The following is a 60,948-nucleotide window of genomic DNA, read 5'->3' as shown; positions in this document are numbered from 1 at the left end:
AAAGCAACATACAAGAGTTGGGTATGTTACCTGTTGGGTGGTGAGATACAGACCCTGGGTAAAATTAGGGGTTCTGAGATAGGGCAGATGAGCCTGAAGGTGAGCCTAGAGGTGGACCTGGACCTTGACAATGAATTACCTAAGCAGTATTTGTGGAGCCTCCTGTTTCCATTTCTCATTGGTGGCCGTTCTGTGGTATTTTCCTTTACAGTCAAAACCCCCTGTAGTCGGATAACAGAAGAAAGGATAAAATTTACAGGCAGCGAAGAGCTCTTCCAATATCACTGAGAGGTAGGTTGGGATAAATAAGTGGTCTCTGAGGTCCCTGAAGACTAAAATCCGAATGTCCTGAGTCCCAAGTGGCCCCACACTCCTCCAGTTAAAACAGTCCAGCGGGGCAGTTAAGTCCCGCGCAAAGCGCAGAGTGGTTCAGAGCACCTGCTCCTCAGAACGTCCTCCTGGCCTCAGCATCCAGATCAGCCAGCTCGGGCTGGGTTATCGCCTGCTCAGGCCGCCTGCGGTCACTCCGCCCACTGCCCCCCGCGGACTCCTCCCCTTTCTATCCTTTTCGCTCACCGCCATTTCCGCCTACGCCTCTCTCGCATTTGGCCCTCCTCGGCTTCCGTCCCAGATGATCCCTCCCCGAGGCTGCCGCCGCCTCTTCTTCCCGGAGCTGGAGCCACCTCCTCGGCCAGTGGCGTAGCCGGACTCTGCGTCGGGACCAGCTAGATAGGGGTGGAGGTCCGGAGCCCGGTCTCGACCCGAGCGGGGGGCCATGGAGAAAGCGGCCCGAGGCACTCTCCACACCGACTAACGCGGGCCCGTTGCGGCTGCAGGCGCCATGGACCGAGCCCCCGCAGACCAGGTACGCGGGCTTGGGCCGGGCCGGCCGGGCCGGGAGCTGGGGGGGGGGGGGGGGTCCGCCGTTTCCTCTCGGCCTGGCCCCGGTCCCCGAGCGTGGGCCCAGACGGCCGGAGCCCTCGGGTTCCTGCTGGCGCAGACCTTCTTCCCCGGGGAGCCTGGCGGCGCCCACTCTACTGCATTGTTCCAGATGCTGTCTCGAGCTTGGGGGTTTTGCGGCCCCGTTACCCCCGGGCCGGGGACTCGCTTTTGCCCCTGCTCCCTGGCTTGGTGAAAGGGGCCGGAGGACGCCCAAGTTGTCCGTGCTCTCCCGAGAGACGGCTTATAACTTCCAGCCAATACCACCCCCCACCTCCCCCTTCCCCTCAGTTCTGGAATGTGTTTTCAAGGTGGAAAGGCTTTTGAAGGTTTCTCGCTTAGAAAAACTGTCGAATGTGTGATAACTACAGATGAGGCGGGGGGGGGGGGGTTATGGGCTTTTTAAGATCTACGTTCCCTTGAGCGAAGCATTGCTTTTGCAGTGGTTTTAGGGAGGTGTTCCCTTTTAGATATGAAATACTACGGTTTCTCTTTGCCCTTGTAGCCAGTTATTTCGCAAAAATGAGTGTTTTTTAAAAATCGATGTTATATTTTAAAGGTATACGAGTCGAAGTACGAATTCATATCCGAGCCCATTTTCTTATTCAAAAGTAGTCCCATTAGTGTTTTCGGTGGAATCAAATTATTGATTATCTAAGCTAGTAAGTGCTGGGAGGCTGGGATGATGACAGTATTAACAAACAATATAAAATAATAGTTTTCTTCGTCCCCAAAACTTTCGGTATTTTCCATTCTGAAACCTGTATGAAAGAATTTAATTTGATGAAATCGAAATTTACTCGCTATCCATTCCCCTCTTCATTTGAAGGCCTTGCCCAGTGATGAACTAGGCAAATAGATGAAGGAAAAAGACTAGGGATTTGCCTAATTACTTTACAAATGCATAATTAACACCTGAATAATGACAAAAGATTTCCCAAATTCCTGTATCTGTATATGTGTAGCCAGTGAGAGCCATTTCTGATTTTAAATTGGGCTCTTTTAGCTGGCAAAGAACAGCTTCCTGGGTGTGTGTGTATTTTCTTTTTACAAAATATTTATTTGAAAAAAACTTTGTGTGACTATGACTCTGAAAACACAAATGAGTTTTATGAAACTATATGTGATTTACCAAAGCAAAATTGATTGGGGCTCCGTTGGCAGATATATACAGGCTTTCCTGTGACCCAGGGTATTTTATATACACTTTATATCCAGTTTAATGAAAAACGGTTTTTCAAGTTAATCTATGAAAAACGCCTGAGATTTCAAAACCTGACAAGTGAATAGGAAACTTTCTTGAATGATTTTCTTGTATGTATGTCACTAATGAAAAGATTAAACATTTTGGTCGTTCTCCGTGATGACAGAACTGTAACTAGTAATGCTACCATATGTATACTTATGGTTCCTTTCATCCTAGAGGAAATGTAATTAACTGTTTAGATGGTAACTTTTAACATAGTTATTTGTGTGTGATTATCTTAACAGCAAGTGCTATGAGCAAATTATTTAAACTAGAGCCTCTTCATCTTTCATCCTGTATCTTTCCAAAGTCCACAACCTATTAAAATCTTGTAGAAATTTAAGGTTCAGGAAAAAATCATAAATGTAAGTTTTCATTGAAGAATTTTTCTTTCTTTTTTTCCCCTCTAGTACCTCCTGCCTCTTCCCTTAGCCTAACCCTAAATGAGAGAATAATTTCAGTCAATCCCCCCTTTACCCCCACACATACTCACAGGAAGCTGAGATCCCAAAGCTACTTTGCTTAGTTCATGCTGTAGGCAGTTAATTCAGGGGTCCCTGGATGACCTGGAAGGAGTCTTCTTCATTTTATATTACTCTTTTCTGGGGCAAGACTCCATTATTTTCATCCTATTCATCATTGAAAAAAGGCACAGAACCATTAGCCTAATGATAGATTAGGGGCTAGAACTGAGATTTGTCCACTTTGTGGAATTCTTGATTGCTTTTACTATACCATTGAGTAATGTAATGGCTTTCCCAAGTTATTTGGAATGTACTTTTATATTTTTACTAAGTGAATTTAATGGATAAAAGTCATTAAAAACAGATGCCACATCTGCTGAATTTCCATTTTTTCTCACAAAACGTGTTTTTTTTTTTTTTTTTCGTTTTAAACTAGTGTTGGTTATTTTCAGAATTTCTGGGACTGTCTACAGCATTAAAACTTGTTATAAAATTCTAGTGGTTAACAATTCATAGAAGTTTGATTTTATAAAAATAGTGCTATTGATAATACAGACTTCCTGCATTTTGTCTTAATCTAAGTGAAATCCTTGGAGTATTGCACAAGTGTAACTTAAAAAAAAATCTAAGCATGTTGTGCCTGAAGGCACTCATGTTGCTATTCTTGAATTACCAATTTTTTTTTTGAATTACCTCTTTTTAAAAAATATATATATATAAAATCTTTGTATAAAAGTATAAATTGTGTGTATGTTGATCAAGATTATAAAAAATAAGTTACTGGGAATACATGCTAGCTAATAGTCTTAATTGTAGTAATGACTATTTGAATGTTATAACCAGAAGAGAGTCACAGGAGTACTCTCTTTTAGCAAGACTTTATTAAATCAAAACAAGTAGCTTAATTTTAATTGCCAGAGTTAGTTCTGAGAACTTCTTGGTATAGTGCTTTTTTTCCCCCCTTAAGGAAAAAAAAGCTGGTATAAAGGGATGTGAAAAATAAATCATGGAGTTCATTTTGCTTACAAAGTCTTAGTATTTCTATTTTTAGTAAATTTAGGACAGTGTTTTGAGATTAAAAAAAATAAACAATGATAATAGAAGTGAGGTCTGCAGTCTTGAGGCTTACACTCTTTTGTATTATCAAATAATTTAAACAGTGGTTTAATTTTTAGCACATTAACGTTAGATAAGTTCTTTTAAAATAATTTATAAAATTATTGGTCACTAACACCTTTAATTCTTAGAAAACCAAACGTGTAATAAATGTGTATGTCTTCATGCAAAGTGCTGTTTACCAATAAAGATATAAAGTTATCCTACTTATAATTTTCTCCTTTAAATAATTTATAAACTTCAAATGATATAGCACTGCAAACTAAATATATTCTAAATAAGTTACTCTAAAATGTTTATTACTCAGTAATACTTAGCTTTTGTGGATCTAAGTAAATGATTATCTTAACAGATTTTAAAAATAATACTTTTGTAATAAAAAAGTAAATAATGCTCATTTAGTGAAAATACCATTCGGAAATTTTAAAAGGCATTTCCCCTAAGCTTTTAAATAGAAGAGGAAATATAAAGTAGAATTTTAGATTTTCAAAAAAGTATTAAAATACTACATATGAAAATGTATGGGATGTGGCTGAAGCTATATGCTGAGGCAAATGCATAGTCATAAATGTTTTCATTGTTCAACATTTTAAAAGGAAATTAAAAATTAAGCATCCAAGGCAAGAAGTTTGGGGGAAAACCCCTCAAAGAAAGAGAAAATAAATGTAAAAGCAGAAATTAATTACGTATTCCAAAAACTAGTATTAAATTTAGAAAGTTGGGTTTTAGTAAAGTACTGTCAGACTTTAACAGGATTAAATGTGGTCTGTTCTCAGAAAAGGGGGAAAATGCATGGATAGGAAAGCAAGTGGGCAGAGTCTAAGTTAAATACTTTGATTTTTTTCCTTCAATATTTTCTAAAGTCTTGCAAAACTTATAACTACTGTGATTTGTTTTGGCAAGTGGTTTACTTTCAGTATGTCATTCCAACCAAAAGACAATAAAGCCAGCAGGTGTCTCTTAAGCATTTTTTCCTTCAGAAGACATTTATTTTAATTTTGGCCATGGTATGTAAAACATCTTAGTGTTTGATATATCATACTTGCCTTAATATAGGAAGAATGTGGAGGGTTTCAATGGTCATATTTTTTCTGTAGGTGTGTAATACATACTGACATTTTACAGTGGGAGTAGCCTTACTGTGTTCTACTTCACTTTTGATTTTAAGTGGGTGTCTTTTTTCTATTGCTTAATCTGGGAAAATTATTTGCACTCTTCTGAATATTCTATCTCAGAGGAGTTTAGCATGTGTTATCCGTTGATGTGTGCTTCGTAGTAATGTTTGCCCATTTTCCCTAAACCAGGCTGGTGTGGTTGCTCTCTTCAGAACATGAATTCAGTGTATATTTGTTGAATTATATAGGTTCTCAGTGATCTGAATGTATTTGTTTAATGAATATTTAAATAAGGTTTTTATAGTTTTTGTTCTGATAAATTCTTGGGTTTTCTAGATTATTCACATCAAATAAGTTTTATTGATGTTCGTTTTAATATATGCAAAATTTTAAGTGAGTGAAACAGCTTAAGTTGTTTTTGTTTTTTTTCAAAAGAGGTTTCTGGGATTATGATTTTTCATTAATTTGGAAAATTCTGAAATAATTTCTGAAAGATAAAGATAATTTTATTGTGTAGTTTTTTTGTTTGTTTTGTTTTTAAGCAAATAGTTCAGTAATAGATTTTGTTCTGTGTTTAGACCTCTTGCATATTTATATTTTCTTTAAGGAGACAAAAATTTGCTATAAAATTTCTGATTTCTAAAAATCAGATCATGGCAAAAGTAGAGAGACTAAACAGAAATTCAGATTGAGGAATAGCACTGTATGAAGTAACTTGTCTAATTTTTCATAATGTTTTGTTGTCCACTATGTAAGACATTTTTTCTTTTGATTTCTATACTAATTTAATTGACGTATTGCCAGAATCTGTTGCTTGCTTAACATATTGTCTGTGTGGGTTTTATTATGTGGAATTTAAAAAATAGTTTGGAATCTTAACATTACTTTTCAGGCCTGAGAACAACTGAGGCTGCATTTTGATGTATGATACTGAAGGCCCCAAAGTCACAATAAACAACTTTTAAAACCATACAGAGTTGTAACTATAGGCAAAAGTTTGCCAGTCTGTTCCTACTAGTGACATCTTCTGTTTGTGCAGCTGTTGACTACAGCAGCTTCTCTTTTTTGCTAAAAACAAAGGATCATTTCAGTCTTTGTGAGTTTTATTGTTGAATGCCAATATCTAGGATTGCACTTAGAATAGAAAGCAGTACAGACTTCAGTTTTTTTAAGGACATATACGTTTATTAGTTATAAATTATGCATGACACCTTTTGAATAGTGGGTTGCCTAAATTCATAAAACATATTAAGTACAAATGAGACTAGGTATAAAAAACTTGTTGCAACCCACCTTGTGCGCCACCTGGCTTTCAGGATCTTTGTTCCCTGACCAGGGATCGAACCCAGAGAAGCAGAGTCCCAGCCATTGGACTTCCAGGGAATTCCCTGAAACTTTTGACTTGAATAAGAATTTGAATTTGTTGTTACCAAGGTAATTTGTGAGTTGTTAACAGAGTAACTTATGAGTTGGTATCATTTGGGGGGATGGGAAAAGTTACCTTTAAATTACCTTATTTCTTTATATTAGTATTGTTCCTTTTTTTTCATATTGAGCTGAGAATTTAATATAACCGTATAGCTTGCATTAAAAAAATTCTCTTGGGTGTGATACTGCTGTCATTGAGAATGCATAGGTTATTGTTAATAAATTTTTTTTTTTAAGAGAAAAGAAAAAAAACAACCTAGTGTCTTCTAGTCCAGATTTATAAAACTATTCAGGGTTCTCATATGTTCAAAGGTTTATATTTTATACCTTAGATAAAGAACTTTTGAGTTCTATTGACTATCACAGTGAAAATCACTGACTTATACTATTAACATTTGTTTTTGTCTCCTGTGTTGAAATTCAAGAAACCAACTCTAGTTCACAGATATTTGTGCATTCAATTACATTGTCTACTTTGAATTTGGTTGGTAGTACAAAAGTAGACTTCAAAGTTAAATCAGGTGAGGAGGAGGATATTGAATTGATACTGCTGTATAGTTCAGATTTCTTCCCCCAGACAAGGGTTGCTGAATATCTACAGTGGACTCTTTGGAGAAGAGTTTTTCTGAAAAAGGCTCTATGTTTAGCATATTGAGTCTTTTCTTTAGATTTTCTTGGATTTGCTACTGATTACTTTTGTGAGAAACACACATGAAATTTATTCTGAGAAATATGCCTTGAGGGGAGCTTCTAATGAATGCCACCCTAGTGGGGAAAAAGTTCTGGTTAAGACTGTTGTTTTCAGGTAGTTGATTTGAGTTATTGAAAAATTGGATTGCATTCCATTTACTGGTTTCGTTAAGAAGTGTCTCATGTTTTTGTGGTTTTTAACATTCTGCTTTTACAGAATGTGCCTATAGATTATTTCTTTTTATAATTAAAATTTAAAAATTTGTTAAATGTAACAAATACAGAAAGAAAACTGCATAAAACCAATGTACAGCTAAACGAATTACTGGATGAACACCTTGTATCACCCAAGTTAGGATATAGAATTTTGCCAGGTACCCCAGAAGCGCTCCACATGCCTCTTCCCAATCACAGCTCCCTCTTTCCTAAGAGTAATTCCTATCCTGATTTTCATGGCTCTTATTTACTTTTCTTTATAGTTTTGTCACTAACTTGTGCATCCTTAGTACAGTCGTTTATTAGGACTGTTAAACCTCTGTAGATTTATAAGAAAAGATACAAAATAAACTAAAATGGAGTACATTTTCTGGATTACTTTACTCTGCTTGTCTACTGGGATGCTGAAGTACTCATTTTTTTCCCATTTTAACTGTGAAGCAAAAGTTTTTCTCCCTTTTAAAAATTAATTAATTAATTAATTATGTTTTTGGTTGCGTTGGGTCTTTGTTGCTGCTCACCAGCTTTCTCTAGTTGCGAGGGGCTGCTCTTCGTTGCGGCGCTCACGGTTCTCATTGCAGTGGCTTCTCTTGTTGCGGAGCACAAGCTCTAGGCGTGGGGGCTTCAGTAGTTGTGGCGAGCAGGCTTAGTTGCTCTGCAGCATGTGGCGTCCTCCTGGTCGAGGGCTTGAACCTGTGTCTCCTGCATTGGTAGGCAGATTCTTAACCACTGCGCCACCCAGGAAGTCCCTCTCCTTTTTTTTTTTTCCATTTATTGTAGACATTTTCCTTCCTTTTAATTTAACCATATTAATCTAATTTCCTGAAATGGACAAAAATAGATTATTTTTTAGACTATTCAAACAAATATAAAGTAATTATCCTTCAGAACTCTGTTCAATGATTTTTTTTCTCCTAACAAAATTAGTTTAAAACACATTGTTTTGTCTGAAGAGCTAGTTGTTTTGTTTTGTTCTTTTGGTTTTTTTGGTTTTTTTTTACTACTAGTTTTATTTTTGGACTCTGAGGTGTGACTTCCTTGTACTCTTGATTGTTTTAACAGCTTTGGTTACGTAAGAATTGACTTCATTGAAATGTAGTAACCTTTGATAAATTTTCTTCTGTTTGATAGCTTTGTCTAAATAATGTAATCATATTCAATTATTTTAATTTGACCTTGCTAGTCCTTTGAATGTCTTGTGAATACTGAGAAGAGACCTAACTACTGTTTGTTAAAGACTGTGTCTTTTATTGTTAAATTATGAATTTGCATTATTTAGGTTTTGCTCGTTTATTAGTAATGTGTTTCACTTTCTCTTTGAAGAATGTCAAGCTGTCAGCTGAGGTAGAACCATTTATTCCCCAGAAGAAGAATCCTGATACATTTATGATCCCTATGGCACTCCCAAATGATAATGGAAATGTTTCTGGTGTGGAACCAACTCCAATTCCCAGCTACCTGATTACTTGTTATCCATTTGTGCAGGAAAACCAGTCTAATAGGTAATTTATTATTATTTTCTTTTGGTGGGGGAAGAGGGGGTAGGGAAATACAGAAACTGGCAAAGCATACTTCTTAATTTTTTCTTTTGTAACTTTAAACATTAACCATTTCTCTGTTTTCTAAGAGGAGTAAATAAAACCAAATGATGTAGAAATTAAAATTGTTAACATGGATTATTATTATTTTCTCATTCTTACTAAGAGAAAATGGAGTTCTTTGTATGTATCTCCTATAATAAGTCATTGAAATTTGTTTGAAATAAATTGACTCATAGGGAGGAGTGAATTATTCAGAAAGAGGTGAACAGAAACCCTTTTTTGAGAATAGGCATCTAATCATAATTGCTAGGACAGTCTGGCATAAGAAGAGTATATTAAGGGATGGCCCTGAACTTTGAAGTGTTTGTGGCTAGTTAGCATATATCTCTAGACTCTGATTGTAGTTTAAATTTAGTTTCTGTGCTGTAGTCACAGGGTGATTTAGCAAAATGCTTATAGTTCAAGATAATGTGTGACCTAGTGGCTAGGGTGTGTCTTGTGACAGTCGTGATAGCCTTTCTAACCCTGCTTAGACTGTCTGAATGATTAGCACTTCATTGGTGTAGTTCATTTTATTGCTGTATGAAAGTACTTTCAGCCTCTTTCAAGTTATATCACACACACAAAATTATACTTCTCTAGCACTCTGGGATAAATGAATGAGGCAGCTAGGCTCTAGCCTTTGCCCAACCACCTCTGAGGGCTGAGGCAATCAGTATTTCCACACATCTCTAACCATTGCGGCACACTAGTGTGCCCAGGCATTCTTTGAGAAATTTTATATACATGAGATATAAGATCACTAAACTTTCTCAGATATTAAATATTCAAGTTAATAATCTAAAACTCTTAATAGTTTTGGGCATTAGGCAAATAGTAGAAGCTAAAGGAGTCTTATCAGTTGAGTCAAGTTAACATTATATTAAAAATCTTCGACCTGTGTTGGACTATGTTTGAAGTGATTTGTAAACTAAATTAAAAAGACTGGTTCTCTATTTAACAAAGTGTCCAAGTGTACAGTATGATAAATTTCATTTTTCTTACCTTACTAAATAATCTTTGAGAATTCATGAGTAAGCCAGCCATCAGATTATTTGAAACTATTTTTAGAATTATTGCAGGGAACATTTTTCCCTGTGGCTTTGTCATGAAATAGTGAGGAAAAGCTCTGTACTCCAGCTCCCTATGACCCCTCATTTGTCAGCAGCTGTCTGCGAGGAGGACTGCTGAGACAGGAAGGACTGGTGCTTTATAGGAAGGGATTGCACCAGAAGAACTCTAATGCTGGAGATAAGATGGCAGTGAGCAAGCTTGCCTTTTTCTCCTTTTCTTTCCCTTGGACCTGGCACCTGTTTCCATTGCCAAGGAGGGGAGCCAGGGAAAGAGCTGAACTTGGCCAGGTGGTTAGGGGAGTATGGGAGAGGAGTAGGAGGCCGTGGGCCTGAGCTAAGGAATGGGAGGTGGAAGAATCCAGTTACCCATTGTAAAGATCACCTTACACAATGATCACCTTACCCTCCTTTTCACAGAACACTGTCACAGTTGTTACCATTGGATGGGAACTTTGGACTGCCTTCATTGGCAGATTCAGCAGCTAGGTGTATAACTTTTAGGCAGAAATATCTTGAGGAGGTTGAGGGGAGAGTAACAAATAAGAATGGGCTGTACTTTTAAAATTTTGGAATGCAGTAAGCTCTCAGGTTGAATTCCATTATACTGTCAATTTTATTACATGTACATAAAAATTTCTGTAGCAAGGAAATTTATAAAATGATAATTTATCTTTTTTCCCAAGAATTATTATGAGGCTACTATTTTGTACTGATTTTTATTAAAATAAGTTGAGATTTTGCTTTAGCATTACTTTCAGACATACACGTCAATAGAGTTGTTTGATTTTTTTTTTTTTTTGATTTGGTTTTACAGACAGTTTCCATTATATAACAATGATATACGATGGCAACAGCCTAATCCAAACCCTGCTGGACCGTACCTTGCTTATCCCATTATATCTGCTCAGCCACCTGTTTCTACAGAGTATACATATTACCAGCTGATGCCAGCACCGTGCGCCCAAGTTATGGGTTTCTATCATCCTTTTCCTGCACCTTACTCCAACACTTTTCAGGCTGCAAATACTGTCAGTACTATAACTGCAGAATGCACTGAGCGTCCAAATCAGCTTGGACAGGTCTTCCCGTTATCTGGTCATCGAAACAGAAACAGTAATAGAGGACCAGTGGTACCAAAAGTAAGTGACCAAATTTGATTGGCTTTTGTGTTTAATATTTCTGTCATTAGTAATAATATAAGTAATTTGCTACTTGTATTGATTAGCCTTTAATGCTAAATTTACTGTTAAAAAACAGTCAGTGGTATAGCATTTGTAAAATATTTTTTCTGTTACTTTTGTTCCTCATTCTTAAATTGTGATATGATTTACAGTCATCTTCAAGTTCCTTTAGACAGTTTACATAAGCGTAATGCACAGATATTTCCAAATATTTTAATTCAGTGATAAAAATTGCATAGTGACACCCGTTTTCGTAAGTGATCAGTTTGAATCCTTTGCTAGCAGTGTTGAGTGGCTAGTGCACATGAAGATGTTTCAGTCTTCAGAAATAAGCCGGAGATATTATGGAAAAGAACATTTGTCTCTTAAACTTCATTGTTTCTATTCTGTCAGTTTTTAGTAGGAATAGCACTTTGTTATTCAAGGGATGCTTACTATATTCTGTGAACACAAGGTCACCTAGGGCTAAAGAAAATTAAAGATAAATGTGTGAAATGACCTTTTGTCGGCACCAGCCTTTGATTAAGTAAAAAAAAGAAGACACAAAGGCCTTGAAGTCACAGGAGGATTAAGGTTAATTCTAGGTGACTGTTTCTTAACTGAAAGGTTACTTTTCTGTTGAGGCCATAATATCAAAGCAAATAAGAAGAAAAACCATGTTTCTTCTTAGCACTTTTAAGCTAATAGAACACAAAGTGATTAGATGCATCTTACGACTGTTATTGTCAAGGAGTTGATGCTTTTCTAGATTCCATTAGCCCAGCCTCTTTGGTGAAAAGTTTTTGCTGTCTTCTGGCATAATTTTTTACAGATTAAAATACAAACAAACAGGAGAAGTTGCTTTGAAAAGCTTTTTAGTCTTTGTTCATGGAAATATTCTGGGTCAAGGGACATTCTTTTGGGACCTTTGAGAATGAAAAGAAGACAATAGTATGTATATAATTTTCAGCTTTTGAAGTAACATGATTTCTCACAGTGCATTTCCAGCACTTGAATCTAAGAAGTTAAATTTGGAGTTCTGTTGTTTAAATTACTATTAAGTGATGAATACTCATATTTTTAAAAATGAAGGAAAGAAAGGGAGTCCAACTCGAAGATGGAAGATGCCTTAGAGGACTGGGGTGGGGAGGGTGGGGGGGACTCGAGGCGGGGGGAGTCAAGGAAGGGAGGGAATACGGGGATATGTGTATAAAAACAGATGATTGAACCTGGTGTACCCCCAAAAAAATAAATTAAAAAAATTAAAAAAATGAAGGAAAGGATCAGCTTTTTAATATTTTCTTTTTAAACTCTAAGGCAGAAATTTGTTTTGTAATTCATTGCTAAAATTTAACTTTTGGATAAGTTACATCCTTTTTATTACTCTTTTGAATAAAAATTTACAACCCCTTATTTGACATGATTATACTCTTATTTATTAGTTATTGATTGAGAAAATTAAAAATGCAAATGACAATTAAAATGAATTTATATTTTATTAATTGTAGTATTGGCTATTTAAGAAATAGTATATAAATGTGTGTATAATACATTATTTAGCCTATTATGATTGGCTACAAATAATTTCATGAAATCCTAACACAGTAATCCTGTTTCCTCATGAGTTGGGAGTCACTAATTTGTAGCCTACATTAAGTATATTTTATAAAGGATGTATATTTTATAATGTTTAGTACATTGAATAAGATCTTAATTTTTTTTTTAACTTTAATCAGCAACAGCTTTTACAACCGCACATAAAAAGCAAAAGACCACTGGTGAAAAATGTAGCTACTCAGAAAGAGACAAATGCAGCAGGTCCTGATAATCGATCAAAAATTGTGCTACTGGTAGATGCTTCACAGCAAACTGGTAAGGCAAGTTTTCTTACATATATACATCATAGGTTTTTTTCAAAAAATTATTTTATTGAGTGAATTCCCTGTTAGTCCAGTGAGTGGTTAGGGTTCTGCGCTTCCACTGCAGGGGGCATGGGTTCAGTCCCTGGTTGGGGATCCCACATATTGCATGGTATGGCCAAAAAAAAAAATTATTTTATTGAAGTATAGTTGATTTACAATGTTGTATTAATTTCTGCTGTACAGCAAAGTGATTCACTTATCCATATGTATACATTCTTTTTTTATATTCTTTTCTATTATGGTTTATCACAGGATACTGAATATAGTTCCCTGTGCTATACAGTAGGACCGTGTTGTTTATCCATTCTATATATAATGGTTTGCATCTGCTAATCCCAAACTCCCAATCCATCCCTCTCCCACCCACCCCCGGCAACCACAAATCAGTTCTCTGTGTATACATCACTGATTTTCATCTGTGGTCATGCATTGACTTTATAATTGTGGACTCTACCACTTTTTTTTTCCCTTTTCTTTGTATTTTGGCAATGTTGCAAAGCACACAGGAAGGTTCCCCCACCAGGGATCAAACCTGGGTATCCACAGTGAAAGCACCAAATCCTAACTACTAGGCAACCAAGAAACTCCATGGACTCTACCACTTTTTAGGATTCTAGACTTTCATTCTTCCATTTATCCTGCCACTTTGTGAAATTCTCTAGGAAAGATAAAACAGTCCATGTCCTTAATGTTCTTTCAGCTTGCGTGCTGGTTTATGTACAGTTTTGAACAGGATTTGAGATTTTCTTATTACCTTATGGTAATGGAGCAGTTCAGAAGTCAGAGATGGAATTTTATAGACATTGTCGAAATTTGAGGGACTCATTTTGGTAGAAATCAGAATTGTATGTGTTTTATAACTAGATTAAAATCCTTTGTAAAACATCCTAACATCTTCTAATATCTTTATAGAACTTACCAAGTTTTCTGCACCATATTTTAGTATAGATCTGAACCAGACCTATGAGTGACACTTGTATCCTCAAACAAGTAAAAATTTTGGACTAGTTGGATATCATTTTGTCATAAGTTTTTTAGAGGACTGTATAAGCATTAAAGTACAAAGCTTTATTCTGGTAATAGATAAGAATTAATAGTCTTACAGTATTCTCGCTATTTTCCAGTTTATATTGTGAAATTTCATTTTGTATCTCTTAGCTTAGTAGCTATAGAGTAGATGGCTGTCTTCTCTCACCCATTGTCATTAAAAAAAATCCTTATTAATGATCCAAGGCTAGGAATTAGATGTGTTCAAAGGCACATTTGCTTTTTAACCTCTGCAGTTTTCACAGAAATGCTGTTTGGCTTGAAATGAATTAGATGGCACAAACACACTTGCATTTGGACTGTACCTTTTCTGCTGGACGTCTATTCAGTTATCCTTTTACAATTGCTTAGGTCTATTGGGAGCAAGAAAGGACTTGGGAATCAGTTAAAAAACAACCTTGCTGATAGTGCAGTCATTGTGTGATTGGTAGGGCATAAAGCGATGAGATTAACAGACTGACAAATGCTTGGAGTGGCTATGGGAAAGAGTCACAAGGTAATATATGGCAAAGTTTTCTATGTTTTGGTTGTTCCTAGACATAGTGACCCATTTCTACATGCTTTAAACCCTGGAACTGCTTTAAAAATTTATCCTAACATCTTTGGTTTGCTCATTAAGTGTCCACAAAGACAGTCTTCTGAAGCATAAGAATTAGAAAGTGAAAAGATGAAGGTATAATTTGAGTAGATTATACCTTCTATCAGTATTCTTATTTTTTAGTTTGTTTCAGTTATAGGTAGAATGAAAAGTATAATATAAAGGAATTTGTAACAAATTTTTGCTCTTGAACACAAGCTCATATGTTTAAAAGAGCTTAGTAACATGCTAGATATAAGATAATATACAAAAGTTAATTGCATTTCAGTGTGCTGCTGACACAAAATTTAAGAAAAGATTATTTACAATAGCAACAAAAATATAGTTTCTGTCATACAACTGACAAAAGATAAGACACTGATGCAGAAAACTATAACTTTATGACATTTTTTTAAAAGACCTAAATAGCATGCTCATTCAGGATGATTTGTTGTTGCAAATGGCATTTTTCCCTGTTAGTCTATAGATTCAGTGCAGTTCTAATCAAGATTCCAATGGGGATTTTTTGGGAACTTGGCAAAATAATTCTGAAATAAAGGTGCACTGGTCTGAGAGGAGCCAAGACATCCCTGGAAAATAACTTTTCCTCTAGATATCAAGACCTATGAAGCCATTTTACTTTTTATAGGCTTATACAAAAATATTATATATAAAATTCAGTATGCAAAAATCAAGCAGAACAGAGAGCCCAGAAACAGACTCACATGTATGTGGAAACACATATAAGGAAAATGACAGAGAGAGCATCACAGACCCCTAACATATACATTATGCAGATCTATTCCAGGTGGATTAAGGGCTTAAATGGGAAAACCACATGTAGAAAAAAATATAGGCAGATATCTTTATGATTGCAGGGAGAGAACTATTTTTAAAATTAAGAATTTCTGTTTATCAAGAGTGAGTGAAAGAACAAGCCACAAATTTTGGAAAAGATTTTTACCATGCATATAACTGACAAAGGATTAATATGAGGACATATAAAGAGTTCATATGAGTCAATAAGAAAATGATCCCACCTTGTGCTCAGGGCCCCTGGAATGCAGTGCTGCCAAGGAGCTGAAACAATTTGGCAGAACTATAGGAATCTTTTGACCCAGTTGTCCTACTCAGGTGAATGTATCCAAATGGTATCTCCCCCTAGAAGGAAAAGGAACTGTTTGGTTAAAGGTGTATTACACTGCAACAGCACAGAAAAAAACATTGAAAACAATGAAAACTTCTCAATGTTCAGTAACAGGCGACAGTCAAATGAAGTGTCCAGGACATCCACTTAATGGAATAATATGGGGCCTTCATATGTTATAATTAATGAACATATACATAATGTTAAACAGAGTGCAGCTCAAAAATTATGTTGATTCTGTATAAAAATTATATATGGAAAAATTGTGTATGTGAAAAAAAGCTTGTGGGAAAAAATCATGTGGAAAAAGGAATATTTGTGATAGGTTAGGAGGAGATTGTAAGAGATTTTTTAATGTCTTATAATTTGTGAAATACAAAAATGAGAAACACAACTTCGTAGAAAAATTAGGCAGAAGTCAAACAATCCAAAAGTAAAATTAACAGTATTTCACAGAAGGGAAAACATGAATGGCTAACAGCATGAAAAAAGATTCTCAACCTCATTATTAAGCAGGAAAATGCAAATTAAAACCCACAATGAGCCATTGTTTTATATCCAACAATTGGCAAAAATTATAGCCTTAGAGGACAGTGTCAGGTATTTGGTGAATATGTGCATCAGTGGGAATATTTATGTCCAGCCATTAGAGTGTAAACTGTTTTAACCACCTTCGAAAATGATTTGTCATTACCAAGTAAAGTTGAATGTTATGTGTATCCCCAAAGACCTAGCAGTATTTACCTTAGAGAAACTTTCACATGCACACATACACATTCATATGTCTATATAAGAATGTTTACAGCAGTACTGTTGTTAATAGCAAAACCCCAAAACAACCCCAGTGTCCCATCAGTGGTACAAAGGATAAATGCATTGTGGTATATTTATACACAGCCATTCTAGATTATAGTGACCTTAATGAATTACAGCCACATGCATCAGAATCTCAAAACCAGTCAATGTTTGGGGGAGGGGGTAGGAGCAGGGGGAAGCAAGTCACAGAAGAATGTGGATAGTATGATTTCATAATATAGTTTAGTATAAAACTAAAACTGCAAAAGTACATGGTTTATGTTTTAGGAATACAAAAATCCACGGTAAATCTATTTTAAAAAGTGAAGGGGTTCATCAAAGCAAGAACCTTTTTGACCCACCTCCTAGAATCTTGGAAATAAAATCAAGAATAAACAAATGGGACCTCATGAAACTTAAAAGCTTTTGCACAGCGAAAGAAACCATAAACAAGACAGGAAGGCAACCCTCAGAATGGGAGAAAGTACTTGCCAACGAAGCAACAGACAAAGGATTAATCTCCAAAATATACAAGCAGGTCATGCAGCTTAATACCAAAAAAGCAAATAACCCAATCCACAAATGGGCGGAAGACCTAAATAGACATTTCTCCAAAGAGGACATACAGATGGCCAACAAACACATGAAAAGATGCTCAACATCACTAATCATCAGAGAAATGCAAGTCAAAGCCACAATGAGGTATCACCTCATGCCGGTCAGAATGGCCATCATCAAAAAATCTAGAAACAACAAATGTTGGAGAGGGTGTGGAGAAAAGGGAACCCTCTTGCACTGTTGGTGGGACTGTAAGTTGATACAGCCACTATGGAAAACAGTTTGGAGGTTCCTTAAAAAACTACAAATAGAACTACCATATGATCCAGTAATCCCTCTCCTGGGCATATACCCAGAGAAAACCATAATCCCCAAAGAAACATGTACCATAATGTTTATTGCAGCACTCTTTACAATAGCCAGGACATGGAAGCAACCTAAATGCCCATCAACAAATGAATGGATAAAGAAGATGTGGCATATATATACAATGGAATATTACTCAGCCATAAAAAGGGATGAGATGGAGCTATATGTAATGAGGTGGATAGCCCTAGAGTCTGTCATACAGAGTGAAGTAAGTCAGAAAGAGAAAAACAAATATTGTATGCTAACTCATATATATGGAATCTAAAAAAAAAAAAAATGGTGCTGATGAACCCAGTGACAAGACAAGAAGAAGGATGCAGATGCAGAGAATGGACTGGAGGACACGGGGTTGAGGGGACGGGGGGCGAAGGGGAAGCTGGGATGAAGTGAGAGAGTAGCACAGACATATATATACTACCAACTGTAAAATAGATAGCCAGTGGGAAGTTGCTATATAACAAAGGGAGATCAGCTCGATGATGGGTGATGCCTTAGAGGGCTGGGACGGGGAGGGTGGGGGGGAGTCGCGGGAGGGAGGGAATAGGGGATATGTATATAAATACAGCTGATTAACTTTGGTATACCTCAAAAACTGGTACAAGAGTGTAAAGCAATTACATTCCAATAAAGAACCAAAAGAAAATACAATTAAAAAATAAAATAAAATCTAAAAAAAAAAGTGAAGGGGGACTTCCTAGGTGACTCAATGGATAAGAATCTGCCTGCCAATGCAGGGGACACAAGTTCAATCCCTGCTCCAGGAAGATTCCACATGCCGTGGAGCAAGTAAGCCCGTGCACCACAGCTATTGAGCCTGCGCGCTAGAGCCCATGAGCCACAACTATTGAGCCTGTGTGCCGCAGCTACTGAAGTCCATGTGCTTAGAGCCTGTGCTCCACAACAAGAGAAGCCAATGCAGTGAGGAGCCTGCGCACCACAATGAAGAGTAGCCTCCGCTTGCCACAACTAGAGAAAGCCCATGTGCAGCAACGAAGACCCAACACAGCCAATAAGTAAATAAATAAATAAATGTATTTTAAAAATACTGAAGGATGATAAACACAATTCATAATAGTGGTAACCTCCGAGGGAGGAAGAGAATGCAGTGGTAGAGGAGGCATGCAGTGAATTTCAAAGGATTGGTGTTCGCTTTCTTAAATGGGTGATGGTGGTTTGTTTTAATTATTCTGTAATATTAATTATATAAATACTTTAGTTATACAGATATTCTCTTTTCATAATAAACATATATTATAAACCAACTTCTCAGGAGCATCTTAACCTTTTGATGTTTTCAAAAAGTTTTCACCTGCTTTCTCTATTTATAAAGTTAGGTATCTTTATTCTCTTACAGTTTTAATGATGATTTAACCAAAGTTGATCAACTTGTTCTCAAAAAGAACTGGCACACTTTTCTTGCTTTACAGATTTCCCGTCAGATATCGCTAACAAATCTCTGTCGGAGAGCTCTGCCGCGATGCTCTGGAAGGCCAAAGGCAGGAGGAGAAGAGCATCTCACCCTGCTGCTGAATCCTCCAGTGAGCAGGGGGCTAGTGAAGCTGACATTGACAGTGACAGTGGCTACTGCAGTCCCAAACACAGCAACAACCAGCCTGCAGCTGGGGCTTTGAGAAATCCTGATTCTAGCACCATCAGTGTATGTGGCATTACTTTGATTTCCTCATCAGTCATCTATGTCAGTATTATTTTGTGTCCTCTGCTAAAGCTGAAGTATCTATTTTCATGAACAATTCCTATAATAATAGGATAGTTAAAAATGTATTTTGTATGTTTTATTAATATAAAAATACTTATGGAGAAGTATTTTTTTCTAAGATTATAATAAGCATGCTTCACACTAAATGGAATTATGAAATGTTTTGCAAGGTATATGGTATTTAGTCTTAAGCAGAAAATAATTGTCTTTTTTGTTTCTATTTTTAGCATGTGGAATCATCTATATGTGCAGGTACTTATTTTCTGCATAGTGTTTTTGCTATACTTTCTTCTTTGTCTATGTCACAGCTTTGTTTTTAAGCATGAAGCTTGCTGATGCTGCAAAAATATTAGAAATCTTCTGAGGAAATTCAAGTCAATTTGAAAGTAGAGTTTTGTTGATGAAATTGAGAAAATTCCAGCTAGAGGTATTCTGTAAGATGACACTTGTATTACTAAGAACTGGAATACCACTTAAAGTTTATGGAAAATTTTCCAGTATTGTATTTATAGTGACTGAGTTTCAGTATGTGAAGTTAGGGGGCCTGTTAGGTTTTGGCATCTTTACAGTTAAATTATATTTTAAAATCTCATTTATTACAGGTGGTGTAAATTGGTCCAATGTAACTTGCCAGGCAACTCAGAAAAAACCTTGGATGGAAAAAAATCAGGCATTTTCTAGAGGAGGAAGGCAGGCTGAACAAAGAAATAATTCACAGGTAATTTGGATTAGGTTGGAGAAATTTGAGTAGTGTGAGATGAATTATTATAAATGGTATGTTGGTTTTGATGGGCAATGTTCTTAATTTTTGGTGATACATATTGTGTTGTTTAAAATGACATGATATCTGTAACTTTTAAATGGCTTTGCCAATAAAATTATAATTTAAATAATGAAACAGAATGGCAGGATGTTGAATGTAGGTGGGATGTATATTGTACCATTTTCTACTTTTCTGTATTTAAGAAATATATGTGTGTATTTTATAATTTTGAAAAAGAATACTCTTCAGTCCTGCTTCATCTTGAACTTCAGAACTGCAGCCTTGTCCTCATGTCTTTACTTGACTATAAAGACCACAAGCCATACTCAGTGCTTGTTGCAGTACCATAGTGATGGCTGCCTTGTGCATAATGTGGCCAGACTGGGCAGCTTCCTGATCTTGGGAAGAGCACAGCAAGTTACATACTGCCAGGAACTTCCAATAACTGTCTTCCTGCATTGGTTGTCTGTGAAAACAGGGAGGTGTTGATTGGTCAATATTTTTCCTTTTTAATTTTTGGATAGTGTTCCTGGATTCCTTAAATAAGGAATCCTTAAATAAGATTCCTTAAATAAGAGTAAGTTACTAATGGATTGAATAAACCAAATACTTGGCTGGTGTGCCTTTGCCTCCCTAAAGTGAAGTACTTTATATGTACCCCTAATGTTAATTAGGCTGTCGAGAAAACAAGTAGAATAATGCCTTCTCCCCTATGGTTGTTGCGAAAATGAGTCGTTGTTTGTGGCAGGCTTGTGAAGCAGTCTAGCTTTATTTGATTAAAAACAAAAGAGGTAAAACAAGAATGGTTTATATAGATTAAACAAAATCTATGGAATGTTTGGTTAAGTGAAATTTTATGCTGAAATTGTAACTGCTAGACCTGCCAAGTTTGCAATCTCAGTACTGGTACTTTTGCTATCAGTAGCCCACGAGAGAGGAAATAATACTGATACAGGAAAACATTTTGTCTCTGCCTCAAAACTGATGCGGAATGGTGAAAAAACACAAAACAGAAAATTATGGAAATGCATAAACATTTGCTTATTTTGTCTCTCTTCATTCCAAAAGAACTCGAGCCAGAGGTTGAACAATGCGTGTATTTTCTACTTCTGAGGCTTTGTTATACTTTTCTTAAGTGTGTAGTTTGATTTTTGATATGCAGAATCTTTATTTCTTCTTTTAAGTCAAAATATTTTCCCCCTTTGCAATTTCTGATTGTTTTTAGGCTTAAAAAGTCTTAGAAATCTAGTAAATATTCACTTGTATTTTCTGCTTCTTTTTTACAACGTAATGTTTTCAAAACTTTTTTATCTGAGATTTTTTTTATTGATGCATGGTACAACATAAGGAGGTTGATTTTCCCAGTAGTTAACCAGTTGTTTTAACATTGTAATCCATTACTTTTTCTGATTTGTGCTACCCTTTTAATCCTTTGCTAATTTCTTATGTCTTAGGTTCTGTTTCTGGGCTTTTTTGTTCCATTTATGAGATTTTTGCACCTTTATCATGCTGTTTGTTTTTTTTTTATTGATTTGAGTCCTCTTCCTCTTTTTCTTGATGAGTCTTGCTAGCGGTTTATCAATTTTATTTATCTTCTCAAAGAACCAGCTTTTAGTTTTATTGATTTTTGCTATTGTTTTCTTTGTCTCTATTTCATTTATTTCTGCTCTGATCTTTATGATTTCTCTCCGTCTACTAACTTTGGGTGTTGTTTGCTCGTCTTTCTCTAGTTTCTTTAGGTGTAAGGTTAGATTGTTTATTTGGGATGTTTCTTGTTTCTTGAGGTAGGATTGTATCGCTCTAAACTTCCCTCTTAGAACTGCCTTTGCTGCATCCCATAGGTTTTGGATCGTTGTGTTTTCATTGTCATTTGTCTCTAGGTATTTTTTGATTTCCTCTTTGATTTCTTCAGTGATCTGTTGGTTATTTAGTAGTGTATTGTTTAGCCTCCATGTGTTTGTGTTTTTTACAGTTTTTTTCCTGTAACTGATTTCTAATCTCATAGCGTTGTGGTCAGAAAAGATGCTTGATACGATTTAAATTTTCTTGAATTTACCAGGGCTTGATTTATGACCCAAAATGTGATCTGTCCTGGAGAATGTTGCATGTGCACTTGAGAAGAATGTGTAATCTGCTGTTTTTGTATGCAATGTCCTATAGATATCTATTAAATCCAGCTGATTTATTGTGTCATTTAAAGTGTTTCCTTATTAATTTTCTGTGTGGATGATCTGTCCATTGGTGTAAGTGGGGTGTTAAAGTCCCCACTATGATTGTATTCCTGTCGATTTCCTCTTTCATAGTTGTTAGCATTTGCCTTATGTATTGAGGTGCTCCTATATTGGGTGCATATATATTTATAATTGTTATCTCTTCTTCTTGGATTGATCCCTCAATCTTTATGTAGTGTTCTTTCTTGTCTCTTGTAACATTTTTTATTTTAAAGTCTATTTTAGCTGATATGAGTATCGCTACTCCAGCTTTCATTTGATTTCCATTTGCATGGAATATCTTTTTCCATCCCCTCACTTTCAGTCTGTATGTGTCCCTAGGTCTGAAGTGGGTCTCTTGTAGACAGCATATATATGAGTCTTGTTTTTGTATCCATTCAGCCAGTCTGTGTCTTTTGGTTGGTGCATTTAGCCCATTTACATTCAAGGTAATTATGGATATGTATGTTCCTATTAGCATTTTCTTAATTGTTTTGTTTTTGTTTCTGTAGGTCCTTTTCTTCTCTTATGTTTCCCCCTTAGAGAAGTTCCTTTAGCATTTGTTGTAAGGCTGGTTTGGTGGTGCTGAATTCTCTTAGCTGTTGCTTGTCTGTAAAGCTTTTGATTTCTCTGTTGAATCTGAATGATATCCTTGCTGGGTAGAGTATTCTTGGTTGTAGGTTCTTCCCTGTCATCACTTTAAATATATCGTGCCACTCCCTTCTGGCTTGTAGTTTCTGCTGAGAAATCAGCTGTTACCCTTATGGGAGTTCCCTTGTATGTTATTTGTCTTTTTTCCCTTGTTGCTTTTAATAACTTTTCTCTGTCTTTAATTTTTGTCAATTTGACTACTATATGTCTTGGCGTGTTTCTGCTTGGGTTTATCCTGCCTGGGACTCTCTGCACTTCCTGGACTTGGGTAGCTATTTCCTTTCCCATGTTAGGGAAGTTTTCAACTATAATCTCTTCCAGTATTTTCTCAGGTCCTTTTTCTCTCTCTTCTCCTTCTGGGACCCCTATAATGTGAATGTTGGTGCGTTTAACGTTGTCCTAGAGGTCTCTTAGGCTGTCTTCAATTCTTTTCATTCTTTTTTCTTTATTCTTTTCCACATCAGTGATTCTCACCATTCTGTCTTCCAGGTCACTTATTCGTCCTTCTGCCAATCAGTTAATCTGCTATTGGTTCCTTCTAGTGTATTTTTCATTTCAGTGATTGTGTTGCATATCTGTTTGTTTGCTCTTTAATTCTTCTAGGTCTTTGGTAAACTTTTCTTGCAACTTTTCGATCTTTGCATCCAATCTTTTTTCAAAGTCCTGGATCATCTTCACCATCATTATTCTGAATTCTTTTTCCGGAAGAGTTCCTTTCTCCTCTTCATTTAGTTGTTTTTCTGGTGTTTTATCTTGTCCCTTCATCTGGTACAAAGTCTTTTGCCTTTTCATTTTCTCTATCTTTCTGTGGCTGTGATTTTCAGTTCCACAAGATGAAATACTGCTGATACTGCTTGATTCTGCTGCCTGCCCTCTTGTGGAGGAAGCTGTCTAGGAGGCTCATGGGTGCTTCCTGATGGGAGGGACTGATGGTGGGTTGGGCTGGGTGGGTGGTGCTCAGTAAAACTTTAACCCGATTTGGTGGGTGGAGCTCAGTGACACTTTAATCTGCTTGTCTGCCAATGGGTGGGACTGTGTTCCCACCCTGATGGTCGTTTGGCCTGAGGCGACCCAGCCCTGGAGCTTACAGGCTCTTTGGTGGAGCTAATGGTGGACTCTGGGAGGGCTCACGCCAATGAGCACTTCCCAGAACCCCTGCTGCCAGTGCCCCTGTCTCCTCGGTGAGCCACAGCTGCCCCCCACCTCTGCAGGCAACCCTCCAACACCAGCAGGTAGGTCTGGTTCAGTCTCCTGTGGGGTCACTGCTCCTTCCCCCTGGGTCCTGGTGAGCACACTTTTTTGTGTGCCCTCCAAGAGTGGAGTCTCTGTTTCCCCCAGTCCTGTGGAGGTCCTGCAATCAAATCCCGCTGGCTTTCAGAGTCTGATTCTCTGGGGATTCCTCCTCCCATTGCTGGACCCCCAGGTTAGGAAGGCTGATATGGGGCTCAGAACCCTCCCTTTAGAGGGTGGACTTCTGCAGTATAACTGTTCTCCAGCTTGTGAGTCACCCACCCAGCATTTATGGGATTTGATTTTAACACGATTGCGCCCCTCCTACAGTATCATTGCGGCTTCTCCTTTGTCTCTGGATGTGGGGTGGTTTTTTTTGGTGAGTTCCAGTGTCTTTCTGTCGATGGTTCAGCAGTTAGTTGTAATTTTGGTGCTCTTGCAAGAGGGAGTGAGCACCCGTCCTCCTACTCCACCATCTTGATTCCCCACACCTATCATGCTGTTTTAACTACTGTACAATCCAGTGATTTTTAATGTTTTTACCAGTGTTTTAACATTTGAAACAGCAGATTTTTTCTATACTCTGATGTAGCCTTAATTGTAAATCATGGACAGAATCTAAAAACGTAGGTTTTTAAACGTGGTTTTATTTTGCAAATAGGTTGAAAAATAAAACATATGAAAAAGGTCGTACAATGAACCGTCTCATTTTCATCCTGTCTCCACTTGTCTTCTCCTCTTCCCTGTATTTGTGTATTTTCCGAGTTGTTTTTTTTTTAACAACTCCTGATGTTTTATGGGTATATCCTTGTTAATTTCTGAAGTCCTATCGATGGACACTTGAATTGTTTGTAAACTATTGCTGTTAATAGACATGTTGCAATATTACTTAGAAATCTGTGTGTATAGCAGTAAAATAAATTCTTAGATAAGGTATTTCTGAGTGAAAAGGTAAAGTCATTTCTGTTATTTGGTGAATATCACCAGATTGTACCGTTTTGCATTCTCAACAATAATGTGGAGAGTGCTTATTTCCATATAGCCTCAGTAATCATGTATTTTCAAGATTATCTTAACATATGTTTAAGGGCCGTTTGTGCTTTTCTAAGAACTTGTCATATTCTTTGCCCATTGTTTCTGTCTTGATCTATTTCTCTGTTTTTGTACACTTAACAAATTTTTTTAATTTTGGAAATTTTTATTTTTGGGGGGGCCATGTGGCTTGCGGGATCCTAGTTCCCTGACGAGAGATCAAACCCGGGCCCCCTGCAGTAGAAGTGTGGAGTCCTAACCACTGGGCCGCCAGAGAATTCCCTGTTTTTGTACATTTTTAAATCAATTTGATGAAGCTCTTATCAAATTTTTTTAATTTCTAGGAGCCTTTAGTCTGTAATATGAGTTGCAAATATTTTGCTAGATTTTATTTTTGACTTTGCTTATTATTATTATTGCAGTGTACAGATTTCTTTTAAATAGCATTGTTTATTTTTATAAAGGAGTTTGCCTGTTTTCCTCTGTTGTGTTTACACTCTTGTGTTTTTTTACATTTAAATCTTCATTCCATTTAGAGCTTGTCTTGGTGGATGTTATAAGATATGGGTCCTATTTTGTATTTTTCAAGTGGCTACCTAAATCTCCCACAACTATCTGTTGACAAGTCCATTACTTCACCTATTTGAGATAACCACCTTTATCACCTATTAAATGTCCATATATTTCAAAATCTATTTCTGGATTTTCTGTTTTGTTCCATTGGTTGTTAAATTAATCTATCAACTCGGGGAGAATGGATTGGCTTTATGGTGTGGCATCTTTCTAGAAAAAAATGTCTTCCTTTTTTTTTTCCTTTAATTTTTTGGCTGTGCCGTGTGGCATGCAGGATCTTTGTTCCCCCACCAGGGATCGTACCCAGGCCCCTTGCAGTGGAAGCTTAACCACTGGACACCAGGGAAGTCCCCTCTCTTCCTATTTTTGAGTCACCTTTTTATGTTCTTCAGAAGTATTGTGTAGTTTTCTGAAAATAAATTTGTACATATTCCTCATATGTCAGTTGCTAGTATTTTTCTTTTTGTTATGTAAATAGAGTAGAAAAACCTAAATCTTTAGATATTAATTTTATGCTAGTCTAAATTTAAGAATCTTAATATGTATTTGTAGCTGTAGTTTCTGCTTTGTTCTGTTTTGTGTGCCCACTCTCTAGCAACAAAACTTTTTTCTTAGAAGAACTTAAAAGGCGGGAGTTATTAGTTCATTCTAGGAAGTAATTGAAATACTTGCATATTTGGTCCTTATGAACTTTGTTGGGACCATTAGGTTGGGGGTTTTAATTTAATCTTGGAACTTTATGTCTCCAAGTATAAAAATCAAGTTGCATTTATTTTTTAAAAGAATTGTTTTTGTGTTGTAACATTAATGTATATATACTAACCCTGGTTTACAACAGGGCTTACATTTTGGTATAATTGTAATGCTGTTTGGAGGGCAGATTTACATTTACTTTTTTGTGATAGTGACTGTACAAAAAACAAAGAGCTGTACTCAAGAATTATTCTCTTGCTTCTATTCATCCCTGTATTGGGGTTTGATTATTAGTAGTCATTTTAGTGTTAATTTATGTGAATTAAGCTGTTTCTTTAGTACCTGGACATTGTAAATTGCGTTTGTTTTACCATCCTTGTATGAACTTCGTTTTATGAGCCAATTTAAAAAAGATTTTTTTTTACTCTTTTTTTTTAAAAGATTTATTTTATTATATGTTTGTTTATTTTTGGCTGCATTGGGTCTTCATTGCTGTGCAGGCTTTCTCTAGTTGTGGCGAGCGGGGGCTGCTCTTCATTGTGGTGCACAGGCTTCTCATTGTGGTGGCTTCTTTGTTGCGGAGGATAGGCTTTAGGCGTTCAGGCGTCAGTAGTTGTGGCACGTAGGCTCAGTAGTTGTGCCTCGCGTGCTGTATAGCACAGGCTTAGTAGTGGTGGCACAGGGGTTTAGTTGTTCTGCGGCATGTGGGATTTTCCTGGCCCAGGGCTTTAACCCGTGTCCCCTGCATTGGCAGGCAGATTCTTAACCACTGTGCCACCAGGGAAGTCCTATTATGAAACTTTTTAAAACAGACCTTAAAGTTGAAATAATTTTATAGAAACTGTTCATATAGCTACTAGCTTGATGCTGTCAAGGATTTTATGAAAATTTGCATCATCACATATGTATTCCTTTGGCCATCTCTATATCTATGTTCGTGAGTCTAGTTTAAAATGAGGTAAATATTTAAAACCAAGAAACTGTTGGATACATGGATTATCTAGTTTCTTAACAGGTACCTGTAGGCTATAGGAAGTAGCCCCGTTGTCACAGTGCATATTCTAAGGAAGAATTACATTTACTGTACGACTCTCCTCTGGCCTATAGTTCTGCCATACAGCCTACTTCCCAAGAGAGTATAAAAATTCTGTTTCTTATCAGCAAGTCTTTTTAGACCAGTTGCTTAGCATGGTAATGACTAGGTGCTTCCAGGTCTTTGTGTGCATATTTTTGCTTTAATAATCCAAAGCCTATATGCCAGCACCTCCTGGTCCGCTTCAAGTTTCCGTTTATTGTTAGAATTCTTGGGTAACTGATATAGAAGATCATACTTTTCACATCTTCTCTAAGTGTCCTGGTTAGGGGAGGCATTTCACGTAAGTTGCGTTAGGTACTTAAGAGAGAGAACTTGATTGTCTTAAGATTCTTAAAATGCTTAATGTGTTTTTTCTTGCTTTTATGACAGTTGAACATTTTGCAGATGGGTTAATAGGTTAATTTATGTGATTGAATGAAAGTTTTATTCTTTGAAGTCTGTTTTCTTATAAATAAGATTTAAACTTTTACTATTTCCTAGGAATTAAAAAACAGTAAAACTACAGATATTAAAAGACTTAAGATAGTTTTATAAAAAGATAATGCTCAGTTTCTCCCAGTGGCAACATCTTGCAAAACTATAGTGCAATATCACAACCCCAGTATTGACATCAATGTAATCAAGATTCCAAACAGATACGTTACTGCAAGGATCCCTCATGTTGCCCTTTCATAGCCAAACTCCCTTCCCTTCCCCACCAGCCTCTCCTTAACCCCTAAAATCCACTAATCTCTTCCCCCTTTTTTATGATTTTGTCATCTCAGGAATGTTGTATAAATGAACTGGCTTTTTCACTTGCGTGGTTTTCTGGAGATTCATACAGATTGTTGGGTATATCAGTAGTTTGTTCCTTTTTGTGACCGACTACTGTTTTATAGGATGAGTATACCGCAGTGAGTTTATTCTCCCAATGAAGGACATCTTGGTTGTTTCCAGTTTGGGGCATTACAAATAAAGTTGATATAAGCATTCATGCATGAGGGGAAAAAGTAACATGCACTAATTATCACATTTTTGTATTTTCATTATAATGACGTTATTTGTCAAAAGTTTTAACCTTTTACAATAAGTTATGTACTTTATGAAAAAATTCATTGAGTTGTACACTTTTGGGTACATTTTTGTATGTTATACTTCAATAAAACATTTTACTTAAAAATAACACATTTTCCCCTTCTGGGGTTTATTTAGGTTGGATTCAGATGCCGAAGACATAGTACTTCCTCAGAAAGAAGACAGAATTTGCAAAAGAGACCAGATAATAAGCAGTTAAACCCCAATCAGTGTCACAGAGGCGACCCAAATTCTGAGTCTTTATATTTTGAGGTATTTTTTCAAATCCGTAAATTGTTATAGCAAATGTTCCCATTAAGAAATTAATTTTTCTTACATTATAATAAGTACTTTTTACATCTTAACATGTGACTGCTAGTAGATTGTAAGTTACTTAGATGTAATTATCTTGTCATTTTTGTCTTGGTTATATATAGTCTAACATTAACTTTATTAATGTTTATTTTTGTAAATTTTTGTCATGAGTATTCGTCATTTTGAGGTAACATGTGGAGGTAGAACTTAATTTTATGTGGACTTCAACTAGTGTGAAACGTTCTCACTAACTTTTATTATCGTTGTTGTGTCTATTTGTTAAGTTTTTCAAACTTGAATAGTTCAATCTAGTTAATTTGTGCTGCTAGCCAGGGGAATCTTGAAGAAGGAAGATAAAAGTCTATTTTACTTTCTCTAATAGCAGACACTTTATATTCTGATTGCAATGTTCCTATTATTTATTCATCTAACTGGCACTCATTGGAGGCCTGTTACGTGTATAAAGCAAGGTGCTCTGCATGATACGTTAAGGTGAATGAATGTGCTACCCGTAGGGAGGTTACTGTGTCATAGAGGAATGTAGACATGTACACACTGGTTATTTCTTGGCTGTGGTTGAAGTTGAAAAGAGAAATAAGTCCCTTTGGGTTTGAGGCAGGATAGGGATAACATTTGGAATAGATTTTAAAGAATGAGTAGAATTTAATTGTGTCAAGATGGTGAGCAACATCCCAGGTAACTCATTTTTGCTACATAGTTTATATAAAATGGGTTAATAGATGGAGTTTAAATATGCTTGAGGCCAGAGGCTAGAGGTGAATAATATTTTAGATAAGCTTTATTAATTGACCTCAGGGACTTGAGAGTACAGCTCAAGTTATTTTATCAAGAATAGTACGTGGCAGATTTTTTTATTTGCACTTAATCATATGACTGGTTCCATGCTTATATTTAGTTAAAAATATTAGAAATAAATTTCAGTGTAAAGGAGGATATTGGTTAAGTAATTACTTTGACTAGGAAATTTATTTTCATTTTTTAACTTTTAATTTTATTGATTGGTATATGTAGTAAAGGAATAGGGAGTATATTAATGGTATTCATATTAAGCCATTTTTTAAAAATCTTTTCCACATTATGTGAAATGTGATAAAATTCTTTTTGAATTTCTTTTTATTTACCTACCCACCTTAGGGTAGAATTATTAATAAAAATGGAATAGTAGATGCAGAAATCCAAAGGATGGACATGTGTGGATATGTCCCCATCCTTGAATAATTAAATTAGCTGTGTTTTAGCATGTGAGAAATGAGATTTCCTTTTTAAGACTGACTTTAAATAGTTTAACATTGAATTAAAAAATTACTTCCCTCTTTTTCATTACTCTTAAGCATTATAAACAGTTAAGAGCTTATTGCTTTGAACTCTGTTTTTACTTAAAATGTGGGACTATTTCAGGATGAAGATGGATTTCGAGAACTAAATGAGAATGGAAGTGTTAAAGATGAGAATATTCAACAGAAACTTTCTTCAAAAGTAGTAAGTGACTCTTAAAAAAGATAAGCAAAATATTTGAACATCTTTTGAGCTATGGCTATGTTGAAAAGAAATATTACAGGTAAGTATAAGACTTGTGGGGCAGCATGGTATAGAAGAAGCACTGTATTTAGTACTGATCTTTAGTATTTCTTTTCAGCACAGCCAGAACAAAGAGACTGTCCTTTGAAATCCATAGTTCCATTTCAGACAAGAAAATACCATTAATTAAATGACATCATAAAACATGTAGTCCGTACTAAAATTTCCCCACTTGTTGAAAAACTTCACCTTGGAGTTATTTCGTTTTCAGTCCAGGATCCAGATAATTATCACCTATTGCATTATGCTGTTTTGTCTCTGTTATTTTCCAGTCTCCCAGTCTAGAATGGTCCCACCATCTCACTCTGTTCTTTATGTAATTGAATCTTTTGAAGAGTCTAGTACAGTTATACCGTTGAACATCTCACATTCTAGATTGTCTTTCCTTATGATTAGACATGTATGGGATCACTGACAAATGTTTTTGTCTGGTTATCACAGTTGGATGATTTACCTGAAAACTCACCAATCAATATAGTTCAGACACCAATTCCCATTACAACCTCAGTTCCTAAACGTGCAAAAAGTCAGAAGAAGAAAGCTTTAGCAGCAGCCCTTGCCACGGCTCAAGAATATTCAGAAATAAGTATGGAGCAAAAAAAACTACAGGTATGTATTCACTGTTATGAACAAATATGATAGTTAATTTGGTAGATTTGGGGGGATGGATGGAGGAGTGAGAAATAGAATTATCTTAAATTGCCACATTTTCATACTAAAATGAAAAATGTTTTCAAATTTACCTTGCAGGAAGCTTTATCAAAGGCAGCTGGAAAAAAGAATAAAACACCTGTGCAGCTAGATTTGGGGGACATGTTAGCAGCTCTGGAAAAGCAACAGCAAGCCATGAAAGCGCGGCAAATTACTAATACCAGACCTCTGTCATATACAGGTGATATCATTAATCTGAGCAATTTGCTATTTGCCTTTGTTTGTGTATTTTGGATTTTGTTAATATAAATTATGTGTACCTAAAAAAATTCAGAGTCTTATTACTCAGCACGTTCTCTCCTGCCACCATAGTAGCCCTCATCAAACCATAGTGAAGTGACCTCCTAACTTTCATTCCCCCAGTCTGTCTTAAAAGGAGTGAGCTTTTTCAAATAAAAGCTCAAAATCCTCTAGTAGCTTGTCATCTCACTCGGAGCGAAGGCAGAGTCCCAAGTCATATCTTAGCTGATCCTTTTTGGCCTTATCACCATTCTCCCCTGGCATACACTGCACTAGCCGAGTTAGCCCCCTTGCAGTTCCACAGACCCATCCAGCGTGCTCCTCGCTGTGTCTTTGTGCTTGCTCTTGCCTTCACCTGGAATTCTCTTCCCTCAGGCATCAGCGTAGTTTGTTCCATCAGATCCTCTCGGTCTCTGTTCAAATGTCTGTTGGTATATGTTATGAACCACCCAAATTTTTCTCTTCTTCAAAGGTAGCAATAAGAATCACAAGTAATTTGCCTCTACAACTGTTAAATTATCCAATTTAAAACCAAATGGAAAACATAGGAGTTTAATCAAATTTTATCTACATGTGTGAGAGAGAAAGGGAGAGAGGGAGGGAGAGAAGTGAGGGGAGGGAGGGAGCGAGAAAATGATCTGGCTTTCTATTGAAACAGTAATTTATATTTTAACAACCTCGTCAGAGTTAGAGCTCAGCAACTTTGACGTGCTTTCTCATTTCTTTTCACAGTCTTTGTTTTAGAGGGTGAGGAATAAGATAAAGGGAAAGGCACCAACAAAAAGCACTGATGTTGAGAGGTAGAATTGAATTGCTGTTTCCTCTGTTCCTATGTAAAGGGTCTACTGTTTTTAAATGAAAAAATAAGGAACAGTTTATAACTTTGTGTGTGCAAAATGTTTAAACCTATAGCTAGTTATCCATCCAGTATGAACCTTAGCTTTGAGTAATTGTTAGTAAAAATAATATTGACTCACAATAACTCATACTAAGCTTTAGAGTTGCATGTTGTTGATGAGGAAGGTAGCATCGACATCTCACTAAGAGTAAAGGACTCTAGGGAATGGAACTGAGTTAACAGTGTTGTGGAGGCCTGTGGTCTGGTGGCTGCATTCAGGGGCTTTGGAGTTGAGCTGCTTCTTGAATCCTGTTCTTCTGTGTTTTTCCTTGGCGAGTTATTTTATCTTCCTGTGCTTCAGTTTCCTCACATTAAAATGGAGATAATGCAGTACCTGCTTCAGGGTTGTTTTGTGAAGTAAATGAAATGATGCATGTGAAGTGCATAGAAGAGTGCCTGGGTTGTGATTACTCAATAAAGTTTAACCAGTTATTTTGAGAAAGAGATCATTAGCCTGTGATAACTTCAAGTGGCTTATTATTACGACTTTGATTTGTTTAGCACGTTAATATGTACAAATGTAAATATCTGCGTGCGAAGTATGATGTCAGGAACTGTGGAATTACAGATATGATTAAGATATACCTGTGGTCAAGAAGTTTACAATCTAATCTGAAAGAAAGACATACACACATAACTAATAAAAAGCAGTGCCTTAGGAAAGATGCCAGCAAAGTTTTATGAACTTATAGAAGAAAGAATGATTTATGTCAACAGGAATGTATGGGGAGGATGTTACAAATGCCTTCATATGTGATAGCATTTGGACTGAGCTTTGAAGGGGGAGTAAGATTCTTGACAGATAGAAATTAGGTTAACCGCTAACCTGTCACCAGTGTTTAAATTGGGAAGTGCTGATTACAAAGAAATCAGCTTTCTTGGAAAGTCGAAAAGAAAGATGGGACTATGGCAGAGATGTAAAAGGATTTTAAGGAATTAATAGGGTTTTTTAATTGATGGAATGCGGAAACAGGTCAAAGATGACTAGACTCTCTGACTTGGAGGCATTTGGTGGTGGTGGTAAAGGATATGATGATACCAAACAGGATAAGGATCGTGGAAGAAGAATTTTCTTGGGAAGAGCGGACTCTGACCCTGTTGTATTTGAAATGCTAGTTAGGGAGATCCTGGTGGTTCCTATTTAACATGTAGTTAGGTATGTGCAGTTCAAGTTAGAAGTCAGTGAATTTCAAATAGAGATGATTGTTGTAGCTGTGGAAATATGTAAGATTGTCAGGGGAAAGAAAAACTGGGAAAAAGATGTTCAGGGATAAAGCCTTGTAGAATGCTCGAGAGTTAAAGGACAGAAGGAAGAAGAACCAGAAAAATAGGTTTGAGGAAGAGTGAGAAAAATAGAGTGTAATGTCACAGAAGATGAGGATAGAATTTTGAGAAAGAGGATGTGGTGGTCTTCAGTAACAAACTCTGGAAAAAACTAGAATAGAGCAAAGACTCAGAACTAGATTTGGCAGTTGCAAGGTTATATGTGATCTTGACAGTAGCAGTTTCAAGAGAGTGTGGGTAGGGCGGAGGCCAGATTATAACGATTTGGGAAGTAATGAGAAAGCCAACTATTCAGAAATTATGGAGGAAAGAAAAGGGAGTGATGGTACCTTAGAAGCCAGTCAAGGGAGAGGTTTTATTGGTTTGCCTGTTCTTCTTCCTTTTATATAGTGGAGATTTTAACTTCTTTTGGAAAGTTAGGGGAAGGAGTCGGGGGTCAAGTCAAGAAGGAACTTGAAAGATGCACGGGGAAAGGAATGGAGCAAAATCCCTGAGGAATTAATCCTGTGATGGAATTACAAGCAGAGGTAGTTGGTGAGCCTTGAGTGGGAGTAAGGATGCCTGCTGGCTCCTCTCAGGTGGCTTGAAAGTTTATGTTGGAAAGCATCTTCTCAGAGAAGTAGCAGGAAAGCCTTTCTGCTAGCGTGAGAGGCTTGAGATTAGAGGCTGGGTCTGCTGAAGGGTGGAGGGTATCCATGGGAGAATGAGAATGACAACCAGTCAGGCACAGAAGAAGTGCAGAGTAGTGCTCAGAGTACAGGCGAGAGGGGGAAATCACCGTTCTTTACTGACAGGCTGAAGTAGGAGGAGCGGAATGATAGACTACCTGCCTTACATAAGCATCATTCCTAGGTTCGTTAGGAACAAGGAGAGGTACAGAGTTTTGAAATTTCAGAGGTAGAATGGTTTTTTGCAGCTGTATCTTAAGGACATTGCACAGCCATATACTGCTCCTAGTATTATGATGTCTGTTTTCCGCAAGAAGAGGATGTTCTTGTTCTTACAGGTTTATCATTAGAAATTTTGAAAGTTGGTAGAGTTGGCCATAAAAGTAAAACTAATGTTCTTGTTTGTTTTTAGTGGTCACTGCAGCTTCTTTTCACACTAAAGACTCTACTAACAGAAAACCTTTAACCAAAAGTCAACCCTGTTTGACATCCTTTAATTCTTTGGACATTACTTCCTCTAAAACAAAAAAAGGAAAAGAAAAGGAAATTGCAAAACTAAAACGGCCCACAGCACTTAAAAAGGTAACCCGGGGGTGTTTATTTTACAAGATAAATAAGGGTTTAAATCTGGTTTGCAAAAGTAGTTGTGGTGTTTTAGCCAACATATTATTGTAAAAACTTCTTAGACATGCATCTTTATGATGACTAGTTAATTTGAGGTTGAGGATCTCAGCATCATGACTATTTTTCTGTGTTGACCAAGGCCCTGGAGAATGAATTCTGTCTATAAGGTTAAAAAAAAAAGTTAAACAGGTCTCCAAAAATTTTAGACCCTAGAAATTAGAAGCCAGGAGTCTAGTACTAACTTCAGTGCTGCTTTTGTAGTTTTGGCAAACCTTTCTTATCCTCATCTTCTTCATCTGTAAGTTGGGGATAATATCTGCTCTGTTTAACTCAGTATTGTTACCAGGAGGAGCAGAATGAGATAATCCATGACCAGATAAATCTAATGTAACTATATGAGCCGGTTTCCAAACTTTTAATTTTCTCCATTTGGGGGGAACCCATAGTCTGTCAACTAGGATTTAAAGAATGAAGCAGAAGTGGTTTGATAGCTGTAGTATTATATTGCCTCCCTTTATTTTGGATATAGTACTTCCTTCAACTGCAGTGCCTAAAATTACATTTACCTTTTTGCCAGTCAGTTTCCAACCAGAATCCTCTTATCCATTTTTTAAGTGAGCTGCTGTTCCTGTTTTATAGTACGTACTTAAAGAGTAATTAGTAATTAAAGACTGGTAATGACTTTTAGGTTATTTTGAAAGAAAGAGAGGAAAAGAAGGGCCGTTTCACTGTGGACCACAATCTTTTGGGATCTGAGGAACCAATAGAAATGCACTTAGATTTTATTGATGATTTGCCACAGGAGATTGTTTCCCAGGAAGGTAAGATCACCCCTTTCCCCCTCTTCTTATAAAATGGTGCAAAGTGTTTTAATTGGTAGGTAACAACACATCACTAGTTATTCTCCTAAATATACTCCATATTTTATCTAAATTTGTTTACATTTTATTTTTATTTTTAAAAATATTTCTTTATTTATTTGGTTGCACCAGGTCTTAGTTGTGGCATACAGGCTCCTTAGTTGCAGCTCACTGGATCCTTAGTTGTGGCATGCGAACTGTTAGTTGCAGCATGCATGTGGGATCTAGTTCCCTGACCAGGAATCGAACCCAGGCCCCCTGCATTGGGAGCCTGGAGTCTTAACCACTGTGCCACCAGGGAGGTCCCTAAATTTTTTTATTTTTGAGAGTGGTTTCTTTTGAAAATGCTTCTGTAGGGAGATATTTAAGGGGGAGGGGGGCAGTTGTTACGTAGTAGTTCTATGGCATTTTTGAAGCTTAAATCCTGAGTTTATTGTAAACCCTTATAATTATGGTCTCACTAATGCCTCTTCTGTAACTGTCACAGTTCCTTTCATTTTGTCTTCTTTTATATCTAGAACACAGTTGGCTATCTTTCTTTGCAGGATTACAGTTGACCCTTGAATAACACAGGTTTGAACTGCACAGGTCCACTTGTACACAGATATTTTTCAGTAGTAAATACTGCAGTACTGTTCAGCCATGGTTGGTTGAATCCACAAATGGCAGAAGAACCATGATGTGGAGGGCAGACTGTAAATTATATGTGGTGTAACCCCTATGTTGTACAAGGGTCACCTGTATATTTTATTGAATTGCTTTTGTTGATTTTCTTCCTTGCTTTTGTGGAATTAATACATGTGCCACAATGAGTAGAGAATTGCAAAGCTTGTTGTAGTGCAGAGGCCAGTTGGTCAGTAAAACTCAAGTCTCCTACGGTGGGTAGCCAGCACACGATTCCAGTTGGGACCTCAGCAAAACTGCAGATGCCTTCTAAAATGTATACTACTGTGGAAGAAAGGTTTTAAGAGAGACTTGACTAGGTCCCTTTTCCTACTGGTATTTATTCAACTTTTGGCACACATTTAAATCCGATTTACACATAGATTTAGTAGCAGTGTTCCATCATGTTTGGAAAAATAAGCTTACTTCTAAGAATTGTTCCAGTATATTTGGTTAGGGTTCCCCTTTACTCTCAATTAAGTATCATTGCCTTTGTATTTAGGTTTATCTGTTTATTCATTCATTCAACATGTTTCTTGAACGTCTCTCATAATGTACTTTAGTAACTGGGGTAGGGATGGGAAGGTCAGGAAATGTCATAAAGATAGTGGACTGGCCCCGTTACAAAAAGCTTGCAATTCAGTAGAGAATCTGTGTAACTTTGCAAATTAATGGACTGAACAAATACTAACTCATTTCCTGAGTTTAGCTGTTTAGAAAAGAAGCAGTAACTAAAGGAGGCAGTTGAGTCAAGAGTTAGCATCTACAAACATGGCTGCCTGAGCACAGGAGCAAAGACCAAATGAAAGAGAAACTGGGGTGGTACCTGGAGAATCAGGAGTGGTGTGGAAAAAATGAGTGAGGTAGAATTCAGCATTGCCAGCAGCAATGGGAATTTTTAGACAGTTAAAAAAATTATTTCTAAGAAACAGGTGGAAAAATAGAGATGAAGGAGATGGGTAATATGATCTGGAAAGAGGTGCTGAAGCAAATACATCTTTTGTTCTTCAGTTTACATCCTCTAGGAATACATGTTTTAGATAACTTGTCCTTCTCGCATCTCTTCTGTGTAGACTTGTAGGCTCTGCTTGACTTTTGTCAGAGTATGTTTTAAGGCATAATAGGAAGATTTGATATTTGTAGTATATGAGAAATGTTTGTGATACGAACAATGCCCAACTTGGTAGCTTCTGGAGAATTTGGAAGTGATACGAAAGATAACTGCCATTCTAAATTGTGTTGATCCGTATAGAGCTTTTCAGCATTCAGAATTTCTGACTGATTTCCCCTCATCCCACGTCTCCACAGATACTGGACTGAGCATGCCCAGTGATACATCCCTCTCTCCAGCCAGTCAGAATTCTCCGTACTGTATGACGCCGGTGTCACAAGGCTCTCCTGCTAGTTCTGGGATAGGCAGTCCAATGGCATCTTCGACAATAACCAAAATCCACAGCAAAAGATTTAGAGAGTAAGTTTTAGTCTCATTATTGAGGTTGAATAGCTTAAGTATGTTAATTGTAGTTCTGAATATAATATTGTCATTATTTCTTGGTGGGTTGAGCAGACAGAATACTAAAGATCTGTAAGTTCTTTCCAATTTTAACAACTGGTTTTGTTATATGTGAAGCATTTGCCTTCCGTCAACTATCAGTGTTCATGTAAAAGTGGTTTGACAGTAAATACATTCTTTTTATATCAACTAGTGTTTATTTATACCCAGGAAATATGGCCTCTTATAGCTTATGTATTATATAAAATGTCATACTGTGACATTTTTCCTCTCCAAATGCTTTTGCTTTTTTGTTTATATTATTGGCCCTTCAAAAAAAAAACCTCTGTAACCAATTAATAACAAGTTTCTAAGACTCTGTTACATGAAATGAACCTATTACATAAACCTATTTGCTTTTAAGCATATATTTCTTAAGTTTTAAAATGCCTGTCTGTAAATAACCTTGAACTGACAGTTGTTGCTGTGAAGGATTTTAGGATGTAAAAATTTGTGTAGATGAATTAATTTTACCTTTGAAATTAAGTTTACCTATGAAAGAATCCCAGGGTGAAAGTAAAATGTGTGTGAATCCAAACCACACTGGTTTTGTTCTGTTTCTTTTCTTTATATTTTGTTTTTGAGCAAATACTTATTGCCTAGATTTGGGAAGCTATTTAAATGTCACAGATGTGAGACAAAGGAAATACTTGGAGAACAAAATTTTACATATGTATGAAATAAACAGCTTGAAAGAAAAGCAGAGTGAAGAAAATTGCATTTTTGGTGTTTTATTCTTAAGTTGCATTCTTCAGTTTTGTATACTTTATGATAGTTAATCTTTCCTCGTTCTGTCCAGTTATATCTTCTGTTCTGAAATAATGTCATACTTACTTAAACATTTTTCACATAAACATTAAAAAAATTTCCAAAACAGAGCATTTTTTTTCACTGAAGAAAGGCAGGCCTAGATTTCCCCACCATATAATGTATCCATTAATTAGAAGGAGTAATTTGCTGGCCTGGCGTTCCTAGATTAGAAATTACACCAGTTATCCTTGATAAGAACCTGCTTATGGTAGCGATAGATTATGGATGAGAACTAGCAAAGTGGAGAGATAAGGCATTTACTTAAACTTGAATGACTTCCTTATCCTTGAAATTAAGTACTATAGTGGCCTCCCACTTACTTTCTGTTTTTTTTGCATTATAGCCATACATGATTTCACGAAGAGCTTCATTCAGTTGCTTTGCCTGATATAAGGGCATGTGACTTTTACCTCAAGATCTCTTTGGTTTTGGCTTCAGTTTAATTACTGAATTCATCCTCTGTAACCATAGATTTTCAGAGTTAGAGGGACCGTTGAGTCTGACGTCTGTAACTCTTTATTTTTATGGTTGATGAAGCCAGTGCCGGAGTCTGTGCTTTATCCAAGCCTGGAGGATGAATTGTTGGTATTAGGGCATTTAGTTAGGTTTTATGAAATTAATTTGTTTCCTATTAGAAGCATCTTTAGTATTCATTGGAATGAAATAACTGTATACATATCTCCTTACCAAAAACATCATACCCGTTTTTATCTAATGGTAGGCTAACATTTGATTTATATCCGTAGGAATTTAATAATTAGGTGTGGAATAGTGCTTCCCTGATGTTAATCTATCCTTTATATAAAAGCTGATCTGTTGTAATTCAGAAAAACTCTTCTGTTTTTCTAATTGAAGGATTTAGGAGATTTTTAAAGACTTGATTTTTTAACAAAAAACTTGTTACTGGATGTGTTTTTTTCCTAAAATAATTTTATAATTACCTACTTTTGGTTTCCTTTACAGATATTGTAATCAGGTTCTTTGTAAAGAGATTGATGAATGTGTGACTCTTCTCCTTCAAGAGCTTGTCAGCTTCCAGGAACGCATCTACCAAAAAGATCCTGTAAGAGCAAAAGCCAGGAGACGGCTGGTTATGGGTCTAAGAGAGGTTACGAAACATATGAAGTTAAACAAGATCAAGTGTGTTATAATTTCTCCCAATTGTGAAAAAATCCAGTCCAAAGGTATGAACATTTTACTTTTGAAGTGCTTTGATATTTATGTTGTATAATTATAGAATATGCAGTGAATTTTAAAGTGGAAGCCATACATCTTTGTTAGCAGAGTTTAAGTATAAAACATAATACTGAACATGAAAGAAAATGAAAATGTTTTAGTACCTGAAATTGAGTAATAAAATTAAGATCAGATTGTAAAGAAAATCTCCATTTATGAACACTCGTGAAGGATTTAGATTGGGCCAACCAAGTGTCGCCTGTGTGATCAGAGTGGGAAATATGTTCTGCTTTAACTTTGTTCGTATTACCCTTCTTTGATGGCTGTTTTCTCTTAAAAAAAATAGGAAAAAGGTACAGGTCTCTGCTCCTGTTTATGGTGGAGATTTGTCTCTCAGAAGCCAGCAGTAACAGAGGCTTTTGGATGAGCCAGCACGCAAGTACTTTGTACTGTGTCGTGCACCCACATTTGTCCTTTTTCATGGAGGAGTTGCTTCAGATGATTGGAGTAGACAGATGCTTCAAGTAGCAGTAGCAGGCATATTCTCCATAGGGAAAAAGTACCGGTAAAAACAGTAATGTATAATCCGTCTTACTGCATGTGATAGGCTCCTTACTTGAGCTGAGAGATTGGATAAAAGGAATCAGCCACTAGTAACAATCTCAACTAACTTAAAAAAATGAAAAATATTTATCATATTGAAATATGACTGTTGCTGTGCTAATCCTTATGGAGAAACAAAAATACTGGCATTAAAGGAATATGGCATTTAATTGGGGAGAAAGAAAATATGTACATATGTCCATATATAGTACAAATTCAGATAGGAAAATGTGTGGAACAGCCTAAGTGCCATAGGCATTCATAGAATCCTTTGCTGCTGTGTTTTATGCTTTAGCTGTAGGGTGGTAAGATAGGTCCATTTAGAAAATAGCTAAAAACCTGTGCATGTTGATTTCTCAGGTGGCCTGGATGAGGCTCTCTATAATGTTATAGCCATGGCACGGGAACAAGAAATTCCTTTTGTGTTTGCCCTTGGAAGAAAAGCTCTAGGACGCTGTGTGAACAAGCTGGTTCCTGTTAGTGTGGTGGGAATCTTCAACTACTTTGGTGCTGAGGTAAGACTTACAAGACACAGTTCCTCACTGCCCACCCTCCATGGTACATTTTCTTTGGACACACGCCAGTGTTATGTTTGAGCATTTGGAGAAGTGATATGATGACTCTCCAGGAATGAGTGGAAAATTCTTGAGTGTTACATTTCCTTTTTTAGTGTTGAAAACATTTACATAAGTTAATCCTATAGCATTCTGAAAAGATTTTAGCTCACATTTCTGCCACAGTGGGTTTTTTTTTCTGGGTTCATATATGTAGTACTTGATAATATATGTAACTGCTGGGTAAAGATATCCAATATTGGACAATATAAAATAATGTTGTTCATGCTATATGTTGGGTATATTTCATGCTACTAGGAGTCAAGAGAGAAAAGAATTCTTTATTTGGAGAGGATTTTCCTTTAGAAAATGAAATTCCTAAACCAGTTGAGAGAATAATTCTAGACCCGTGATATTGATCTTCCTCTCATAGTCTGCTGTTAACAGACTTTGCCCATAGTAGGAGCTGATATATGATAAAGTACATGTTATTTATTTAAAATAATGCTTATTAACTGATAACGTTTTAAGATTGGTGGGGTTTTTTTAGTATATCATTTGACTTTATTGTGGTTTTTACGTTGAAATGTTTTCAGTTGTGCTTGTTTTAAATTGTATACAATCTGTGCATACAATAAGACTTTTATGAAGTTGATTCTCAAGTATTTTGTGATCCCACTGATGCACCGTGTTCCCTCTTCTTAGCCATGCTGTTTGTATATATTTAAGTGTCTGTCTTTCCTGTCCAGCGAACTTATTTGTATACCCCCACCCCCCCATCCCTTCAGTTTCTCTCGCGCTACGCATTCTATTATCTGTCTGCACCCCCTGCTCTCTACAGTCATGTGATTAATGTTTGTCCTGCCATAGCAGCCCAAGCTTTTCTCACTTGTAGATATCACGCTGCCTTGCTGTAGTTCATGTGCTTCTTTCATGTAAGTGTGAATTCCTTGAGGGCAGGCCCCTTGTCTTTATATCTCTGGCAGCCTTTTACAGTACTCGAGAATGAGCAGGTGATAAATGTTTGTTTAATTAATTGTGTGATGGATGTGTATCTCCCTGCTATATTAAACTGTGAGAATTTGGGTAGTAAATAGCTCTGTGGTAAAGACACATAATAAAAATGTACTCTTTGGTTCACTACTAGAGTTTATGGAATAGGAATGGGATCAGGGTCAGGAAAAGTGAACATGTCTGTTTTTAATTGTATTGACCGCTTAGTGAATTATACATATTAGGTTATTTATATGATTTTACATTATAAAATGTTTGCCAGTTTTGTTTGTGCATTGCTTTACTTGCCTTTTCCAGTTTGAGGTAGGTTAAATTATTCTTTAAAACAAAACATATTCATAAAATGGAGGTAAAGGAAGTATTGTTATATTGTCAAGTGTGACTATGTGACTACTCGCAGTAATGTGGTGGTGCACCTGTTATATTTACCAGCTAGTAAGACGAACCTTTGTATTAAGCTTTGTGTCCTTACCCTGCTATTCAGGGCTTGTATTCCCTAATAGCTTCTCTCTTCAATTTTATTTTCTCTTCTTCTTTTATATTGTTTTGTTCCCAGTAGTTTCTGTGTTTTATTTATATTGTAAAACCAATGTTTTAATCTCAAAATTACATATCCATAGGCCTATTTTCTTTTTGTTGGCTTCACTTAAGTGCATGGTTTGTTAAACACTGCAAACAAATATTTATAAAGTCTCTTACATGTAACACATGGGGCTGTTTTTAACAGAATGCATCCTCCTTTTTAAAAATAAGTAAATCCTGAATATGTTTTTGATACTGCTAGCACCCATTCCCTCTTCAAAAACCAATATAGTTAGCAACAGTGTTTATTGTACCTGATACTTTAAACAATTTAAACTGCAGCTGGGTAAATCAAGGTACTTATGTTTTTCCTTATTAAGTTTAATTTTTACAGATACATTCCATAGTGATATGACAAACGTTTGGCCTGCTTTCATGTTGTTCGGTTATACTAAATGACAGTGCCTTGTTAAGAAAAAAAAATTGTGCTGTACCTTGTCCCCATTGTCTGAAAACAAAATTAGATATATGTAATTAAACAAATTCTTATAGGTGGCCAGGTCATATTTACCATCTGACATTTTTTACTTAATGTGTTGATATGTTGCATTGTGATCCTAAATCAAGACGTTAAGCAAGACTAGATTGTTGTTGAATTGTGATGTAAGAACCACTAAAAGTCATTCTTTGATTGTCTCTCTGGTGCCTAAGGAAACGTCAGTTTTCCTTAGACGTTGTTAGACATCATAGTTATTGAAGTACAACTTTAATAAGCTATATGAATTTTGCCGTTTATTAACATGAGTGTGTTCTGTCACTTACCATTTCACTGGGATTATTAATTCCCTTCGTGTTCATTCTGTTTTGCTGATGGAAGAACTTCTGGTTAACTCCACATTCTATTGCCAGGTTCTTTATTCTATTTTTATAGTTAGCCTTTCTTCATTTTCAAGGCCCCAACTAGCCATACCATCACTGACTTCTTTTTGGTCTTCTTGTAAAGAGTTCTTCCAACAAGCAAACATAATAGGGAACTTTTCATTCCTGTGGAGATTGCCATCTGCTTCTATACCCTTGGACATCAGCCTGCATACACTCATTCCCTTGTATTTGAACCCATGTAAGATTCTTCACTGCTCCCCAAACAAGCTTTGAACTTTATTAAGTATGTACCTTGGTTTATAGTTTTGCACGCTTGGCTGAGAATGCACTATCTCCACTCCTCAAAACTATTACCAGATTTTCAAGGCCTATATCAGGTGTCATATTCCTTTACAAATTCTTCACGGATGCCCAGCAGTTAGATGTTTCCTCCCAAAACTAAACCACTTTGTGCGTCAGAAGGCATTTAAGGTATTGTGCCTTGAATCATCGTCTCCTGGCCTCTCCTTTCGGCTGTGTGAAAGGTCCTTGAGAGCAGAGGGGTGGTTCCAGTAAGTAGTCTTTGTACCCACTATAGTGTCAGATGCTAAAGGGTGCAGTTGTTGAATTGATAAACTCTGCGAGAACTTTAATATAGCACATTTAGGGGCTAGTACTGCATCAAGAAGTTGCCCCAGACTTGTGAGAGTTAAATAAAAATATATGTAAGTTACAGAGTATTTTATAAGGTTCTGTGGCTTGCGTGTCATTTGGATTTTTGCTGATAGAAAGTGTATCCAATCCTGAAATGGTACAGAGATTTATTGCTAATGATACTAATAAAGAGTATAACAAAAAACGGACTGGGCAAAATCTCTTTCTTTTTAGAGCCTGTTTAATAAGTTAGTAGAACTCACTGAGGAAGCCAGGAAAGCATATAAAGATATGGTTGCAGCAATGGAACAGGAGCAAGCCGAGGAAGCCTTAAAGAACGTGAAAAAGGTGCCACACCACATGGGGCATTCTCGGAATCCCTCTGCAGCAAGCGCCATTTCTTTCTGTAGCGTTATTTCTGAACCCATCTCTGAAGTAAATGAAAAGGAATATGGTAAGTTATTACATACCATTTTAAATGACTGAAATTTTGAAAAAATTTAATGATTGAAGTCATTTAAAAAATGACTTTCCGTGCTACCTTTTGTTTTTATCTTCTTGATTATTAAAATTTTGCTCACATTTTTGGTTTAAAAGTTGCGTTAAACATGTCCATTGAAAGTTATGAGAATATTTTGGGACTGAGAGTTTCTGTGAGACCCTGAAATTAGTCACATTTCCAAAATCTTAAAAAGAAAGAAAAAAAAAATCCCAAAGGGATTTGAAAAGCCAAGTGTACCGTTCTTATGACCTGTAACTAAGTAAGTAAATTCTAGGAAGTTTTATTCTAATACTTAATGTATACTTGATTGTTAAAATTTTGTATTTACTAAGTAAACAAAAGATCTGAATACTGTTCAGTCTAACCTTATCAAACCTAGACTTGTGACATTTGTCTTGAGTTAAATCTGATGGTAGTCAAAAAGAAATATAGACTAAAAACAGCATTTATGTTTAAGGTTTAAAGTAACAATAGTGTACTCTACATCTTAGTAGTTTCCTTGCCTTGTTTCTATAATACTTTGAACACTAGTACTAGAATACGAGATCACTTTCTTGATCTAGTTTCTGATTCATTTCCCCTCTTCTTTCTTAAAAATAGTGTAGCTGCCTCCTTCACCTTGGCTCCATGTTTTTCTTTTCTCTTTTTAAGCTTATCTGAAAGATTTATCAAATAGCTTGTTGCCACCTAAAGATTTATCAGATAGCTTGTTGCCACCTAAAATTTAACATGTAAAGAACTGAGTCCTCATTTTCTTCCTTTCTTCTTCCCACACTCTCTTTCCTGCTCTCCCTGTCTGTGATTGTAGTTAAATGTTTGGAATGCTCTTGACAAAGCTGCAGACCAGAGGCAATTAACAAGTTATTGCATAACTTTTTCGGACTTTTTCGGAAACTGTTGGTCAGGGAAAGGTGGTTCTGGCTTAGAGGCAGAGATAGATGTTTCTTCAGCTAGCGTGATCCTAGTTGAAAATAAAGGGCCAACTTTGCAAATGAGACCAGTTCTCTGTATAGTTAAATGCCAGATCTCAAAGGTAAATGCAAGATAAATTCATAAAGCTGTGGGTTTGGGGAAATGACAGTGATCTTCATTTGGGGACATAAAAAAGAAAAGTTATAAAAAGAACATATCAAAGACTTAGGAGAAGTTTTTTAAAAAAAGTACCAGATTTAAAGTGTTCAACAGTTGAAACTTTGGCTTTTTCACACTCTGCCTAGAGTATTTAGGCATAATTGATTAATTTCTGAGCTTCAGATTTGTCTTCAGTAAAGTGAGAAAGGTTCGTCTAGATCACCTATGAAGTTTCATTCAAAGCTAAAGTTCTGTGAGCTAATGGTTGAATTCTAAGAAGAGATTTAGACAGACCTTAAAGATTCTGGCCTATGATATGATTTATCAGGATGCCAACAAAATGAGTGGAAATAATTATAAATAATTTGCTTTGACAGTAAAGCACAAAGTTACTCAGTCACTATCAGATGTATTCAGCAACAGACATAAAACCCATTAATGTGGCCTGAGAAATTAGGATATCTAATTATTTCACAGTGTTGTCAGTGTCCCTAGCTCTTTCCTTCTTTCTGTTCTTCCTTTTTCAGTCTGTGGCTTCTTACTCTTATCATCTGATGTTCATAAATGGTTTCAGTGGCCCTGGGCATCACAACAGTACTCAAAAGCAGGAGGTTCAGGTGCTCTTTTTATCAGTGAAGGAAGCAGTCTTCAGAAGACTTCACCTTTTGTCTCATTTGGCCAGAGCTGACCATATGACTGCTTTTAGCTGCAAGGGAGATGTGGGCAAGAGAATATTTGGCAAAGGGGAATGGGTTAATCATGATCGTCTAAGAACTATTTTAATTCCTCCCATGGGACTGGATTTAAGTCCATCTCAAGTTTGGAGCTCTGTTAGCCAGGAAGAAAATGGGGAATGACTTTTGGGTAGACAATAAATAGTGTCTCCCGTGCCATCCTGGTGCAAGATTTCTAAAATGTTTTCTTGTGACTTCCACAGTTTAAAGGAAAAACAGAGCTGGGAAAGGGATGCTAAACATTGGCAGAATAGAAAGACTCCTGTGATAGTTCAGTTTTATTGTTCTTTGTGTACACCTTAATTGTTTTCTTTGCTTATGTTTTCCTTCCACCGGAGCAGAGTCTCAATTGTGTCATATTTACGTGACACAAATAGTTTCAAACATAAATCCCGACTAAACAGTACATTCTTTGAGATAGAAACCTGGCACCTAATGGGCACTTGACATGTGATAATAATAGCTCACTTACTGAATTCTTACTAGGCACGTCTAGGCACTTTTATTAAGACATTTAATCCTCTGAGCAGTCCTAGGAGATAAGAAATACTGTACTGCATCTTACAGATGAGAAGGCTAAAATGAAGTGAGGTAAATAACTTGCCAGTGTCACACAGCTGGTAAGTTTGACTCTGGAACCTGTGTTCTTAGCCAGTGTGATGTGAATTCCCTGTCTGTTGAATGAATTCTCAATAGAATCATACAGTAGGTTTTCAGTAACCACTGTGAGGGGAGGACTACCTCTATTTATCTTGAGTTTCTGGCTCATTCTCTGCCACCACACCTTCTTCTGTAGAGTCTTGAACTCATATCTGTGTTCCTCTACTATATACAGCTATCTAAAGATGGACAGTGTCCCTCTGTGTACTGACTGAAGGGAGGAATACACACACCTCATCCTCTGACAAACCCACTAGTGATCTGAAAGTTGAGAAGGTGGCTTCACAAAGAACCAGCTAACAAAACAGGAAAGCATAGAGGGGTTAATAAGCAAAGAATAGCTTTATTGACCACGTTCTGCGAAAATAAACAATTCAGAAGCAGGGTAGGTTTGGATTAGTAAAATTTCCAGGTTTGTTGAGATCTTTGACCCTGCATTTAAATTACTTCCTAATCCCGTCCTCAAAAGTGAGCTTCTCGATGTGCTATTCTGGCTTTAGACTGCCTGTATTCAGCCTTCCCTCTCCCCTCATCCTCCGCCCCCTCCTCCAACCAAACAAGGATTTTCATACTCGCTCTGTTTCGCCCCATCACTGTCATGTGTTTGTGTGCTCATTAGTTGTTAATTAAGCGTCACCTATTACTTTAAGGTGGGAGCCTGGGCCTTCCCCGTGGATATGTGACCTCAGTGGCTCTTTGATCTTTGTGACAAGTCTCTTGATAGCTAATCACAGAGTCCTTTGTCTCTGCTTCCAAGGTCATATCTCCCTTTCCTTTCCAAAGGACCCATCTGGCTTTCAGCTCACCTACCCTAGTAGCTGAGTGCCCAAGACAGAGCCTGGAGAGAGATCAGCCCTGCTCAGTCTTCTGACCTCTTTTTTTTTTTTCTTGTTTCTTTGACTCACTGTCAGGGGAGAGGTGGGACTTTTTCTAAGACCCCACGTGAATTCTTATAGTACTTTTGAAAAAGGAGAAAAACTGTTGGAAACATAAATGTGTACCTAAATTTTGTAAATTTTATGACTTGTTACTTTCTGCATAATTAAATATGTGGGTGAAAATTTTCACTTACTATAAAGGCTTATTTTGCCAGCACATACTGTATGCCAGCCATAGGAACATAGAGATGGGTGGGAATAGGAGAGAGGAAAGGGTAGAACAGAAAACACAAAACAAATGCTTTTGAACCAAATATGTAGAAAGTGCTGTGGGAATTCAGCTTAGTGACTGTCTGTCTTAGGAAAGTCAGGAAAGGCTTCACAAAGGAACTGACATTTAAGGGTGGTTATCAAGGGTGAGCAGGAATCTGAAAGGTAAAGGAGGAAAACACATCTCATACAGAAAGAACAGCTTATGCAAAGCAAAGAATTGTAAACAGAAAGGGCATGACTTCTGTGAGCAGTTAGAATTCAAAGTGACCTTGAGCATGGAATGCGTGGCTGGGGGTTAAAATGAATGGTATTGGAAGGATAGATTATGAAAGGCTTGATTATACTAAACTAAGGAGTTTGGATTACCATGGTAATAAAAAGCCGGTTAGACAGTGATGTCAATTCACAGAACCAATTAGAAAGATGTTGTAGATGTAGAGCAAGATAAAGAAGGCTGGAGCTAAGGCAGTAGTGACCAGATTTAGTAGTTTTTGAGTTAGAAGTGACATGGTATAGTTAAGAGTTCAGTGGAATGAAGGGATGTAGTAAGGGAGAAAGATAGGATCAAGGATTACTGTAAGGTTTCTTCTGCTTTGAGACTGAAAATGATGTTAACTGAGAAAGAGTAAAGCAGGAGGGCTAGATTTTTTGTCATGAGGTAGGAATGCAAGTGGAAAGACCTGTTCTACACTTGAAGTAGCTGCAGGAAGGAAAGGTTTTTTCCCAAACCATGTGCCTTGACTTCAGGTGGCCAAAATATGGTCTGTAGCAATGTATAATTGATAGGTGGCAGTCAAGTTAAGTGTGTTTATATGAACAGGCTTGCTTTATCACTACAGTTTGATCATTATGCCTGTAAAATGCAAATAGCAGCTACAATGCAAGTAGAACAGGGTTTTTATTTTTTAAGAAAAGGCAAAAATAAATAAGTGGGACTACACCAAATCAAATAGCTTCTACACAGCGAAGGAAACCATCAACAAAATGAAAAGGCAGCCTACTGAATGGAGAAAATATTTATATCTGATGAGGGATTAATAACCAAAATATATAAAGAACTCATATAACTCAACAGCAAAAAAACAATCTGATTTAAAAATGGGCAGAGGATCTGAATAGACATTTTTCCAGAGAAAGACATACAGGTGGCCAACAGGCACATGAAAAAATGCTCAACATCACCAGTCATCAGAGAAATGCCAATCAAATCCACAATGAAGTATCACCTCACAACCTGTTAGTTTGGCTGTTATCAAAAAGACAAAAAATAACAGTTGTTTGCAAAGATGTGGAGCAAGGGGAGCTCTCGTGCAGTGTTAGTGGGAATGTAATAAGGAGAGCAATATGGACGTTCCTCAGAATATTAAGATGAGAACTACCATAGGATCTAGCAGTTCCACTTCTGGGTATTTATCTGAAGAAAACAAAAACTCCAGAGGAGATGTTCACCCCCTGTATTTATCGCAGTATTATTTACAGTAACCAAGATATGGAAACAATGTGTCCATTGATGGATAAATGGGTAAAGGAGATCCGTGGATAAAGAAGATGTGGTGTACACACACACAATGGAATATTATTCAGCCATTAAAAAGAATGAAATCTCGCCATTTGTGATAACAAGGATGAGCCTCAAGGGCATTATGCTAATAAGTAAAATAAGTCAGACAAAGAAATACAAATACTATATGATCTCATTTATGTGTGGAATCTTTAAAAAACAAACCAAAAAAAACACAAGAACCCCCCCACCCCCGGGCTCATAGCTACAGAGAACAGATTGGTGGTTGCCAAAGGTGGGGCGGAGGGGGGGCGAAATGGGCAAGGAGGTAGAAAGTTACCACCTTCAGTTATAAAATAAATAAGGCATGGGGATCTAATGAACAGCATGGTGACTATAATTAATAATGTAATTTTTTAATTAATTTATTGGCCGTGTTGGGTCTTTGTTGATGCGCACGGGGTTTCTCTAGTTGCAGCAAGTGGGGGCTACTCTTCATTGTGGTGTGCGGGCTGCTCATTGCAGTGGTTTCTCTTGTTGCAGAGCATGGGCTCTAGGTGCATGGGCTTCAGTAGGTGCAGCATGTGGGCTCAATAGTTGTGGCTCACGGGCTTTAGCACGCAAGCTCAATAGTTGTTGGCACATGGGCTTAGTTGCTCCACGGCATGTGGTATCTTCCTGAGGCAGGGATCAAACCTGTGTCCCCTCCATTGGCAGGTGGATTCTTAACCACTGCGCCACCTAGGAAGCCCCCCAAAAATGTAATTATGAATGGGAATGGATGTTAAGTGGACTTCTTGTGGTGATCAGTTCTCAGTATATGCAAATACAGAATCATGTTGTATACCTGAAACTATAATAATATGTTTTATGTCAGTTATACCTCAATGATAAAAAATTAAATGGAAAAAAAATAAAACATACAAAAAAATAAGTGGGAGAGTTGTTCTTCATCTCCTGATTCCTAGTAATTTTTTGCTCTAAACTGACTACCTGTTGTTAAAAATAATTTAGATTATCACTACTTTATTATATAATAGCACTTCATTATTTTTTTGGCTTCAAAGTCACTTGGTAAGCCAAGCCACATACATATATTATATAACACATTTTCACAAATGTTAGAAATGCACTCATGGCTTCTTTGCTAATAAATGGAAACACAAGTTCCATTACAGGCCAAAGACAGCTCTTAGATAACTTGCTAAAGGAGCACAATATAAATCTGACAAATCAGAACTCTTTCTTTTTTCCTTTCTCCCTTTCTCCCCTTCTCCCCTTCTCCCCTCCCTTCCCTTCCCCTGCACTTGGCCCTACCATCTGTGACTTGTCGGTCCTTGAGCCCAGGACACTTCAGGCCAAAAAAAGTTAGGCAATTCATTGATTTTTTTTGCTGGGTTTTATTTTATATATGAGAGTCAGTGAGCTGTTAGTATTAGATCTTTTGCATTCTGAAGCATTAATATACTTATTTTGGCATCTTTGTTTCTTTGCTAAATGCGCAGGGGTTTTTTTTGTTTTTGTTTTTGAGATACAAAAATTTTGAGAAGTGTTTTCCATTTATAACATTCGAGTCAGTTGGTGAGCCAACAGATTTCTGTAGTTTGTTCCTCTCTCTTTGAAGAGTTGCATGATTCTGAAAGGGTGTTCTGGTTTTTTAAAAATCTGTTTGATATTGGCAGAAACAAATTGGAGAAACATGGTGGAAACTTCGGATGGACTGGAAACATCAGAAAATGAGAGAGAAGTTTCTTGTAAGCACAGCACATCTGAAAAACCCAGTAAACTTCCGTGTGACACAGCCCCTGTTGGGAAGCAGCCCTTGTCAGTGGCTGCAGGCAGTACTACCTCAGCTACAAACCCTGGAAAGTCGACAGTGAGCGATAAAGAGGATGTGAAGCCAGATGACCTGGAATGGGCCTCACAGCAGAGTACAGAGACTGGCTCCTTGGATGGCAGTTGCCGGGACCTCTTGAACTCCTCCATCACCAGCACCACCAGCACTCTCGTACCTGGCATGCTTGAGGAAGAGGATGACGAGGAGGAGGAGGAGGATTATGCTCATGAACCCATATCTGTAGAAGTGCAACTCAACAGCAGAATTGAGTCCTGGGTCTCCGAGACCCAGAGAACGATGGAAACTCTTCAGCTGGGAAAAACCCTTAACGGTTCTGAGGAAGACAATGCGGAGCAAAGTGGGGAAGAGGAGGCAGAGACGGCTGAGGTGCTAGAGCCAGGGGTGGATGGCGAGGCCTGGACTACTGACCATCAAGCAAGTCAGGAACAGCAGAAGCCCAGCAACGGCAGCTTGCTGAACAAGGAGCACTCTGATTCTAATTATGTGCCCCCAAGTCTATAACTCAGGAACTGTCAACTGTCTCCAGCTATGTAAGGGTTGCAGCCATTATCTTTCATGCTTCATCTCAGCATTTTGCACTGTCCAGTATTTAATATATGTATTTAATTCCTGACAGAAATATTTTTGTAGCTGTCTTTTACTTGTTTTGTTATGATCCATAGCTTAGCTTTTAATTAGCATCTAAGTATCTTTCTAAGAACTGTATGGAGAATTCAGAACTGCTTCAGCTTATTTTGTTATAGAAAATAATGATTAAAAAAGAAGACCAGGTTTTAAAGAAAGTGAATTTAAAATGCCTATTTAGTCATTTTGAAAGTTAAAGGTTAAGGTTGTAAGGAAAGGAATAGTTAGCAGTGTTTGCTTCAAGACTACACCTCCTATTCTCTCATTTGTCTGACCAAAAGGTTGTTTGGGCTTCTTCAAAAAAGAACTGGAGGTAGAGTTAGAAAACTAAAAAAATGGCTGAGGGTAACTAAGTTCACAAAGTGTTTTGTGTCAAAAATTGATGCAACTTTTATTTAATCCACAGATGCTTATTTCAGAAGTCACTGATCATTGTAGTTTCTTAAAGTTGGGATGGGCTAAGACAGAGCCTCCAATACTTAGGCTAGCAAAGGAGCCACTGTGGCAGGTTAGAGCTGGCCTTATTTGTGGAAAGTGATATATGCTGTCTTTAATAGTGAGAAGTCATCCGTGATAGGACCTTCCGGGTTCTGTTTCACATTTGCTTCTTACTTACCTCAGGAACACTCTTGTACATAGTCGTATTTGCATAAAATTAGGCAAATTTTGACAGGTAAATAATTGTAACCAGTTATGTGACCAGCACTTAATTGTAAACTATCCAGAAGCGAAGTCTTATACCAGTGTGTTCTCTTGCATGCTTCTGATTTGGGATTCTCTGGACTTGAAAAATGGATTTGATTGGGTATTCAAACTTGTCCTGAGTGAAAAACAGTTGCACCTTTTAAGAAAAATATTTTGTCCCTAACCTTGAGCACCTGCCACGTAGCACTGACCACGGTTACTGACGGGTGTCAGGGAAAGGAACTTTATGCAGTTGTAACATGTATCCTGATAATCAAGGCTTGGAAGAGGAAGTTTTGAAGAAAAGAGAAAGTTGTTCTAATTGTGCTGAAACTGTTAGATGATTTTAGAGTATGCAGATAGGCGCAGGTATTAATTCTTGATCACTATTATTTACCTCTGCCCTTCTCCTGGAATGTTCATACCTCCATGGGAGAAATTAAAGTTACTAAGCTAAATGTTTTGCTAGTCAGTCACCACCTAGTAGTGACCTCTGCAAGTTTATAATGGGGGGAGAGTTTCAAATTACCTATTTTTTTTCTGTCTTCCCGCCAACCACCCACCACCTCCAGTTGACCAATACGTGCGTGCTTACACACACGTACACATACGTACACACACACACACGTATGCCAGCTTTCCACTTCCAACTCCCATAAGCAGGCACAGAACTGAAGAGGGGGCGTATTTTCCGTGCCCAGGTTTTATAGGGCAGAGCTTTGCCTCACAGAGGCGCGAGGGAAGAATTGGGCAGATTCTTTACTGAACGCATTGGGACTACTGTTCTAGTATTGATGTATTTATTGATAATCCAAGCATTTAATTACTGGAGAGACCAGATTCTTGGTTGATGACTTAGTTATTTGTGAATTGTGAAAGTTTAGGAGCATTGCTGTGTAGAAAATATCAGTCTGTCAACTTTATTAGTGTGCTAAAAGGGGACATTATTGTACTGTCCTGTCTAAACTGTTCTTCAGTATAGACTTCTTAGGCACAAAGTATCCAGTACTTAAAGGTATGTAGCACATAAGGAATGAAGCCTCTGAAATGGTAATCATGGATTTATATGTGGCAGATCCTACTGTCTCTGTACATTTGGAAGTGTTAGTTGGTTTAAAGAAATGATAGAGGTTTTGAACTACTGACAATCTTAAAAGTAAATTGAAAATTTTTTCATACTTTTTAATGGTGTAAATTTCCTTTGCTTGGTGTCAGTGATTCAGATAACTCTTGATCTTAAGGTAATGAGTGGCTTTTCAAAGGTTTCTTATATTTTATATCTCTACTGAATGAGAATTGTCATTTTAGATTTTTGACATTTGTATCAAAAGGGAAGTTGAGGAAATCTTCAGAACACCAGTATCTTTGAATTTTGCTATAGACTTCAGAAGTGTTCAGTTGTGTTTGATAAACCCTCTTGCATGTGCAGTATCTTCTGCCAGCAAACTCAAGGGACCACAGCCTTTTTTATATGAGACAGGTCACCTCTAGAGGACAACCCAAAATTTATTAAAGGAAATGCTGCTGTGTAGAACATATGCTTGACTAAGTATTGATAGTGTCATTATAATTCGTTTCCTTTTGATAAATTCTGGAATTTGTGTATATTGTATGCAGGTGGAGGTGTGAAAATTAGGAACGTGTTTTTTGGATCGGGGATGAGTGGCTCTTTGGAGATTATAGAAATCTAATGGTAATAATAAAGGTTCATCATCACAAGAAATAAAAACCATAGTGATTTTTTTCTTCATGTGTAGAGATTGTTTTTCTGGCAATAATGAATATTAGATTTCTATTTCAATACATAAGTATATGAATTAAAATATGAATTGCACTCCCAAAACTAGATTTCTGCTTCAGTAGGTTTGTTTGCTGTGAAGATTACTTCTCAAAAGACAGTGTTCCTATTAGCTTAACTTTTGGTTTAAATATGTTTGTAAATGATGTAATATATTTCTTTTGACTAAACGCGGGGAAAACTGTGTGTTATACAATGAAAAGTTTTTAAAGGCTTTGACTGGAGGTCGTTTTTGCAGAGATGGTATTTTATATGCTTCCGGTATTTGGAAAAGAATTAGTCAAAAGGAATTCACATAGTTTAAATACTGAGAAATTAATATCCAAATAACGTACTTGTCTGATTTCTTAATAAGCTGGGGGAGGTGGGTGGGGTGGGAACTACGGTGTGCAAATGAGTGGTGGACTCCACACTCATTTTTCAGCTCTTTAACACAAAGCTGTTCAGTCCTAACACGTTACTTTAATATGTGTGTAAAGAAGTATGACTGTTTGTAAAGCTGCTGTTTGCTTAGAAAACAAACAAACCTGTCATTTAAGTATTTTCTGTATGTTGTGCCAACAAGGTAGAACATTAACTTATCTGTTTAAACACTTTTTTTTCTTGATTTAAAAAAATATTTTGTGAAATAATTTATTATCTTCCTCCTCCCTTGTTCCTTCAACCTTTACACACATCACAGAATCAACCAGACTGTTTGGCTAATCTGAAATCTGAATTCTAATTCATGATAACAATTTAAACGTTGTTGGCACATCACACTTTAAGAGGATTTGTATTATTTTGTAATTTAATTTCTAAATATACCACGTGAATTTATAATTTAATGTCTTAATTGTAATGCTCTAATTTTAAAAACTAGCAAAATTAGTGTGAATTATAACATGAAGGGATTTTCATCTTGTTCTTTTGCTGTATGAAGGATGATTGTTATATCACATTTTAGGGGTAATAACAGCTTTTTTGCACTATGTAAATACTAGTGGAAATTCTTCTGTAACTAATAAAATGATTATTGAAATGTAGTCTGTCGTTTCAGAATACATGCTTGAGGAGTTCATGAGTGGCCCAGCACGTAGGATAGCAAAAAAAAAAAGAGTCCAGCTTGTGGTATCCCTTAGTGCTCTCATGGGTTTGCCCAAAGAAGATTATAAAATCTGTAAGAAGGAGTAATTAGTAAAAATCTCTATTTGGGAAGGTTGGTGTGACCTGTGGCATGGGTCTAACCATCCCATCAGAGACCATCTTAGTGTTAGGAAGAAGATCCTACGTATTCCTTCTCCTTTTTATGCTAGTTGCTCTGTGCCAGGCATTGTTCTAAGCCATTTCCCATATTAACTCATTTAGTTCTCACAGCAGCCCGATGAGGAAATACTATTATAATTCCTCAGTTTTTAGATGATGAAACAGTCATGGAAATGTTAAGTAACTTGCTCAAGCTTCTACTGCTGGTAAATAGCAGAACTGGGATTCAGACTCAGTCCTGTGGTCAAGTCTGTGCTCTTATTCACTATGTCTTGTGTGTCAGCACAAAATGCTCAGCGTGTGCAAACTAAGCAGTGCTTCCGCCTCACCTTCACGTGTCATCTGCAATGTGAAATGTGCGGGGACTGAACTGATTAAGACTGGATTTATTGAGCCTCACCTGATTACCCTTTGCCTCGAGTTGTCCCAGGTCTTGTCACTGTATCACAATGAAGTGGAGGGAATCTGAAAACTCATCTGTCAGAAAATAGGTTCACTAATTTTCATTATGAAAAATTAATTTTTGGTGATCACAGAAAGGAGGGATGCCTCTCAGTTGTGACCAGAATTTGTACTACTGACGAGTTCCTTTCCTATCAGTGATCAGTTTTTCTTTGAACCAGCCAGAAGAGGGTGTGCATGGCACCGGAAAACAGTCAAAGGCCACCATGTAATATTAATAACTTTTTTTTAAGTGAGTAGAGAGGGAAGAGAAGTATCCTGAACCATGGGCCTGACTATAAAAAAGGTGCTTAGTTGTGAGTCTAAGCTCAGGATTCAGGAGCTGTACACATAGGTATCATTTCATTTTAGAGAACACTATTAAAAGACATTTAGATCACATGTTAAGTAGTTCAATCATTTGAAATTTCTAAGTTATCTTAGCAATTCAGTATTTTAGCAAGACTTGGGTTCTTCTGACACGTATGAAATATGACACCCGGCTTATTACATAATAGATAATGGCAGCCTTGTGGCTCACAGGACTAAAGCATGTTTCACCGAAGCTCCCACAGGGCAGAATTTGGAAAAAGGGGAGATGTTTCCATTTTGGACCCAGTCTCAAATCTCTTTTATTTTCCCTCACTGCACTCCTCCCATCTTTTTGACACTTGGAGTAATTATTTGGCAACCCTCTGTGAGGCAAAGAGAGGTTTATTCCTGCCTGTAGAAATGGGTTGGGTAACTGCGTGTCTGTAACCTGGCTGCCTGTATCTAAGGTTCCAGTCTGGATACAGAGGGTTAGAGCAAATAAGATACTGAAATGCATAAAATTTGGAGCTCCTAGCTGAGCATGGTGGTCTTTATCCACTTGTTGAGGAACCAGAGAATACAATTGTGAGTTAGCTGTGGTTTGGGGCCTGGAGTGGTACAGGCTTCTGTGGAAGGAAGGAGTGCCTTGTCTTCTCAGAAGCATCAGGCTTGGTCATAGCCTTGAATTACTCAAACGGCACAGGTCATAACCACAGCCTTCCTATGGTGCGACTCTGATTGAAGGCACTATTGGTTGCACCCTTATCTATTAGAGAAAGAGTGATGTGAGTAAAAGTGGTACCTACTTAGGTGTGCAGATTCCCCAGATTATCTTTGTCTCTTTGTTTACCTGAGTTGGAACATTTTCATTGCTTTGCAAACGCTCTGCTTGAGAATAGGGTAATGATTGAAATTTAAGCAGTTAATTTTGTGTGTTAGCTCTGGTTAAGGAGGAGTGAGAGGAAAGTTTGAAAATGATTGGTTTCTCAATCATGTGAGAAATATTAGAGGTAATTATCCCTGTCATTGTACTTTCTCCTTGCTTTCCCCTTCCTAAAACCCGTCTTGTGAGGCAAATGATGTCTCTCATAAATGCTCTAATATTTGTAATTAGGAAGGTAAGAAAGATCTATGTTTCTATGATACAAACATTCAAACACAATGATGGCCAAGAAAAAGGATTCAAGTGTTTCTTTAATTTTTATTTGTTCCCTAAGACTTAAGATACACCATTTAAACTGTTTGGTAATCTTTTAGGTAAGGGGATCAGCAAACGGCAGCCTGTGAGCCAAGTCAGTCAGCAGCCTGTTTTTATAAAGTTTTCTTGGAACATAGCCTCACGCATTCATCTACATATTGTCCACGACTGCTTGTGTGCTACACTGACAGAGTTGAACAGCTGTGACAGAGACCACCTGGCCTGCAGAGCCGAAAATATTTGCTCTCTGGTCCTTCACAGAAAGTTTGCCAACGTCTCACATTGAGATGATGTCCAACAGCACGTGATACTTGTGTGGTTTTTTCCTAGTTCTTCCCTTTATTTCTAGGGATGGTACCTCTGTCACAGATGTACTAAAAATCGCATTAAGTTCTACCCAGTGGTGGAAGGCATGTGGCTGCCTGGGAGGAGCACCAGGAACAAGTCCTGCTGCTTTGTCAGTACAGGGCTTTGGGAGGCCTGGGCTTATGTTTCTCATCCTCTGCTCCCTCTGGAACATCAGCCAAATCCCTTGATTATCTAGTTCTCTTTTATCAATGAGGGATGTGCCTGTTGAGTCAGTTATAGAACCCAGCAACTTGGGTACCCCTTGGGGAAACAGTGAGGCCATACCTTTGTCACGGGTGATCATGAGTTGGACCAGGGCTGGGCACTTTCCTAAGGCCACTATGGCCAAAGGCTGCCAGTACCCTCAGAACAGCCTGGGCAGTACCCAGAATGGGCAGTGGTAAGCTAGCCACCCTAGTTTCCCCCAAAATTTGAACTGGAGGCCACAGAAAGTGAATGGAGTAGGTGCGCCAAGACAGTAGAGAGGCCATTGATGCCGAAAACTTGGCCTCTGTGCACCAGTGTCAGATCGAGTCTCAGAGACGGAGTTTTGGATGAAGTAGAAAAGAATAGCTTTATTGTTTTGCCAGGCAAAAGGGGACACACAGCAGGCTTGTGCCCTGAAAGACTGTCCCAACACAGGAGGATTTGGTGAGGAGTTTTATAGCAATGATTCAAGGGCAGGGTCCCTGATAAGGATCAGGGTGTGTGCAGAGTCTACACTCCTTTAATCTGGTCTCAGGCGGTCTCCTGATGAGCTTCTGAGGTTATTAAACTGATCTTCTCTGGAATGAAGAATGCTAACACCTTTCATTTGCTGGGGGTTTTAGTTCTGTAAAGAGCTCAAGGATGTTATTATGTGTATCCCTTGAGGCAGAACCAGGACCCTGCCCCAAGGTTGCACTATTGTGTCTTGGCTGCTCCTCCCTTGTCTCCGCATCCCCTCCCTTCTCTGATTAGCAACTGTTTGAATCTGCCCTTTGCAACTCAAGGAAGGTCACGGAGGCTGGAGTCTATTCCCTACAAACAAGAAACAGGGGACACAAAAAGACTTCCATGCCCAGGAGCCCCCCAGGATTCTGCTCAGTTTCACCATGAGAGCAACAGAACATGGATTTGCCTTCTATGCTGACAGCTTTGCATTTTTAGCCTGTTCCTAGACCTTTGATCACTGCTGTTTTTTCTTAATTATAGAGAGCTTGTCTGTTTTTAACAACCAACAGAGTCTTACATAGATGATCTTTGTTTCCTGCAAACTCAAATAGTCCTATGGTTCTGTGAAGAAACGGTGTTCACCATAAATGTTTCGGGAACTTTCCACCTTCCTGGTGACGTGTGGCAAGAACACGCATTGTGTCAGGGTGGGTGGCTGGGAGCATAAAGAGTGGTCCCAGGCCTGCAGTGGTGTCTGCAGCTGGGACACAAGAGGATCAGGGTGCTCCCTCCAGGTGGAGCTGTGGGTGTGGAAGCCTTTCAGCCACTCCAACCACCACCACCTCCGTTACACCCATATAGGGTGTCCAGAACCAACTGGCCCAAAGCTTTGAGATCACCCTTGACCCCTCTTCTTCCCACATGTCCAGTCTGTCAGGAAGTTCTGTTAGTTCATACCAAAATTTATGCAGAATTCAATGGCTTTTCACTCCTTCCTGTCTTCACCATCTCTCACCTGGATTCTTGCAACCATCTCTCCCCTGGTCATACTGTTTTCACTCTTGTCCTCCTGTGGTCTGTTCTCAAAACAGCAGCCATAACAATCCTATTACAAACCTAAGACAGATCATGTCACTCCTCTGTTCTAAGCCTTCCAACAGCTCGATCTCATCCAGAGATGATGCCTTCTTCTTCCTCACCTACAGTGGTCCACATGCATGTGCCCTCACACAGAGACATCCTCTGGCCTCATCTTCTACCACGCCTTTCCCCCCACTCTTGCACAACTCTGCTGGCCTCCTTGCTAGGTCTTGAACATGCCACGCATGCCACTGCCTCAAGACCTTTGTGCCGTCTGTTCCCTCTGCTGGAAAGTCTATTCACTCCACCCCACCCTCGCACCTCCTTTGGGTCTTTGCTGAGATGCACCTTTACAGTGAGGCCTCAGGGGAGTCAGAGGCCAGCCTATCTGAAATGTAACATCCCTTAGTCATTTTATTCCCCAAACCTGCTCTTCCCTCCCACCCCTCATCTGTACTTACCAAGCTCTAACTTCCTCTAGGTTTTATTCATCTTGTCTCTCCTCGCCTACTAAACTCTGTGCAGTGATTTAGGACTGTCTTGTTTCTGCTTACCCTCAACGCCTAGCACAATGCCTGGCACAAAACAGGCACTGAATAAATCTTTTGAGTTAATGAATGAAAGAAGGCTAAAGTAAGGAAGGCAGCATTTGCAGTGCAGCCATGCTCTGTGCAGCTACTCCTAGTCTCTGACTCCCCGACTACCCCATCTTCCTTTTCGTTCATGGTCTGAAATTGGAAGAAAAACTAACCTGAACCTCAGAGGGAAAAGCCTTAGCCTAGAATAAGTGGGCTCCCAGAGTTACTCTGTATTTAATAGTTCTATGTTGCTTATACCTCAGAACATATGGTAGGTTTAGTACCTAATGATTCCTGTATACACGGAGGTGACAGGTATGTGAGACATTTCTTTTATATGAGATTACATGGGAAGGGAGCAAGAATGCACACGCAACTTCTGGTGTATCTGTAATGTTTCAGTTATGCTTGGGGTATTTAATAAGAGTAACCAAAAGGAAC

The 60,948-nt window shown here is 37.4% G+C and overlaps 1 protein-coding gene across 2 annotated transcripts; it reads left to right on the top strand.

The window, feature by feature from the left end:
* The first annotated feature begins 566 nt into the window (after positions 1–566).
* Positions 567–55,663, top strand: SECISBP2L (SECIS binding protein 2 like). Of its 2 annotated transcripts, XM_057722121.1 has the most exons (18): positions 567–865; positions 8,538–8,716; positions 10,682–11,006; positions 12,764–12,899; positions 18,870–19,099; positions 19,387–19,411; positions 19,762–19,877; positions 28,599–28,733; positions 30,195–30,275; positions 30,816–30,983; positions 31,125–31,266; positions 34,588–34,757; positions 35,488–35,620; positions 37,631–37,793; positions 39,648–39,868; positions 40,824–40,978; positions 44,303–44,522; positions 51,370–55,663. In XM_057722121.1, the coding sequence occupies exons 1-18, from the start codon at positions 842–844 to the stop codon at positions 52,044–52,046; spliced, it is 3,300 nt and encodes a 1,099-aa protein (XP_057578104.1). In that variant the 5' UTR covers positions 567–841; the 3' UTR covers positions 52,047–55,663. The 2 variants fall into 2 exon arrangements, with proteins under 2 accessions (XP_057578104.1, XP_057578106.1); XM_057722123.1 differs by lacking the exons at positions 34,588–34,757; positions 35,488–35,620 and having other exon boundaries at positions 648–865.
* The last annotated feature ends 5,285 nt before the right edge of the window (positions 55,664–60,948 follow it).

Source organism: Hippopotamus amphibius, chromosome 2, assembly GCF_030028045.1.
Source record: "Hippopotamus amphibius kiboko isolate mHipAmp2 chromosome 2, mHipAmp2.hap2, whole genome shotgun sequence".
Classification (NCBI taxonomy): Eukaryota; Metazoa; Chordata; class Mammalia; order Artiodactyla; family Hippopotamidae; genus Hippopotamus; species Hippopotamus amphibius.
This window is presented reverse-complemented; position numbering and strand designations above follow the sequence as displayed.

Bases quoted from the DNA above. Each gene is read 5' to 3' on its own strand.
- SECISBP2L (XM_057722121.1), top strand. From the start codon at position 842: ATGGACCGAGCCCCCGCAGACCAG. The intron at 19,878-28,598 runs GTAATTTGGATT...GGGTTTATTTAG, and splicing joins AACAAAGAAATAATTCACAG to GTTGGATTCAGATGCCGAAG. The intron at 37,794-39,647 runs GTAAGTTTTAGT...TTTCCTTTACAG, and splicing joins CACAGCAAAAGATTTAGAGA to ATATTGTAATCAGGTTCTTT.